Source organism: Centruroides sculpturatus, unplaced genomic scaffold (assembly GCF_000671375.1).
Source record: "Centruroides sculpturatus isolate CEXI.00-Female unplaced genomic scaffold, Cexi_2.0 scaffold952, whole genome shotgun sequence".
NCBI classification, from domain to species: domain Eukaryota; kingdom Metazoa; phylum Arthropoda; class Arachnida; order Scorpiones; family Buthidae; genus Centruroides; species Centruroides sculpturatus.
Window position 1 is genome coordinate 202 of NW_019385087.1, and position 72089 is coordinate 72290.

Consider the following 72089-nt stretch of genomic DNA (forward strand, 5'->3'; position numbering starts at 1 on the left):
TAAACCAAGGGCTGCTTGTATTGCACTCACTTTTTACTCACTTTTTTTGTATTTCAACTCACTTTTTCAGAGAGTAAATGGCACTCCCAGGCCTGATATTGCCACCAAATATTACTTCATTTTTGGTGAGAAAAATAATATTTTAAACATGGGAAAAGGCAGATAACAGATGTTACTTCCTTTCACAGAAGTTAGAACATCCTCTGACTTTCCCTTATCTGGTTAAAATCCCGCTCAGATGGGAAATGTTTACCCCTCATTCATTCCCCTTTCATCCGTTCTCATGAAAGAGTTACTGGCCGATGATTGGTCGAAAATCAGCAGATATAGAGGAAATTTGACAGAATTCAGGGAGTTCATCGACAGACATAGAGAGGGTCCGAACTCCATACATTTTCCTCCTGATGACCAACGTCCTTAGACGAGTCACATACAGAATAATTCCAGAGTTAGCACTTAGAAAACATACTTGGATTTTGTGCACATATTGATCTTCCATGGAAGGAAGTAAATGAACTTTATCTCCCAAAGTGTCCCTTGCCTACAGAGAAGAAGACGAACGACAAGTAAACAGGTTGTATGTTTTATAATGATTTTGTGAGCTCTCTCTCAATCGCGCATCGGTTATAGTATAAGTCCATGCCTATATCGTGTAGCTTAATTGTCGTATTTATATCCCTCGTTCTTTGATATTTGTATTAGTTTTACTTTTTGAATCATTAAATTTACTTTTGTTTGTTTTATAATTAAAATGTCTCCTAATTTTGAATCAGAATCAGATCTCATACGCGTGTTTGTCCGCGGATCGATACATTGACAAACTGGTGTCAGTCCTGACGAGCATCTGAACTTCACCGTTCAGATCTACTAGCGATTATCGCTCTCCTATGAAACTTTTTAAGATCGGATCTCTCTATCCGAAACTTTGGAGACAGATTTCGGATAATCTGTGCCTAGTAAGTGATACAGGCGTAATAAACCTACCCTGTACCCCAGGCTACTCTCACATAATATAACTTACTAGTTTTAATTATTAACTATTAGTTAACATCCATAATCTAAAAAAATTATTGAATTACATTGATAAATAACTTGTTAACTGAATAAAAGTAACTGTTACAGAATTTTAGGTCTTGGTGTAATGCAACCAAATAGATATAATGTATAGGTCTATTCTAATTATATACATAAATAAAACTAATTTAGTCTGAACTACATATCATATCATTTGTTTTAATTTGATTTTTTTAAACATAATGAATTTTGCATATGTTATAGATAAGAATAAATACAGTCCCCAACTTTCAGACATAATGCATTCCTCCTTTAGTAAGAGATTTTCTAGTCTTTTTGTAAATAATGTGTGTGATGGTGGTTTCAGTAACACCAAAATCATACAATGATTTGAAGAAAATGTATGTAAAGTTCAAATTTATTGTACAGAAAGTGATTTAGGAGTACCAAAGTGTTGAACTTAGCACTTTGGTACTCCTAAATCCAAGGTGAAGATTGATACATACTACTCTGTCCCAAAAGTAAGTGTACTGATTTTTTATTTCAAAGTACACAAGAGTTACATCAAACTACAAATGAGCTCCTTCAAAGTACGACCCTTGCAAGGTCACACAGTGGTTCCAAAGTTTTTTCCACTGGTCATAGCAGTACTTGAAGTCGTTTTCCATAAGAATGTTTAGTTCGTCGGTTACAACTTTTTTTTGATGTTTTCCACTGTCTTGAAATGATGACCTTTCAACTTGGATTTTATCTTAGGGAATAGCTAGAAGTCACACAGAGCTGGGTCTGGGCTGTAGGGATGTTGTGGCGATTTTTCTTGGCTAAAAAGTCTTGAATTGATAGTGCTGTGTGAGCAGGTGCATTACCATGGTGCAGCATCCAATCTTCTGCTGTCCCTGCAGACTTGCTTGACCTGTTTTTGAAGTTGTTCCAAGACATCTTTGTAGAAGGCCTGATTAACTGTCTGTCCTGAAGGTAAAAATTCTTCATGTACAATTCCACAGCTATCGAAAAAACGATAAGCATTGTCTTTACCCTGGATCTTTGTGTCATCTAAACACCATGTTTCTCCATAAGCTTTGGTTAAATCTGCAAATATCTTGGTTGGAATTTCTTGAATTTCATACAAAACTTTGATAGCATAACAATGTTGGAGATTTTTTCCATTTCAAATGTAACGATGTGTTAAAACATTGTCTTACACAGAAATTGTGCCTGTTTGACTTAACCGATCTACTTGAAACAGGTTTATATATGTGCTAAGATATCTAGCAACATAAAATACCAATTTGTGCAGTGCAGCTTAACACATTATTGTCATTAAATAAAAAACCAGTACACTTACTTTTTGGGACAAATCATATTTTTTAAAATAAAAGCGAATATTGATGTAATCTCTCTTGTTAGATATTGCATGGTCCTTATTTAGTGTATAAGGATTTTTTTTTGTTTAATAAGTATAAGGATATGTTAAAATAGGATACTTTTTCAACACACACATACAGCTAAATTTAATATATTACTTTTTAATTTGTACATAATTATTTCATGGCACAAATTTATGTAGCATACAGAGTACTTTCAATATTCCTGTTGCTTTTTTACCCATTAAACAAACAATTGCAAGATACTCTTTGTATGGAATGTATAGTTCTAAAGAATATTTGAAAAAAATTGAATATTTGTTGTATGTTCTTTGATTCAAAGTTAATATAAAATATGTTTTAATACTGTCTGATGAATGAATTACTAATAAGGGATTAAAAATATTCTTTCATTTCTTTTCAGCTTATGGATAATATGGATGCTACGGTACCGGAAACGACCAGTCAATTCAGACACAAGTTTTTCCAAGCACTGAAGAAGACCAAAGATTCGGATCATAATGGATAATTTACGAAATCGTTTCTGAAAACAATTATTTTAATAAATCCTGATGTACAGTAAATAAAAGTTTAACAAATAACTGAGATACTCCTTTGAATAAAATCACGTAAACAAATTTTCACCATCAATTAAGATATCTGTAGAGAACTGAGCAGTCCTTCTAGAGATTTCAATTGATAATCTTCACACAAACTTTCCTATGGAAAATAGTATAATAGTTACTGTCGGTTTACTGTTTCTCTTTAGAAATTTGTAAATAAACAATATTTTTACCTGATATTTCTTTGTTATTTTCTGTGCTGCCCAAGTAGCATATTTTATGTTTTCCCTTTTTTTCTGAGCTATACACTTTGGAGAAGATACGATACTAGTTGCCGCCTGAAAGGATGTAAATGTATTTACATTAAAAGGAAATTATAGCTAATTGCATTAAGTATTCATAATTAACATGTTTTACCAAAAATAGACCAAACAGTGCTCTTGTACTGTGAGGATTTAATTTTAATGCTTGGGAAAAATATGCTCTAGCCAATTCGATGTTTTCAAATCCACCAATAGTATATTGGATCTAAAAATGGAATAAATATTTGCAATTATTAAACATCTTAAATATACTCATTATATAATACACAGCTATAGTATTGTTATCTGGTAATTTTGAAATTATACAGATTCTGAAGCCATTTTTTCCAGATTCAATTGAACTTATTACAATATATAAATTTTACATTACTGTAATCTTATTAATTAGAAGAGGATTAGTCTGCTATTTTTATGTTTAAATGAAGTAAAAATTAGAAATTTCTATCATGTATTTACTGTTCTGTAATCATGTATTCACATTATTCTGGAGAAACTCCTAAATTAAGTTTTCACAGCCAACTAAAATTATCAATTCTATAAGAGAAAAAAAATTAGCTAGGCATGTATGTAATTTATCTAACTGCAGTTATTTTTCCATTTTTAATAATAAATTCATGTTTCTCACAATTGTTATATAGTGGAGTCCTGGAAACTTGCCATGTAATTCATAAACAAAATAAGTTATATATATAAAAATTAGATTACATGTATTTGATTGTATTATTCTTCACCAGCAAGGCTTGATAACAAGCATCAATTGCAAATATTAAAGAATATAACCCTTTTTATGTGCCACTGCAAATGTCACTAACTCTAAAGTAGCCACTGAATAGCTAATTTTATTTTGAATTAAAATTTGGCTACAAGTACAAATATAAATAGTCACTAATGCTACATAGTTAATACATAGATGAATTTGCACATATAATACCTTTATGAATATTTTGCTATTTAGACTAGTGTCGTTGCTATGCCACTTTATGTTAGAATTCTGCTAAATTAACAAATTTGTTTATGGTTGGCAACATGCTCCTGCTGATGAAAAGATGGTCAAATTTGACCTGCATTTTAACACAATTTCATTTCTCTCACTGTACTGTTAACGCAGGAGTTTGTAAAACTTTTTTATTTTTTATAACTCGTCACCTTTTCAGTCAAATGTTAGGTTGAGTTTGCGGGACTCTACTGTACCAGTCATTAGTTACTTTAACAATTATTCTTTGAAAAATTCATTGCTTTTAAACTTTGCTTTTAAATTACTTTGCCTTTTGCATTAACCTAGGCTACATAATATGCTTAATTACTCAGTTTAAAGATTATAAAATTTATTCTTTGAAAAATTCAAAGCTATTAAACCAAAATACAGTGGTACCTCGGTATACGTCTGCTTTAGAATACGACCAATTCAGAATACGTCCTGTTTGGACAAAACAAATTTTGCTTGGTATACGACATACAGTAGAGCGTCGTTTATCCGAAACGTCCGTTATCCGAAAGCATTCCAGTCGGCAAATTTAAATTTTCTCTAGTGATGTGGCGCTGCAATCTTCGGCTATTTCTCGGGCTACTCAAATATTTTACGTTTTTGATACTAAATTAACATCTGAAGTATAATTTTTTATTGTTTTTATATTTTTCAATAAATTTATTTTGTTTGTACAAAATAAAAAAATAATTTTTAACGATACAATAGTCTTCGTTAGGCTTAACATCGACGAAAATTCAACGCAAAGCGACACGCAACGGAGAAAAATTTCAACATGGGATAAATTAATATATTTTTTCGTACATGATTCGTTATCCGAAAAATAAGTTATCCGAACCACCCCAGTCCCCAATTGATTCGGATAAACGACGCTCTACTGTAATTCAATTATACGCGCCATCAATGAACAAGTAGCACTATCGGTGTACTAGACAGACTAGACGTTCGCGGTGCAATGGTTTATAACTTTGTTAAATTTCTTCTGATTTTAATTCGTAAGTAAAATTTTATTATTTTTATTAATCACGAATCGCAAAAAGGCAAATGAAAAGCAACAGAAAACTAAAAAAATGACTATAATTACAACGAAACTGATGAAAGAGATTGTTGAGAAATACAAAGGTGGCACGCGTGTTCGAGATTTTAGCTGTTGCCTACCGTATTCTGAGAACGACGATATGGACAATCGCGAAAAATAAAGACATTATTAAATCTGCTAATGTTGCAAAAGGGGTTAAATAAATTTCTAAACAGAGATCAAAGACATTAATTAGATCATGTCGAGAAATTGCTTTTGCTTTTGCTAACTGAAAAACAGTGCTGGAGACAGTGTATCGGAAGCAATTATTTGCGAGAAAGCTAAAAAGATACACGCTGATCTCACAAAAAATCAAGCAGAACTAGCTAGGAAAGCGAGGTGTTTAAAGCCAGCCATTTTTTTTTTTACACAAGAATGGATTAATCATTTTTACATTACTTCTTATGGGAAAGGTTGGTTTGGTATACGTCCAATTCGGTATAAGTCCAAACATTGGAAATGGATTAAGGTTGTATACCGAGGTTCCACTGTATTATGAAAATAATTGCTGTTAAATGGTTATATTTTAAGAAAAATAAGTTTAATTTGAGAAAATAGGGATTTTTATACCTCTGCGTATCGTTGGTGATATAAATGATTATGAGGATTTGAAAGTATCAATTCTTCCATGCAAAATGCAGCTTTTGAATAATCTTGTTCGAGCAAGTAAAGATCGCACAATTCCATCCAGCCTTCGTGATCGCTCATAAATCTTCAAGAAAAAAAAGCATTGCTAATATAAAATAAAGTTTAATAGTTCTTTTGTACAAAAATATATTTTTACTAAATATGATTATAAATAACATTATACTTATAACATATTTTTTATATATATATTAAGTATATTATTTATATACTTATAACATTGAAATAACATTATTTCATGTATGATGCAGATTTAAAATATATTGTTATAAAGGTGAATATGTTACTAAAACCACAATCATGCACGTTGCATGATTGTGGTTTTAGTAAAATTTTTCATCTGAATATCATTAGTTATCATCATCATTCCAACAAAACACAAATATAAATAAATCTATACCATACACCAGTGTTTCTTAACAGGGGGCCGCGGCCCCCTACAGGTCCATAAGAAGTTTGCCAGGGAACCACCAAATTATGCAAAATTTCCTTCAGAATATTGATGTATAATGGAATATCATATTGAAAAGTGAAATAAGAAAGATAAAGTTTTCGTATTTAGTTTTTTTTATTTAACAAATTAGTTGAGGATATTCAGCAGCAGAAATCTCATTAAATTATTTTCAAATAAAGTATTTTTTGTTTTTTCTATGAATTTTTAAATGTTTCTTATTTTATTTTTTGTTAAAAATTAATGAGTTTTTATGTTTGAATATTAATTGTGAAGTTTGAATGTTATTTAAATAGATAATGAAATAATAAAGTTATGTTTTACATTTATTATATAAAAAAAATAAAGCAATAATAAAAAAAATCAATTTATTATAGATAATTTAACAAATATAAATTATTATTAAAAAATGGGGTTCACAAAAAGTTATGAAATATTTGGTGGGGGCCATAAGTATAAAAAGGTTAAGAACTACTGCCATACACCGCATGTTTTTTTATTAAAGGTAAATTCTGCACACACTAATTTCCTCCATAGAACCATATTTATGGGGGCTTAGTATGTTGGAGAATATGGTTATATGTAGGATATTTTTTCTAGTACATATTTACAAATATTAATGTTTCAATCTGAAATTTTCTTACTTCTTTAAATAATCACTTAATTCTTTTATGGCTTCAGGTATCTGGTTTTGAGCTTTCAGAACGGCTATTTTTCTTTTATGAATAACAGAATTTGATTCGTCATGCTGAAGGATTGAATCGTACACTTTTATAGCATCTTCAGGTCTACAAAGATATTTTATTTTATCAAATAATAATTTTAAAATATATGTAAATATAGAAGTGTATATAAATATGGCTGCATTGGAATATTTGATTTTATTAAAGAATATTAAATAATGTAAATAATTTTAATATAATGCTCATTGTTGATGAAAACTAAACAGTATAAGCATTATCTAATAAAGGAAGAAAATATTAAAATATAAAAATTAATGATAAATATTTCCATAAAGATTTATAAATATTGAGCTAAAAGATATATGACTAAATATTATACATATTTATTCACTTATTTAATTAAATCAGTAACATTTGTTTCCTTCAAATGAAACATAGACTCGGACACCCAATGCAAGTACTGTATATGATTTGTTGTATATTTAAGGATTTACAGACATGATGCACTTGACACTGAATGACTCATTCACTGTGTAAGATACACGTCACCTCTGTTTGTATTGTGGCATGTTACTCTCCCTCAATATTGTTAGTGTTATATATGTCTATGCTTCATTTGAAGTGCAACACTAACAAATGAAACATGTCTATGTTTCATTTGAAGGAATCAAATATTATCTTTTCAAAACAGAAAAAGCTTCATAGAAAGTAATATAAAAACAAAAAATGAACTATTATTTTCTATTAAGCTTTTTTGTTTAGAGATGACACTACTACTATGTTTTTTATTGCCTATATTACTGAATATAAAGCTGGGAAACATGTGACCTTTGAGATGCATGCAGCCTTTTCTAGCTTCTACTAAAGTTTGGTAACATAAAATGTCAAAAGTTTAATTCTGTGGTCGTGATTTTAGATTGAAAAATTTGTTTTTTGTTAAGAATGAAAGATTATTATTCATTCCCTAATTATTTTAATTAATAATAAATTAACAATTGGCTTCTAGCACTTAAATGTTTATGTAAGAGAAAAAGTTTGTTAAAAATATTTAAAAGATAGATAAATGTTTTTCACTTATTATTGAAAAGTCAGGCATTTATACAGAAATTTTCAAAATAAGCTGTATTATATAGCTCATATATATATAGTTTACAGATTATATATATGTTACTGTGAAAGACCGAAATTAGAGAATGTCGACACATACAAAATACATCAGTGAAAGACCGAATATTTGGTTATATTATTATACATTCGAACAATCGCCGGTGTATGTCAACAAACACAGATAAGCTTTGGTGGAGGTCGAAGAAATTGTTAATACTTTTGAAGAAAATTTGAGCAGTGGCCATAACGAATACCATATTCCAAAGGAAAATATTGAAGAGAAGCTGCAATCCACCACATCTTCATATCAAGCCCTGACTGAACAACACGAAGTTATTTCTATAAAACGAACGGCCGCGAAAGAGAATCTTCTACTGCAAGCAATGAAAATGTTACAAACCTCAAAAAGAAAATTTCCTTCTGCTCAAATTGGTGACACCATACGAATACAAGTCCTTGGTGTCGACCATGGCTGTACAGATGCCCAAAATGTGTTGGCGGTTGTGTTGGAATAGAAGACTTCGACTTTATAAATTAGCAAACAAAAATGGTACCCTCAAGCAGCTTTATTCCCGTAATCAATTCGTAATTTGTAAAGAAAAGTTACTTTACTTTCCATAGATGATATTTCTTCACAAGAAATATCGCCAAGAGAAGCAGCTGCAGCTAATTTGAAAAGTGGAGGGCAAGGCTATACATGCTGTCATTGCAAAAATAAGTGTTCCACGAATAAATGCAATTGTAAAAGCAAGGGACTCTTGTGCAATTCAAAATGCCATAACAGTTTAAGTTGTTGCAATAAATAAGATTGTATAATGTTAATCACATAATTTATGTGTAAGTTTATTATTCTATTATTTTCTTTAATGATTTAGAATGTGCTGTTTGTTTTAGGTTCAACAGTTTATTTACATGTGCTGTTACTTAAGCCTTCTCCTATTTTGACATATTAAAAAGTTGCATTTTTGTCCTAACGTAATAAAAATATTTTTATTTAACATTCACCATCAGTGCATGCTGAATGTCGACATTTGCCTGTGTAAGTTAGAAATAATGATATTTAGCAAATATTTCGTACATACATGAAACGATTGTGTGAATGCTGACATTCACTGGAGAATGTTGACATTTGCCAGATATCGGTCATTCACAGTAACATATATATATATGTAATCTGTAAACTATATAAAAATTTAAAACCTGTACTATTGAGAGTATACTTTTGCCAAATCTATTATATATAATGTGCTTATGATATATTATGTTGCTATCTACAATCAGTAAATAAACAAAGATTAATTGAAGTAACCAAAATATTAGTTTTTTTTGTCAGATAATGAATTTATTTGATGTGACTATATACAGTGGTACCTCAGTATATGTCTGCTTTAGAATACGCCCAATTTGGAATATGTCTTGTTTGGACGAAACAAATTTTGCTCAGTATACGACTTAATTCAATTATACATGCCATCTATGAATAAGTAGCACTATTGGTGTACTAGACCAGACTAGAAGTGGCCAGATGGCCGAGCGGTCAAGGTGTCAGCTTACCGCTCTGGGGGACCCGGGCTCAAATCCGAACAGGTCGAAAAATCCCCAGGAATTTTTTGGAGGGTGGTCTGTGTCTGTTCAGATATTTCGGGCCTTGTCCCTCACCACCCGGCAGCCCCATTGTGGGCCTGGCCGAACCCATAATGGGCTTGCAAAAAAAAGGCTCTCTTAGTGCCCACAGGGTGGAAAGAGTTAAAAAAAAAAANAGATTTCTTCTGATTTTAATTTCTAAGTAAAATTTTATTATTAATCATGAATTGCAAGAAGGCAAATGAAAAGCAACAGAAAACTAAAAAAATGACTAGAATCACAATGAAACTAATAAAAGAGATTGTCGAGAAATATGAAGGTGGCACGCGTGTTTGAGATTTTAACTGTTGCATACCGTATTCTGAGAACGATGATATCGACAATTGTGAAAAACAAAGACATTATTAAATCTGCTAACGTTGCGAAAAGAGTTAAATCAATTTCTAAACAGAGATCGAAGACATTAGATCATGTTGAGAAATTGCTTTTGCTTTGGATAACTGAAAAACAATGTGCTGGAGACAGCATATTGGAAGCAATTATTTGTGAGAAAGCTAAAAAGATACATGCTGATCTCATGAAAAATCAAGTAGAAACTAGCAAGGAAAGCGAGGAGCTTAAAGCTAGCCATTTTTTTTTTACATGAGAACAGATTAATCATTTTTACATTACTTCTTATGGGATAGGTTGGTTTGATATACATCCAATTTGGTATAAGTCCAAACATTAGGAACGGATTAAGGTTGTATACCGAGGTTCCACTGTATATGTTAACAATTACTCATGCTCTCTAATATATAAAGTATTAGAATTACTTAAGAATACTGTCCAACAAAGAAATCTAATCACAAACATTGTTGTTATTATTAGAGAGGTTGTGACCATCATAATTAGCCCAAAATGTAAACGGTGGATGGTCGAGCACCGCTATCTGGCAATTCTAGATGGTTGATAATGGCACTCGCTACATCTAGCTTGGCAAGTAGAAGATCAGTTTAAACTTCTTCATTTTTTTTTTGTGTTTGGAGTTAAAATTATGACCTATTTTATTAAAATAATGATTATTTAAGCATTTACGAATAATATTGTAAAGAAACAGATGATTTTAATCCAGAAATGATTTAATTATTCAATTTTTTAGCAAGTGATGTGAAGTGCCTATAGAATTTATATATATTTGCCTTAATAATAGCTTATCTTAAGGTAGGTATGTTCTTCCACGGCATCTTCTACCATCAACAGTGTAATACATTTGTAAATTTTCTAAAAATTAATTTTCCGAGCTGCTTTCAAATTTACATAAGCCACTACTTCCCTTGACAAAAGTATGAGGTAGTCCAATCGTACAGTAGGAGACACCATGCTAATTAAAAATAATTATTTAGTGTTATTAAACATCCTATAAATACTTTAAAATAGTTTAATTTGTTTATTTACCTTCACTGGTAACCCTCGATGTTAAATGTATCTGCCATTTTTTCAACAAATTTCCCGTGAGTCAATGTGCGATATTCACTGAGTCACGTGATGTTGTGAACATGCAGAATTTTTTCTTGGAGTTAAAATGTAAACCGTGTACTTCTGCATGCCATGTACAAGTAACATTTGAACTTGCACCGCAACGTTTCTATTATCATTACAAGTGGAATTTCATAAATTTTTAAATGTTACATATAGATTTAATTATTTTTTAATCAAATTTATATTTTATCTGAATGTTAGACTGAATTTGTGTTATAAAACTGGCTACACAGTATCTGTTGCTTGCTAAAAAATAATTCATTCTGACTGTGTAAACATTTGTATAAATAAATAATCAGTATATATCAGGACAATATTAAAAAAAAAATAACCTCTATACAATCGCATCTTAAATTTATATGCATTACTTAATATTATAAATAAAATTCAAATTTTTCTTCTTACTTATCCAGCGTCTCTAGTCTCATAGCTTTTAATTTTCGTATTCGAAGACTCCCAGGAAACTGGTGATCTAATGCTTGCAAGCATTCCTGAAGAAAGAAAAGTAGGATTCAAATATTTTAAAAAATGAGAGGTTTTATTTTAAAAATTTAGTAAAAAGATTTATTCATATTTGAATAAATAAATTACTATATTTCGGAACTGCTTTCTTATTATAAAAATTAAATTTAAACATTATTACATTTATTTACATTAAAAAATACTAAAATAAAGTTTAATTATAATTTTGTTTCACACCTGAACAACATCAAGAGCATGAATATCTAATGCTGCAATGCATACTTGTTCATAAACCAACCATTCTAAAAAAAGAGAAAAAAATTTTTCATGTAAAAAAAAGTGTACAAACAATAACCAAAGCAGAGATTAAATAAATTAATCTGTTATAGTAAATATTTAATATAAAATTATTAGATTTATATAAAAAAATTTAATGATATAATGGCATAAACATACTTTCATCGCCCAACTTGTTAATATATTTGCTCAAACAGTCTTTCCATATATCTACTACTTCCTCGGATGATCTGACATTTTCATCTCTCCACTGACGTAATTTATTTCTTGCATCTGAAAATTTTCATCAAATTATATCAATTTATATCATTAATTTGAGAAAATAAAATTAATCTATATGATGAAAATTGGTTAATACTTTTTACTATATTCTATGTTATTTACATTATCTAAGTTGTGTAAAAATATATTTTAAAAGTAAAAGTAGATATCTTTTTGCCTATGATTATAAAATGCAATTTCTCTCTTTGCTAATGAGAACAAATATAGGTTTAATAACAAAAGTGCATCATCCTCATTGACTGATTCACTTGCTGACACAGTTTAAGAAGAAACAAACTTAAAAGAAGAAAAATTGGAACAATTGAAAGAGGACATTGAATATATTAGCAGAAAAATATAAAATCTCAAAAAAATTCAAATATTTTAGGCCCTACGAGGTGTCAAAGTTCAACCCTCGGTGCTTAAAAAGCACCAGGCATCCGAGTAGTCGATTCGTTTATGTGACATCTGAATATTTTTTGAAAACTTTATAACTTGTGCTACTATTAATTATTCTTTATTAGTTTTTTATTGTTTATAATTATTTAGTCAACATATATTTAAAACTATTATTATATAGTTTACATAAAGAATAATTATAAAATGCAGTATGGATGTTTTGTGCTGCAAAGCAATACAAAACATAGGCTGGACTACCAAAAAATGATCAGGAGTGGAATCCCTAGTTTATCTCCCTAAAAAATTAATGAAATTCAGCACCATATTTAAATAAAAGAAAATTCAAACTGCTTACTTAAAAAAGCTAAAGATAAGAATTTATTAGGAATGTTTTCAGCCTACTAATTAACCAGATTCAATTAAATATATCCAATTTTACTATCTAACTCCTTTTGGGAGAAAACTTTTGAATTGAAATAACATAACTTCCAGTTTCCTTCGGAAGTTTGTATATAGTTAATCAGAACCTCCTGCCCCTAAAATTCCATATCTGGTCTCATCTTTCATCTCTCTAACTCCCTTCTCAAGATTAAGGAAAGACACACAGTTGAACAACAAAGGAAATTTATAGGTCTACAAATTTTTCAAATTGCAGCCCAATAAAATTCTTTTACAGTAAATAAGTTTTGATTATTCTTTTTACCAGAGATTGTTAATGCTGAGTTATTTATAAAAATTATGTTTAAAATGCAAGATAATTCAAAATGACTTTTATCATTATTGATATTGTTTTGCATACTCCAGGGGTGGGTAGTCTTCAGCCCTTTTTGGCTTCTAGTGAGGCCTGACAAAATATAAAATGATGAAATTCATAATAAAAGAATTAAACTTATTAGTTAAGAAAATATATTTTTCATTCTCTCAATACATACGTTATCTAAGATACAATTTACATGTTATTGGTGCATGTGTACTAAATTTGTACACTTATGCAATCCACAGTACATTATGCAGTCTTATGAGTTCCATCTGAAATCGGATGTAACCTGTTTAAAAAAAGCTGGCAAAGGCTCTTACTTGACTTTCCTAATACTCAAACAGGAAGTTAAAGGAACCATTAAAATGTTCAATAATTTTCAATTATACTAGAATATGCAATTTAAGTGATAATTAAAAGCTTAAAAGGAGTAATTTTGTGAATTGTTAAAAATCTCCATATAGAAATATATTTTAGTTTAAAAAAAACACTATGACTACTCAAAGTTAAAAAACTGTATGTGGCACCACCTGATATGAGATGTTATTTTGTTTTTAAAAAGCAATAATTATTAAATGCATGTTATTCTATGAAATTATATAAGATTTATTCTTAAATAATTTCTTTTTTTAGAGAACTATTCTTCTATTGAAGAACTTTTATTGATCACAATTATTGATTAATGTATTATAAAAAAAAATTATTGATCATCGATGATATCAGTAAAGTTTCTCTTCTGTAATGTATGAATTAAAAAATAAAATCGGCTTCATGAATTTATACATAGTTATGCTATTTATAAAGTTAATTTAATAAAATCTAAAACAACTAAAAGTATTCTGACAAGTGAGAACAAATTATATTTCTTTTTGAAAAATATTACTACTATGACTTAATGCTTTAGTACTTTCACCAAAGTATTACAATCAGATTTGCAAAATAAATTTCTGCAAAAGTAATTATGGTGAAGATGCTAAAACATATATGTATTTATTTATACAGTAAAACCTCAAGGCATTGTTTTTTAAGGAAATGGAAAACAGAAACAATAAATAGGAAAAAACAACAATTCTAAAGAACTATTAAAAATTATAGATAAGAACAATTTAATGATACAATGTTAGCATATATTTTAAACACTAAATCTTGCCAAAATATGACTTTTCAGGGCCTTTAATGCTCACTATCATTTATGCTGTGCACACAAAAAAAGACTTTACTTTCATTGGCACAATTTTATATTTATTATATTATTCTTTTACACCTTATTCTTCCCCTCCACATTTCCAGATGCCAGAAGGCTCTTGCACAGATCTGTATAAAAATACACATACATCTCAATCTGCAGAAAACCAAAATGATAAATATTACAACAATTTTCTCATCCTGATATTTGTTTATGGATTAAATATATAATTCAATTCAATTCTTTATTGTATGAACCTTAGTTTGTTACAAGGAGTATTACATTAAGTACAATTTAATTAATTTATTAAATAATTTAGAAAATTTTGGAAGAAAAGAATTGGACTCAAACCCACAATGGTAATCATTTTGCTTTAATACAATTTTCGGACTTAGAGTTGTTTATACAGGATGTATCAGAATGATGTTTTAAAAATTTGGGGAATTGTAGAGGATGAAATTTTGAACATTTTGGTATAAAAAGCCTATAGCTGAAAATGAGATATAAAGTTTCTACAGCAATTTGCATGTTCTATGCAGTTGGTATGCTGAATGAAACAGCAGAATACAGTATCTATGACAAGTTTTATTGACAAAACAGTAAAGTACAATCAAATTATACATTGAATCAGTGGATGCACTACTTTAGAGTAAATGTTCAATGTGACAACCACCAACTTCGTTACATAATGTGCAACCACAAACCATGTTTTGTCAGACTCTCTGTAAGATGCCATACTCCCCTCTGATGGTATTAAATGCCGTAAAGATGCACTCCGTAAGCTTATGAACTGTTCCTACAGTTATTGCGTACACAAGGGACTCACGTTGACTAGCTGTGTGTTTACAGCACGGTGCCAGTGGATGCAAGGGGTGACCTGAAGGACGACAAGCACTAAGTACACAACGTCCTGTATACGGGCTCAGTTAGACTACTGTAGTTATGTATTTAAAGTCTTTCATCCGCAGCAATAACATGATGTCAATGGACGGAAGGGTAGCTACCAAAGTGAAGGGCGGTCATGCACTTCCTACCGCTGTATACACTTTAGTTCAAATTTTAGGCTATAGGTTCCTTATATCAAAACGTTCAAAATTTCATCCTCAACAAGCTCCCAAATTTTTAAAATGTCATTCTGATATACCCTGTATATTCTCCACTTAATTTTGTAAATTATTTCAAAGTATTTTAAGAACAACACACTCATATTATAACAATGATATTAATATAAGTATATTAATTACATAAAATTCTTTATTAATCATCAGATACTCTATAATAATTAGAATCTCTATTAATATAAGTTTACTTTGTGCATAGCTTTCAATAAGATAATTTGTGAAAATTTCACTTATAAACTGAAATGTTTTTTAAAAGTAAGTATTATTAATTATTCTAATGATAATAAAAAGTATTATAAACAAAATTACATAATTCAATCATAAAAATCAACTTGAAGCTTCTGGAATGTCAACATAATGTAAACATAAGTGTGCACATAAACTATCTAAAAGTAACTTTAATACCAAAAAGAGAATACAGTAATTCAAAAAACTCTGCTTATATCAATTAATAATTTTTAAAATGTCTCAGAAGACCTCAATTATTATTTGTTACTTCCATTTTTTTAGATTTAATAAATTGCTTAATATATTGTTTATGAATATATATAAACATGATAAACATAAAACAAATCTCCTCACAAAATGCATGCCAAAAAAGTCTGCACAAGAAGATTCTTTTTCAAACTCAAACCATAAAATACCTCTGAAAGTTCAAATTTATCCATTATTACTAGCCATAATCTATATATATAAAAATGAATGTATGTCTGTCTGTGTGTCTGTCTTATGTCCTTCATGCATTACCACACCGTTTATCCAATTGCCATGAAACTTTGGGAAGTTGTTTAGTATACTCCCGCACAGGTTTCTGGCATAATACGATTGCCATGAAACTTTGGGAAGTTTTTTAATACACTCCCGCGATGGTTTCTGGCATAGTACATTTATCCTACGATAGATGGCGCGCGTTTATACAAGCATTCGAGCACTGTGTGTTCGATTGATTTCAAATTGTGAAGACCATTTCCTCCTCCAATAAATATCTCTATATATGCATTTGTGAACTGTTATTTACGATATTTGTAATAATTTTTGTTTAATCACTTTATTTCAACTATTTTTTGCTAATTATGTATTCGCTTGAACTTTGTTAAAACCTTAAATGTATCCCGAACAACAACCGAAGTTGTAGAAGGAAATTTGCCTATTTTACCGATTTAGGGATCCCCCTTTTCTAAATTTTAATATCGACTCAAAATAATTTAAAAAGACAAATTACAATAAAACGGTTTATTAACCAACTATCAGAAATTTCACATGCCAAGGAAGAGAGGAAGGAGCAATTAAATAATTAAAATTGTAAAGGATTAAAAATATATATATAAAAATAGGGAATATCGCACTTCTGACAATCGCTGCAAGTGTGTGGGCTAGATTTGGAGAATCCGTGCTTCTCGCATGGACAACTGTATGTGGCCAGCTCACGCGTCGGAAANGAAAATTCGCCCCTATTCTTTTTGTCCTTATATTACTATAATTGAATATGTGAGCGCTAAGTTTTGACTCTATGGAGGATTTATTGCACATTATTGATGCAGCAGGAGAAATCACACAGACGGACAAACACCAGTCATTTATTGCAATAACAGTATGCATTTTGGACAGTCTATCCGTCCTCATTTGGTCGGGCTTCTTACAAATTGCGAGTTACAGGCATATAAAATACATGAAGTTTACTTTACAAATAGTACAAATAATAATTAAATTAATTTTTAAAATAATTAATACATTCTTAATGAAAACATGCTGTTTCTTTACAAATGTAGTTGCCTTCCTTCTTTAGAATTTTTACAGATAGTTTATTTGTATGCTGTATAAACAATTCGATAAATATTCAATTGTTATTATCTCACGTATACCTTAATATCTAGTGCATATATAGACAATTATATAAATATGGACTGTTCTGAAACACATTTTTCCATCTTAAAGGACATTTGATGGTACAATTACACCTCTAAACAAGACAGTTGAGACCTTATCAGAGCCATAGACCATATCCACAGGAGCAAAAAAGTCAAAGGACCCAGATAAAGCTCCCAAAATCGGTCCACTTCTGGTTCACGGGCAATTGAGAGTCATGTGGTTCCAATAAGGCTATTGCATTTAACTATTTAGTCCAGGTGACCATGCCAGCTTCGAGTAGACCACTCGACCATTCACAGAGTACTCGACGTAATAATTTTAGGGGGCTTGGGGCTCGCACCAAAGCACGCGACCACATACGGAGCATAGGCTTGCTAACACCAGCCTCAACAAATGCATTGCATGGAGAAAAGGCAGTATACAGGTACACTGTAAAAACTGACCTCTGGAATGAATATCTTGCAAAGGGAGCAACAGGTAGTGTACTCTCTTGGTCAAGAAGATAAAAAATGTGAGGTTTGCCGATTGTGTGAAAAGTGTCGCAACAGTCGAGCGGTCAGCTCTGTCGTATGGGCGCAGCAGAACTCACAGAAACAGGTTTTCCCATTCTTTACCTGTTTAATAACGTCAAAATAGTTTTTTACAAAATCTTTGAAATGTCGGGATCCTGGTTGCAATAATTATATAATAGTCCAACAACGTAATGTCTGTCAGTCTCAGACTTCTGATCCTGGGCGCCCTTGTATGGGTTGATGGTCACTCGTTGACCCTGAGGAGCGCTTCTGTGTCAATATTGGATTTCCTTCGCCGGCCTTCGCCCTCATATGTTGATTGCTATCTGAGCTACGTGGAATCCCTTCTTAACTTCCTAATGCTGCAAACACACGACCAAAGTAGGGGAGTCGCTAACTAGACATCCAAGCACCAAGAACGTCATATCCTTTTTTTTTGCAGTTTTTATAAGTTTCCTTTGGGTCCCAGATCGAACATTCCGATAAGTTGATGCCGATTTGCCCCCCCTCTCCAATTGGACCCCCTCCTCGTTACGAATTGTAAAAAAAGAAAAAATAAATAAAAAATAAAAATAAAGGAAGTAAAAATAAACTCAAAGTTCAACAAAAATAGCAGCAGAAATTGCCATATCTGAGATCGGAACCCAGATCGTGGGGTGAGTCAACATTGACTGACAATTCGATTCCTAACGGAGATGTTCAATTTAAGCACTCAAATTCATCTATTGTAGTTTGATTTTCTTAGAAATTTCTATAGACATGTCTTTATATGAACATAAAATATTCATTTTTTGTTTGATGGTTTCTTTTTATAACATTATAATAATAATTATTATTATTATTTCCTTTTATACAAAAATTAGAAAAAATTTTCTTTCTTTGCACAAATTCTAGGCTCACTTCTAATACTTCACANATTATAATAATAATTATTATTATTATTTCCTTTTATACAAAAATTAGAAAAAATTTTCTTTCTTTGCACAAATTCTAGGCTCACTTCTAATACTTCACAAAAATATTCACATCTTGAAAAAAAAAAAAAGGAAGTAAAAATAAACTTAAAATGCAACAAAAATAGCAGCAGAAATTGCCATATCTGAGAATAAAATGGTTAGTACAGAAGCAATATGCAATGCTTTATGATGGTTTAATTATCATGGATGCACTACCAGATGAAAACCATTGATTTCTAAAATAAATAAAAAGTGTTTAGAATCTGCACATGAATATGTAGGAAAATTGGAAGACTTTTGAAAGTACATGTTGTTTAGTGACAAATAAATTTAATATATTTGACTCTGATAGAAGAGAACATATGGTGAAAGCCCAGCATAATATTTCAAGCAAAGAATACAAGTGCAACTGTTAAATATGGAGGTGGTAATGCAATGGTGAGGAGGCATATGGCAGCTGGCGGAGTCAAAACATTAAAATTCATCAATAGCATAATGAACAGATGTGATTATTTAAATATTTTAAAGGAAAATTTAAATAGTAGCGTGCAGAAATTGGGATTAGAGAATAACTTCAAATTCCAACAGGACTCAAGCATTCTTCACATATTGTGTGAGAATGTTTACTGCATAATGCTCAAAGACAACTGTGTATACCTCCATAATCATCCTACCTTAATCCCACATTATATCACATCTAAAGTTACATTAGAGGCTAGAGGACCTTGCGAGAAGAATTGTACAATATAGGAGAAGACACTTCAAAACTAGTTTCATCAACGAGAAAATGGAAGAATTAGACAAAAAGGATTTGGGTACAAAATACTACATGAATTTGGTTAAGTTTATTCTAAACAATTTGTACTTTATGCAGACTTTTCTGTTCTAAATTTCTGTATGTTGTTAATATTGTTATTCATTGGTTGGTGATGTTCTTTTTCAGGGATGAATCCTGACCAAAATTTTTGGCCATGCTGAAAGTTATAATAAGAATAATAGGCCTATCTCTAGCACTAAACAATAGGCAGAAATGTTATTTGGTGTAAATAAAAAAGTATGGACTATTATAAAGCCCATTATTTCTACACATGAAATATATTATAATGAAAAAGTATTAAAAATTTATGATAATTCAATTTTTGTGGGCCCTTGACACTGGGGGCTCAAAGCTTAACTTATTAGTCCCTATGTAGATCTGCTCACAATACTTGTATTGTGTGTTAGCATACTTGTACACAATACAAGTATGCTAACAGGGTACTGCAAGCTTTCAATACAATCTGGTTGTGTTAAATGCTTTGAATGACGTCATGCATGCGCACTTGTTTGTTGCAGAAAAACATCCACACGAGCAAGCAATCGAGTTCCTGCAAGCATCGCACTGACTTAAAACGGCTAGCCAGGAGCTGCCAATGTAAAAGGAAACACAAATGATAAAAGAGTTTACATGTTAGAATAAATTATTATTGGCATGTTTGTTCTCATATAAAAAATATATTGACAATCAAAACTTTCTCTTAAGCATACGTTGCATTCTAAGCAAGCTCAGAAAATTCGCCCCTATTCTTTTTGTCCTTATATTACTATAATTGAATATGTGAGCGCTAAGTTTTGACTCTATGGAGGATTTATCGCACATTATTGATGCAGCAGGAGAAATCACACAGACGGACAAACACCAGTCATTTATTGCAATAACAGTATGCATTTTGGACAGTCTATCCGTCCTCATTTGGTCGGGCTTCTTACAAATTGCGAGTTACAGGCATATAAAATACATGAAGTTTACTTTACAAATAGTACAAATAATAATTAAATTAATTTTTAAAATAATTAATACATTCTTAATGAAAACATGCTGTTTCTTTACAAATGTAGTTGCCTTCCTTCTTTAGAATTTTTACAGATAGTTTATTTGTATGCTGTATAAACAATTCGATAAATATTCAATTGTTATTATCTCACGTATACCTTAATATCTAGTGCATATATAGACAATTATATAAATATGGACTGTTCTGAAACACATTTTTCCATCTTAAAGGACATTTGATGGTACAATTACACCTCTAAACAAGACAGTTGAGACTTATCAGAGCCATAGACCATACCCACAGGAGCAAAAAAGTCAAAGGACCCAGATAAGGCTCCCAAAATCAGCCCACTTCTGGCTCACGGGCAATCAAGAGTCGTGTGGTTCCAATAAGGCTATTGCATTTAACTATTTAGCCCTGGTGACCATGCCAGCTTCGAGAAGACCACTCGACCATTCACAGAGTACTCGACGTAATAATTTTAGGGGGCTTGGGGCTCGCACCAAAGCACGCGACCACATACGGAGCATAGGCTTGCTAACACCAGCCTCAACAAATGCATTGCATGGAGAAAAGGCAGTATACAGGTACACTGTAAAAACTGACCTCTGGAATGAATATCTTGCAAAGGGTCGCACATACAAGTACAGTTCTTTTGATTTTTTTTTTTTTTTTTTGCTGATGCCAGAGGGGATTCCTCATTCAGAATTCACATCTTACCCATTTGATGACGTAAACAACCTTTTTTTTTACGTCAACAATCATTTGAGTCACTGTATTTAATTTACAATTTCACATGTATATGTTAAGAAATGATATTATTAATAAATGTTTAATTTATGCATTCACCGACGACAAATTATATAACTTATTGGTAAAAATTAACCTGTAATGTAATATTTAAACGTATAAATGTGTTTATTTCGTCCAAAAAGAAATTATATTTACCTTCCCACTTCATTGCAGACGCCATTTTACAGGAAATACATCCACGCTTACTTTTAAAAGAGTATTATTATTAAATATTATTTTTATATTCAATTATTAATTTTTTCGATGTTTATTATGTAATTTGAATATTAATACATATATATATTTATTTATTACGATATATATATATATATGTGTGTGTGTGTAAATATTTTAACATATGATTTAAATGTTATAATAAAACGAAATGCTCGCTAGATGGCGCTAATACAACACGCGGTTTGTAAGTTTTGAGTACGAGTGAATTTATTTAAGGTTTTAGCTGTGAAGTTAAAGTGTGGAAAAATTGAATAAATATGAAATTGGTAAGTAAATTGGAGGAGTAAAAAAATTATGTTATTTAAATATTTAACTGAGCTTTCAATTTTTGTAGATTTTGATAAAGTTAAAGTATTTTAACCTAATTGGCTCCCATCTATTCTAGTTAATTATGGGATAACAATACACACATAAATACTGAGAAACATACACACACATGAACACAGAAACAGACAGATGCATGAATGCAGAGAAACAGACAGATGTTTTGGTTGAAACGGAAGTAATTGTGCTCGGTGACGAAGGTGAGTGCATCACGTATATTGAGCACCTGTTGGATGTTAAAGCCCTCTTTTAGAAGCAGCGAATTAGCCAGCATTACAGCCTCAAAGGTGCTCGATATATGTGATGCACTCACCTTCGTCACCGAACAGACAGATGCATGAATGCAGAGAAACAGACAGATGCATGAATGCAGAGAAACAGACAGACGTATGAATGCAGAGAAACAGACAGACGTATGAATGCAGAGAAACAGATGCATTAACACAAGAAACAGATGCATTAGCACAGAGAAACAGATGCATTAACACAGAGAAACATATGCATGAATGCATAAAAACAGACAGACACACAAAACACTATTTTCAAGGAAACAGATCAGTGGTGTAACTAGATTTTAGTCTCTTAAGCAAAATATGGTAGAGGACCTTCCAATGCTTAAGGCCCAGCTCCTCCACATTCATGATGATATAGGAATTTAAAACAAAATTTTTAAATTGTAAGAAAATATCATAGATTAGATATATTATTGATAAAAAAATTATTTTGTTGTAAGAAAATTAAATATCAAACAGAACAAAAAAAAAACGAAATAAAGCATTCCAAAAGTAATTACAGAAAGATTTGTAAACAAGATAAAATTTATTGTAATAAAACAGTAATAAAGATTAAAAATATAACAAAATCCCAAAATCAAAATAAAAAACAAATTGCAAAAGCAATTTGATTTTTATTTTTATAAAACCAGTATTTTGGTTAAATAATTAGACTAATGGATGAATAATATAAATATATATTCTATATCCATCAAATTAAAATTTCAAATTTATTATTGGGCTGTAATTTGAAAAAATTACGGACCTATAAATTCCAACCGTCATCCGCCCATTTGTCTACCTTTCCTTAATCTCGAGAATGGAGTTAGATGAAAGACAAGACCAGATATGAAAACCTTTGGGCAGGAAGCCTTGATTAACTATATAAGAATTTCCAATGCAAACTGGAAGTCATGTATTTCAATTCAAAACTTTCCCCATGAAAGCAGTTAATAGATGACTGGCATGATTCTATTGTTAAAAGAAAAGTATGATGTACAGGGGCAATTCACTACTAATTTGAGGTGGAGAGCATATATTTTAAATTAAATAAATTAAAAATATGATTATAAGTTGCATCCTTGGCATTGTGACAATGTCACAATAAATAATTGCTCATTTTTTTAAATACATTTTGTATAAGTGATGCCATTTGATGTCTTATTCTTTCTCATTATTACCTGGAGGTAGAAGTTTAATTTACTCTGAGTGACGATGTTTTTGCTGATAGATCAGAAGGTTTGTTTTTAGTATAAACTAAATAGTCAAAAAATTGTTTTAATACANTATTTAGATATTCGTGTTGCATATCAGAATGATACATTCTTCATAACCCATAGTGTTTTTGTATCAGATATTCCTCTAGCGAAAGTAATCGAAGATGTAAAACTCTTTTTAAATTCCACCCAAGAAATTGTAGGTCCTACATCCATCAAATTAAAATTTCAAATTTATTATTGGGCTGTAATTTGAAAAAATTACGGACCTATAAATTCCAACCGTCATCCGCCCATTTGTCTACCTTTCCTTAATCTCGAGAATGGAGTTAGATGAAAGACAAGACCAGATATGAAAACCTCTGGGCAGGAAGCCTTGATTAACTATATAAGAATTTCCAATGCAAACTGGAAGTCATGTATTTCAATTCAAAACTTTCCCCATGAAAGCAGTTAATAGATGACTGGCATGATTCTATTGTTAAAAGAAAAGTATGATGTACAGGGGCAATTCACTACTAATTTGAGGTGGAGAGCATATATTTTAAATTAAATAAATTAAAAATATGATTATAAGTTGCATCCTTGGCATTGTGACAATGTCACAATAAATAATTGCTCATTTTTTTAAATACATTTTGTATAAGTGATGCCATTTGATGTCTTATTCTTTCTCATTATTACCTGGAGGTAGAAGTTTAATTTACTCTGAGTGACGATGTTTTTGCTAATAGATCAGAAGGTTTGTTTTTAGTATAAACTAAATAGTCAAAAAATTGTTTTAATACAATAAAATATTTATGAATAAAGAAGAAAACTACAAAATCAGTAAATTCTTTTTAATTTAACATTCATCTTCAAATTGAACAGCATAGTTTTAATTTATTTGAACAATGTATATACACAGATGTTATTTAGCTATAGTTATTTATTAAAAATCATATTTTATACATTTTTTATTTGTATAAAGTCTCTTGTAGTATACATTTTGCCAATTATTTCTGTGATTTAGGTAAAGATTCATAATTTTTTATGTTGATTAAGTTATAAACTAACTCAGATTTATAATTTATAAGCTGTTTTAATAATATCATTTTGAAAACATTTGACCTGGTTTAATATTTATCTTTTAGAATATTATGAATTGCAGTTTTCCATCAGATTACTTACTATAACTGAAATGATTGAATATTGAAAAGGGAGCAGAGATCTAACATTTTGAAATAAAGTAGTTCATTATAATAGTTTATTTCCAGTCATTAAGTTATTTAATGGAAAACAAATGCTACAACTTTACAATAGACATTACAGCTTTCGGTCATTACATCATTTACAATTAAACAATAAGAATGCTTTTTAAAAATTTGAAACGTGACCTTTTCCGAAAAAAATTTTTGAAAGTGGAAGGAATGCGCTAGCATGTGCATTCCTTCCATTTCAAATATAATTTTCTGCCAGTGGGGATTTGTTATGTGCAATACCCCATATAAACTTAACTTATAAAATATATTATGATTTATCAAAGTAAAAATTGCCATGCTGTAGAGAGATTTATTTCTTTGAAATTAACAATAAGAGCTACTATAAGAAGGAAGTTTTTCAATGAAGTTTTAAAGATGATCTTTAACCATAGAGAGATCAATAATTGCACCAATGTAGGAAATGTAGACTTTTTATCTAGTGCATGGAAGAATTTTGTATGGGAAAAGGTCATCAGTGAATCATTACTGATTGTAAACTGTAAAAATTATTTGTATATATTGACTTCTTAATGAAGTCAGTATGAAACCCTTAGATGTCGATGAAAGTTTGAAAGGGAAAAATTAGATATATATTGTGCATGCATACATAATACTGTATTTTAGTATTTAATTATTTAGTAAATAAAATCATTTAAGAATTCTTGAAACTCCAATAATCTGGTAATTAACATTAAAAAACATGAGTGTCACAAAATAATCCAAATATACGGTTCCTATTTAAGGAGGTTGATGGAAAAAAATTTTCTTAAAAGGGTTGATATGTGAAAAAAGTTGGAAACCCCCTAGTACATATTATATACATTATACACATAGGTGTTCAAATTTAGTGGAAACTGCCATTTGAACTAATGAGAAGCTTATCTGACTTGGCAACTGTGCCAGTAATATCATATAGCTGACTAGTGTTGGATTACTAGATGTGTTGAACTGGTGAATGGTTAGCTTACTAGGATTGTACTAAACTGTGCATTTTAACATAAATGTATTTATCAACCTACATTTAGCATAAAAATTTTTATTTATAATTAAAATATATGTATTTATCTGTAGTCTTTTTTCTTAACTTTCTTTGCTTTATATAATAACCCTGTAATTTAAGCTTTTTACTAATCTGAACAAGCCTTTGTAATAATCAGTTTAGATTATCAGGAGTCACTCTATATGTATATAGTTAGATAATGTAAAGGATTTTGTTATATTGAATTTTACCTTTGCCAGAATGTATGATGAATAAAAAGAACAAAGTAAAAATGCTTTTATTACAAATTAATATTTACTCTTATAAAAATTATCAAAAATATTTATAATTAAATTTTATTTTTTAATATAGTATTGTTTAAGTGGGCATCCAAACAAATCATGCAATGTTTTAAAATTCAAAAACACCACCATTATGTTAGATTGTGGTCTTGATGCAATGTCAGTTCTTCACTTTTTGCCACTCCCTCTTATTCCAAGGTAAGATATATATATTTAAATTGATTTTTAAAAATAAGTATAGTTAAATAAAATTTTAGTAATAATTTAATGATTAATTTATAACAAAATAATTAATACAATTATATAAATAATAAACAATTTATCTCAAAAACTGGTTCTGTTTAAATAACACACACCAATATCAGAAACCAGCAAATAAACTATACAAGTTTATTAAAACAAATGTCTTCATTCATTTTCAAATGGATATTATCACATTTAAAACTGTTGAATGCAGAACAGAATGATTATGCAAAGAATACAAGAATACTTATTAGCATTTACACTTTTTTTTTTTTTTATAAAACTTATCCCTACTCTCAAAATTAAGCTTTTTACCATTGTATAGTAATTAAAAATATAAAATGTTTTTACAACAAAATCTGATAACAGATGGTGTCACACACAATTTTATTTTATTTTCTTAATAATAAAAAAGATTTTTTAAAATAAAAATCTCATAATAGCTGGGAAAGTTACGCAACTCTCATTGCTAGATTTTTTAAAATTTTTTCATAGACAAACGTTTTTTATTTTCTGGATGCTCCTCATACTTCTCTTGTACTTCTATACTAATTAAATAAATACATTCATTATAAACAGTCGAGATTCTTATCTTAATATATTATTATCAACTAAAAATATTTGAAAATGTCTGCATTTATAATTCAAACTGTAAAGATATACTAAAGCAGGTGAAATTTAAGAATTTTTATATTCTTGCAGTATATTTAAAGCATGTGAACACATAAATAGATAGAGTATTTGGTTTATTATCATGATAATATGTACAGTACATGAAGTGAAAAGAAAAAACGTGGACAATTGTATTATGTTTTTAAAATGAAATANTAAATATTTTGTTGGGAAAGTTACGCAACTCTCATTGCTAGATTTTTTAAAATTTTTTCATAGACAAACGTTTTTTATTTTCTGGATGCTCCTCATACTTCTCTTGTACTTCTATACTAATTAAATAAATACATTCATTATAAACAGTCGAGATTCTTATCTTAATATATTATTATCAACTAAAAATATTTGAAAATGTCTGCATTTATAATTCAAACTGTAAAGATATACTAAAGCAGGTGAAATTTAAGAATTTTTATATTCTTGCAGTATATTTAAAGCATGTGAACACATAAATAGATAGAGTATTTGGTTTATTATCATGATAATATGTACAGTACATGAAGTGAAAAGAAAAAACGTGGACAATTGTATTATGTTTTTAAAATGAAATAATATAAATTGAAAATACAGTTTTATGTATGTTTTTTCTTTCATCCAACTAGTTTATACAATATTAGGTATCTTACATATTTTCAAATTATGAAATAGAACAAATCATTATGCGAAAATTCAATAAATAACTTTTCAAAAATATATTTCAATAAAAGTTATGAATATCGAAAATATTCATAACTTGAATCAATTGAAAAAATTATATCTGTAATATTGATGATATTGTGGGAAATTTTTTGATAAAATTTCATAATTTGTGGAATTTTNTATTTGGTTTATTACCATGATAATATGTACATGAAGTGAAAAGAAAAAAACGTGGACAATTGTATTACTTTTTTAAAATGAAATAATATAAATTGAAAATACAGTTTTATGTATGTTTTTTCTTTCTTCCAACTAGTTTATACAATATTAGGTGTCTTACATATTTTCAAATTATGAAATAGAACAAATCATTATGTGAAAATTCAATAAATAACTTTTCAAAAATATTCATAACTTGAATCAATTGAAAAAATTGTATCTGTAATATTGATGATATTGTGGGAAATTTTTTGATAAAAATTCAAAAATTGGGGAAAATTTTGCAGACACTTTAAGGATAATTGATTCTATCTATCTGGTAATGCTGGCTGAAGAAGTGCTGTCTGTACATGCAGCACAATATTTAAAGTATTCATAGTATTCAAATTTTTTTTAATCAGTGGGATATTCAAAGATGTGTAATATTTGAATACTAGAAAATATTCATGGATAGTATTTGCTCATCTCTGCTTAAAACACTTTTGATAATGCCTTGGAAAATGTTCATTATAATTAATATGTTGTTGTGAACAGAATGCATTTTAAATAATAGACAATAAAAAATTTAATTGCTTGTAAGTAAATATGTTTTTTAACCATTTTAGAAAACTTTTAGGATAAACTGTGTAAAGTAAAAGAAAATTTTAAAAATAAATTTATAATTGTTAATATGTAACTGAATTTCAGTTCTAGATTAGCTAATCTTTCAACTTGGATACCTCGCAATTCTAATGATGCTCAGTTAGAAGGAGTAAGTAATATTATTTCTATTTTACTTTTTAATAAATTCAAATATTTTCTTTAATTGAAAATTTTTATGAAGGAATTAAGAGAATGTGCCGGAAGAGTATTTATTGATAGTTCACCAGAATTTTGCTTACCTGAGGTATTTATTTGTTCTGTTTTTTTAATCAAAGTCAAAATTTAAAATTTTATTAACATGGTATAAGCTTTTTAATAAAAACTATAAAAATTAATTAAAACCATGTAATATTAATGTATAATTTCACTCAACAAACTTGATTTTTGATTAAACCAAGACAGTCTTATTATTGGGCCTAATCATAGCTTGATAATTTGGCAAATTGCCTGGTTATAATTTCATATTTAGGGAGTTCATGAAATTTGTTATCTTTCTTGCATGTTTTCAATACCATTTACATTTATATTAATTAAAAATATCACGTATTTCATTTATTCTAACAAACATCACTAAACCTAATAACTTTGTAAAGCCAAACAACTACTAGATTACATTGGGCTACTTTCTTACAATTATATTTAATTAATTACTAAATAATTTGTTACTAGAGGGAGACTGGAATGGTTATATCATATTCATACCCAAGGATGGTTATATCATATTTAAATATGTCTGGAAGAGGAGATTGGACTGAGGCTCAGTTAGCATAACTGGCAAAGCATTTGCATAGTAAGCAAGAGTTGCAGATTTGAGTCCCGCTCCAGGCTGATTCTTTTCTTCCAGAATATTCTAAATTATTTAATAAATATTAATTTAGTTATACAGTAGAGCATCGTTTATCCAAATCAATTGGGGACTGAGGTTGTTCGGATAACCGATTATGCACGAAAAAATATATTAACTTATTCCACGTTGAAATTTTTCTCTGTTGCATGTCGCTTCGCGTTGAATTTTCATCGATGTTAAGCCTAACATAAACTTTTTAAAATAATAATCGTGGCTATTGTATCGTTAAAAATTATTTTTATATTTTGTACAAACAAAATAAATATATTGAAAAATATAAAAACCAAAAAAATATATACTTTAGAAGTTGATCTAGTATCAAAAACGTTTGATTCAGCACGACACACAGTCCTCAGAAAAACACCACACAAATATGCCAGCGCTGCCAGCTAAAACACACACACCAACAAAAAAATATTGGAGTAGACCAAGATATAGCCAAAGATTGCAGCGCCACAGAACTAGCGAAAATTTAAATTTGCCGACTGGAATGCTTTCGGTTAACCGACGTTTCGGATAAACGACACTCTACTGTAATTATTAAATTTAATAAGAGATGGCGCTTAATGCCTCCCTCTAGTAATGAATTATTTAGTAATTAATTAAATATAATCATGGAAAAGTAGCCTGATTTAATTCAATAGTTGTTTGACTTTATTTCAACAAAAAATTGAAGTTTTCCATATTTCTTTAATGTCATTTATGATCATTTCATTTTCCAATCTACTCAAATTTGATTGAATAATCTGAGAAATGAAATGAAAATACTGATACAAATAATTGTTATATACTGTTTCTTCGTATTAAATAAATGAAGATAATATAAATAAATATTAAACACAGTTTATAGTAATAAAGTCTAGAAATTTTTTATAGGAAAAATATTTTTGAAGATGTATATTTGTTTAATTTATGGATCAAAAATCCCTGTAGACATATGATCACTGTAGTCTAAGTAAGATACTCACTTTAGATATAGGTAATGTTTTTAATTATTCTTAGCAGTCATTTTATTTATAATTATGGGTAAGTTAAGAAAAATTAAAGTTAGAAAACAATATCTATAATAATCATAATTTCTATTTTCTATAGAAGTGAATTTATACATTAGTAGAGAGAAATATCATTTGTAAAAGGAGTTTTGGAACTTGATCATTAATACAATCATCTATTCTTTAGTGCAGTGAACTGCCAAACTATTAATAATGTCAAAATGATGTAATGAATATAGATGTTAACTATGCCATTTAACAATATTGTTAAATGCTCTCTATCATTTGTCATTAGTCATTTTGGGCTTTACTGATTCCTATTTAAATTTTTCTTTCCAATGATATACGTCTTTTACTCATCTGTTCTCAATTTCTTCGACATTATGAAAATTTTCTTCAATTCGCATAGTCATTGGCTTATAAGTTTACAAATTCTATTTTATTGGTTATTGTTGCTAAATAATATTATAGATCCCATCATTCTGTACAAATCAATATAAATTTTGACATCCTATCTCTTTACTATCCAAAGTTTCACTACCCAAACACTGCATTGTATCACCATTTTTGGTGTTCGTGTGCAACTGCTACCCCTTCCCGCACAGCTGCACACCCCCACTACCCACTGTTTTAAATATGGATGTAAACCTCCTGCCCAAAAAAATTTAAATCATTAGATTATCATTTATAGTTTGAGATATAAGTGCAACAAATCTTGCCATTTGTTTGGTCACTCCAGTTTTTGTAGACCCCTCTATACTGAACCAAATTTAAAGACATGTTTGGATCAAAAAGAAGCAACAGGCAGATTCTGCAGTATTTGCAGATTTCCTGACTCTCCCAGATCCTGTATTATTCTATGTTTCTTCTAAGCTACAGATTGGGACTACTTTTTCATGCACCGACCTGTATTATGTAAAACAAAGACATAAAATCCATTAGTCACATTTTTTAATTAAATCAAATCTAAGTTCTTTAGAGTGGTAAGTGTCAATTTGCAAAGGATGGCAAGGAGTCAGGTTGATACTTACCATCCTGGTTATTTAGCAAATCGTAATATAACTATTTTTACACAATATGAATATTTTCACTCACTTATGTATAAAATACTTTTATGTCTGTTCTATACTTTGTATAATTTTTAAAAGAATCATATTATTATAGGTTGGAATTATTGATTTTTCTGAAATTGATGTCATATTATTATCAAATTATCAAAGTATGATGGCTCTTCCATACATTACTGAAGGAGGTGGTTTTAATGGAACTGTCTATGCTACAGAACCAACTTTACAAATAGGAAAGTAAGTTTTTTATGAAAGAAATATTTTATAATTTAATGATTATGTTTTAAAATAATAAAAGTATAAAGTCTCAAAAAATATTCAGACTGAAGTTGTTAAACTGAAAACAATAAATTTATCAGGATAAAGAACTAATACTCATTAAAGTAGACTCCTGATTAGTGTACATTTATTCCAAAGATTTTGCTACTTTTTGAAATATCTGTTAAAGTAATTTTTGGGAATTGAGAAAAACTACCATATTACATTTGATGGTTATTCTATTACAATATTGAATATGATAAGAGTAGTCAATATTGGATACCTTTTATAATTACAGTAGAACCTCGATTATCCGCCCCCCGATCAACCGACCCCTCGGTTAACCGACCGTCCTAGTCGGCAAATTTCAAATGTCCGCTAGTGATGTGGAGCTACAATATTTGGCTATGTCTTGGCTACTTTAATATTATTTTTACGTGTTTTAGCTGGCAACACTCATTCGACCATGAAAGGGAGCCAGTATTTAAACGAAGCTTAATTTTCTAATTTTTAACGATACAATAGCGACGATTATTATTTTAAAAAATTTTTGTTAGGCTTAACATCGATGAAAATTCAACGCAAAATAGGTTAATAGCGATATACTAATATACTAATTACATGGGATATAATAATATACTACACTAATAATGGATTTTTTCATACTTTTCGGTTATCCGACTTTTCAATTATCCGACCAACCCCAGTCCCCAATTAGGGCGGATAATCGAGGTTCTACTGTAATAAAATCTTGGAGCACAATCAATCATTGCATCCATATCCCTCACATGTGACCAATCAATGTGACCCTTCCCAAAATGCAGTCAATTTCATTATCATCTTATACACTGCAAAGTATGCTCTCTATGATATATAGGGTGTCAAGTGGTTACTGAGAATTATATGATTCCAGCATATGAATGATCAAACTTGACTACTCTTAAAGTAATCAATTCTTGTATCAAATCTTTTCATTTTGGGGTTTATTTCTTTTAATTCTTTCCATTTTACGGGCACTAAGAGGATCTTTTTCTGTACCCATGGGCAAGTCCACAGCTTGGGATGAATGGGTGGTGAGTGATGGGGCTAGATTCTTTACATTTTATGACTATTCAGGATTGCATGCAACTTTCCATATAAAATTCCTGGGAAGTTGCTTGCTGGATCTGATCCTAGGTTTCCCAGAATGGTAGATTGATGCCTTAAGTGCCTCAGCCATCTAGCAGTCTTTATTTTGGGAGTAGAAGAAAGTCGCACACTGTAATGTCTGAGTACAGAGACAGCAAATTCCACTAATATGACAATTTGTTAAAAATTTGCTGTACTAGTTTGGTTGAGTGTGCAAATTAAAAAAAAAAGCAAAAAATCTTATAATTCAGTGTATAAATTCAAGGCAAACAAACATTTTCAATCATTTAAAATGACCATCTTTAGGTTCCAGAACAGTTATTTGAATTCAAAATTATATAGCAGAACATAAATTTAACAAAGAAAGAGTAAAATCGAAACAAAAACTCTCATGAATCTCACATTGTTTAAGGAATTTTAATTTGCAATTAACTTTGACTATCCTTAAAACAAGCTTTCTGCAGTTTCTGACTAGTGTCACCTTAAACAAGAAAAACAAATAAACTGGATGAAATGAAATCAAAATCAAACAATCCGAGCTGCTGGTTTTATATTGAATCTTAACATTTTTTTATTGTTTGATCTTATTTCATCCAATTGATCTGTTTTTGCTTAGTTTTCTCCAATAAATAGAAATGGTAAATAAGAGAAAAACTATATTCTTATGAGAACTGTACATAATAAATAACCCAAAGCCTGTTGCATTGATACTAAACCAAATGATAGCCATTATTAATCGGGCTATTATTTTGCTATTATTAATAACCAGCAGACGAGCCTGGCGTTGCCTGGGCAAAATCAACAACAAAGATTAAGATTATTAGATTATTTCTTACTTCTTCTACTCTAGTAGCCCAGGACACCCCCTAGTGGGCGTTCTAGCAGCAGTGGTGTCATTCCATGGTATAAATAATAAATTCCTATTACAAATAAAAATAATAATATACTGAATTTCTCATGGCATACCCTACTAAAGTGCAGCCAAAAATACAAAAAATCACATCAAATAATAATAATATACTGAATTTATTGTCAATTTAAATAATAGCTAGCGGCACCCCTAGTGGCCATTTTTGGCATACAGTGACAAAAAGAAAGAAAGAAAGAATCCGGTTTTTCAGCTTTATATAGTTAGATTAGAAATCAAGTAATTTGGTATTAGAGATAGATGCTAGGTGCCATCTCTAATACCAAATTACTTAAATTCTAATTATTAATAATTGTAAAATAATAGCTCAATTAATTAGGCGATCATTTGGCTTATGAGAACTAATCAAAAGCTAGCAAATAGAGAACTTACAATTAACTCATAAGCATCTTCCCTAGAACCAATTTTCACAGACGATTTGGCATGCAGTGGTTTTAATAATAATAATCAGTTTATTTTATGGTTTCTGACTGTGGAACAGGAAGAGAATAGTTTATTAGCAGCATCTAATTGGTTGAAATGTTCAGATGATGATATATATCTGACATGGGCAAATGCGGCTCCTTTTGAGTTACTTGCAGCTCTTGCTGAAAGTATTAATTTCTGCTTTTTATTATTATTTTTACAATTTTATTTCCACAATTTTGTGAAAATATGTTTATTAAAAAAATTCAATATTTGTTTTATATTATATTTGTATTATATAATAAAATCGCAGTACAGAATAAAAAAGTACAGAACTGCGGCTCTCATGCATTTTGCAAAACCTACATTTCGGCTCCCACTGAACTCTTGCTTGCCCACCCGATATATAACATGCATGACTATGATCCTGAAACAAAACTATCACAAGGAAGTCTTATTCACTTTTAAGATTGAAGTAATCTTGCTAAATTTGAAACAAAACAAATGTAATTGTCAGTTTCTTTGATCAAAAAAATATAAATGCACACCATGAAATTGAAAGTTAACATTTTTATTTACAATTCTGCATTATTTCCATAATACAATACATTACAAATAACCAGAGAAGTGACAATTTATAAGTAGGCTAATGTTGATGAAATTAGATTTTTATGAATCGAAGATGAATCATTCCTTTTTACAGAAAAAACAATTTATATTAATTTAAAACAAAAACCATTGAAATCTAGCAAAAATTTTTTACAATGAACAAATATTTGCAGTCATTGTCAATGACCAGCATTAGCAGGGGTAGTATAGAACAAAAATACAGTAGTTAATCATTAACAGAAATACATACACAACAGAGTTATTGATTTATCTGTTGCTAATTTTTACCTTTTTTTGGTAACAGTTAAATATTGTTTTTTGTTCTGCACTACTACATACTAATGTTCTGTTGCATTTGTATTTTAAATATTTTTTATTCTAGAACCTAAACAGACCCATTGATGATGGCTGAAATCATTTATTTGGCATATAATTCTTTTTATAATAATCATTTTTTGTCTCTAATTTTTATTACTTAAAACAACAGAATGTTACACCTCAAATAACATAATTTTTATTTGTTAGATTTGTATTATAAATATAAATNTTTTTTTTTTTAAGGCAATTTATGGAAGAATTAGTTAATTATATTGAAAGAACACCTAAAATCAAAGTGGCAAAGAAATGGAAGCAACCAGAAATTTTAAAGTAACTATACAAAAATTAAATACTTTAAATATTATTAGTGTTATTAGTTTAGTACTAGTATTATTATTATCATTATTAATACATGCTGTAATCCATCAGAAATGATAGGTGAAGAAATATAAAAAAAATTGACTTTTAGTTTAAACTACACAAACTTTATCGACTATAAAATTTCTTGCATCACAACATTTTCTCGTAAAGATTGTGTCATTGCCTAATAATTTGCCTCATTGTCCAGATTTGAAATATAAACTTATAAGTTTTCAATGAAACAGCTGTATTATTTTAACTTACCCAGTTTTGTTAATCTTTAATTTTTGACATGCATCATCTAACAAAATCCATATTTTTGGGTTGTTCATAAAATCAAAATGAGTTAAATGAGAACAATGTCATTGTTGTTCTTACTTTGACTGATTCGTTTTCAACAAAATGGCTGTTTGTAAAATTGAAGTTACGAATGTTGCTAGTGGAGTTTTATCTGAAATATTTTTTTCAGATTACCTCACTTGGGTAGTTACTTGCCTTGAGAACCATAATTTCTTACTATCGTTATTTTTTTGTACTCAACTTCTGACGAATCTCAAAGTTACACTCAGTTGTAACTCGGACTACATGTACTTTTTTTTATAATTGCTAAAATGTGCAGTCTTTAACTATTCATCCTCTACAGCTATAATCATAATAATTTCAGACAATAATAAATAAATACAGTAAAACTTCTCTAACTCGAAGCTCCAAGGGGCAGGAAAAAACATTGAGTTACAGATGATTTCAGTTAGAGAACAATAGAGTAAAAATTGTGAATTCTGAATAGATTTGTACTTTTACCTCTCTTGCATTATATAAAGAATCTTTTATAGTTTTTTTTAAACATGCTGTGTAATGCTTTTCAGCAAAATGTTCAATATAACTAATGGAATCAAACAGTTTTGCAGATACTGTACATCTTGTTGAGATAAAGCAAGAGGACCTTTCACTTTGGACTGGAATGCTATGTGAAAATTGGTGTTGGAGAGTGGATACAACTAACTGTTTGAAAATTTCATGTAAATCTGATAATTAGGATTACTTTGGATAGAATAAATATTAAAATTTGAGTTGGGGAAGTTGAAAGTGACATAAATCAGTTTCGGGGGACTGTGACAAACTTTGACTTGAAAAAAATTAGAGTTAAGAAATTCAAGTTGGAGATGTTAAATCCCCATGCTGTTCCATTGAGACCTACAAAGTGCTTTATTTTCTTCAAGTTACAGATGTTTGAGTTAGAGACATTTTATTGTAATTCTACTATACTTAAATTAAACAATTGCTTTTATTGGGCTATATTAAGCCCAATAAAAGCAATTGTTTAATTTAAGTTGGTATTGTAATGTTGGTATTCTAATCTTGATTTACAGGACTATTCAGCAAATAAAATTAATTATATAAATATGTAAATTATATAAAAATATTTTTATAATATGTTTCTCTTATTAATTTTTAAAATAGAACTTTACCTCCACCTTTTGATTCTATAAAACCAAGAACATGGAGACAGATTTACACAATGAAAGAAGTTAACAGTAGTTTAGCAAAGGTCAAAGTTGTTGGTTATGCTGAAAAATTGGTTAGTAATTTACAATTTTATTTAATTTTTTATACCATCTTATCAATTAAACTTTGTAGTCAAATATAGTCTCATTTCATGTATTCACATTTCTATCATAGCGAATTTATTGTAATATTTCAATTAAAGAATCTTGATATATTGAACTAGCTTGAAGTGCATTTGTGAAAAATTTGTAAGTAGAAATAGCTAATAGAAGTAGTAGTAGAAGACAATTATTTTGTCAATGTCTGTTTTCTTGGTAATGTACCTATCATGGTTGTGCAGTTTAAAGAGTTTTATTACAAAATTTCAGTGCAATCTTAAGAATAAACTTATACATAAATGAAGAAAGTAGTGATCTACTACAGTACTTTATCTTTATTGTTCTGCTTTTATATGATATTAGTTTATTATAAAACGTACAGTATCATTACATTTTCATTGCCATCTATTGCATATTAAAGAAAACAGTTTACATGCAATTCCTAATAGGTAGTACTATATAAACATTCTTTGCATTACTATTAATATATCCTTTGTTGATTTCATTAAGTATTTGTCAGTAAAGCAATTGGAATATGTAAGAAAATTTCATTCATTTTCACAGTTTTGGAGTTATAGTCAATTTTTGATAGTACTGGAAGCAGTCAATTAACTTTCTTGAGGGTGACTAGTGTATGAATATTCAATACAGTAGAGCATAGATTATTCGAATCAATTGGGGACTGGGGTTGTTTGGAAAATTGATTTTTCAAATAACCGATTATGTACAAAAAAATACATTGTTAATATAGTATATTAGTATATCCCAATAATAGTATATTAATATATTCCATGTTTCAATTTTTCTCTGTTGCATGTCGCTTTGTGTTGAATTTTCGTTGATGTTAAGCGTAACGAAAATTTTTATAATAATAATTGTGGCTATTGTATCGTTAAAAATTATTTCTTTATTTTGTACAAACAAAATAAATATATTGAAAAATATAAAAACAAAAAAAATTATACTTCAGAAGTTAATCTAGTATAAAAATGTTTGATTCAGCACAACACAGTATGACTGGAGCGCTTTTGGTAAATGACGTTTCAGTTGATTGGCATTCGGATAATTGATGCTCTACTGTAACTAGAAAGCTGTGTTCAGATTTAAATATATTTACCTTACTAGTCTGAACTTGATAAAAGTTTGTTTTTTCAAAATATATTTCAATGAAAATATAATGATTGTCAATTTTTTTTTTTTTTACTTCAAATATAATATGCCACTGATTCTAACACACATGCCTGCTTTGGACAAGTAAAAATGAGTAAAATATCATTTCTAAGATAGGTTTTAAAATTTACAAGTAAAAATCTACTTTACTAAAATGATAATTTAATATTAAGTTTTGGGAAAAGATTACAAAATAAATTATTTTAAATTAAATAATATGAATACAAAACAAAAAATCTTTTATTTTTAATTACATTATTAGAAAGATAAATTGTGTATCATCATGCATTTAGTGATGTGAAAAGTACTTGAATAAACTTGAATTTGTAATAAACTGGATGTTTATCAATTCACTAAATAAACAAAAATCCAGCTTACAAACAAAATCATTTAATCAAAACAAACGTTTTCAATGATCTTCAGATTTACATCAAATTAACGATAGATGATGCAGAGCAATTGAAAATATTTGTTTTTGATTAAATTATTTTGTGTGCTGGATTTTTGGTGATTTAGTGTGTTCTTAGTACCTAAATAGATTTTTTAAATTCTTCTGAGCAACAAAAAACATTTACTATTAACAGTTTAAGTGGAATGTATTTACTATTAACAGTTTAATTACAGGAAATCCTCATTAATTCAAACTCAGATAATTTGAAATCTCATTAGTTTGTAACCATATATTTGACCTGGCCAGGGATATGGAGATTTTCATATTAAGGAATTTGTTTAGTTGAAAATACATCTACTTCAAAATGAAAATTCTGTCCAAACTGTGATATGCATATGTTAACTCGTTCGTTTAGATCAAAGTGCCTCCATGCTGTAAGAGAACAATAGACTGTGCACAACTCTAATCTGGCCAATATGCTTTGCTTTTATAGTAACATATTTTTAGGTGTGATCTTATCCACAAAATATTTTTTTTTCCTCTTATCTCATAAAATACAATTGGTTTTTGGGAATGCAATATTGGGCTACAAATAGCAGATTGAGATATCTGTAAGGCTGTAGGCTACTACATTTGGGTGTCCTACTACTTTTTGAACCACTTAAAAATAATTTGGGCTAAATTTCCAGGAATTGTGCTTTACTTTTATAAAACTTATCTGGCAACCTGTGAGATTTCAATGGGCATGTGGTATTCACCTTCACATTTATATTATTATTATTATTAATAATGAAAATTTTACATTCTGTAAGCATATCTGTATTCCATATACTTAAATTATTTTGGTTACATGGCATTTGTCATATTGTACAGATATATGTAAATCTTGGATAATTTGAAGATTGATAATTCAAAGTCACGATTATTTCGAACTAAAGAGGATTTCCTGTACTTGTACTATTGGGTTGTTCAGAAAGTAATTTCGTTTTTTTTTCGTGGAAAAAAAACATAATACTTTTATAATAAATAAATATTTTATTGAATTGTATATCGACCATTTTGATCAAATACCTGTTGTCATCGTTTCTGGTAGTAGCATGATTTCACATTCATAGAAGTTTTGATCGTTGCTTACAAAAAACTGATCCAAGTGATTTTTGACATTGTCATTTCAAGTAAATGTCTTACAGTTAAAAAAAATTTGTATAGATTGGAACAAGTAATGATCCGAGTGTGCTCGATCTGGCAAATATGGTTGGTGCGATAGCACGTCCCATCTAAGTTATAACAGTTTCTGACGAGTTACCAAACTTGTGTGAAATTTGACATTATTGTGGTAAAACACTACACCTGTTTTGTTGATCAATTCTGGCCGCCTTTTCTGTTTGATGATATTACTCAATTTGTTTACTCGATGGCAGTACACTTTCAAATCAATTGTTAAATTGCCTAGTAAAAGCTCCAAAAAAAATTTCCTTAAAATCCCACCAAAGAGAGCATCTCTCTTTAAGAATGTGTGAAACCGATATATTAAGCTTTGAAATGAAACCAATTTGTTTCAAGTAATCATAAACAGTTCAATTTGACAAATTTAATCTCTTAGTGATTTCACGTATTGTTATTCGGCAGTTTGCTTCAATCAGTACCTTTATTTTGTTTTCATTGGCTTCAACTGGCCATCCAGAATGTGGTGCATCTTCAATATTGAAATTCCCAAAACGAAATTTTGTAAACCAGTTTTGGCACTGTCGTTCTGTCAATACATCATCTCCATACACAGTGCACGATTTCTTTTCTCGCTTGAACAGCATTCTTATTTCAGTAATAAAAGTGCAAAATATGCCGAAAATGCTGCTTCCGATCTTCCATATTTGATGGGACACAAAAAATAAACAATTGCACAAAATCAGACAAAATTTTTTACAAATAAGCCTTAAAATGCTAGCTGTCAAAATATATAATGATAATACAGTTTAGAATGAAAATGGCGGGAAAAATACGACTAATCCGTCTAGTGGTAAAAAAAAACGAACTTACTTTCTGAACAACCCAATAGTATGATTTTTCTTTTTTAAAAAAAACCTAAGAACTATCAAGGAAATGTCTTCAGTTGGATTTGATACTTAATATTTAGAATGGAAAATAAAATATAACTAATTCTTTAATAAAATAATGAACTTTCTTTAATTAAAATAAGATTAAAATGTTTTAAACTTGAATATTTTTTTAAAAAAAAAAAGATTGTTTAAAATTGTTTTTATAAAAGGTTAAGCTTGATTTAAAACATTTGAAAATTAAACTCCTAGTTTATATGCTGTAATCTGATATTGTTAAGATATACTTTATGCTAAAGATTTATATTTTGAAGGATTCTGTTAAAAGTTTGTATGTTGTATATAAGTTGTATTTTGAGAACAAAAATTAAATTAATAATTATAAATTTTTGTTTTCTTTTAATAAATAATCTCTCTTTCTTTATTAATAAGTTAAATAAATAAATTATTATATTTAATATTTGTTTTGGAGAATAGGATATTTACGGAGTCTTAAATGTTTCTGCTGTAAGCTCAGGATATTGTTTAGGAAGTTGCAATTGGATAATAAGTAGTAATCATGAGAAGGTAATTATGGATTTAAGTAATTTATTATCTTTAAAAATTAATGTTTTTTATTAATATAAAATTCTTTAGTTAAATGCTTACTTGAAATTTATTTTCTTAAATATACTGATGTAATTTTTTTAAGTTATATCAAATGGAGAAAAAAATTTCATATATTTTAATTTATTTAAATTTAAAAAAAATTCTTAACCAGTTTACTCAAAAGAAAGAAATTTTGGATTTTTTTTTTTCAATTACCAAATGTCAAATTGCAAAACCAACTCAATCATGTAATAAGAATGGACAGAATAATTAAATTCAAAATTTAAATGTCTGCTATGCTTAGTAGTAAATTGTTTGAACATGCTTCTTCATATGTTAAGAGAGCACTGTACCATAATTTAATATTTTTGATATTTAACTCTTTAATTTTATAAAATAATTTCTTTTTATATATTATATTATACACTTTTGTAATTCTAGATTACTTATATATCTGGTTCGTCAACTTTAACTACTCATCCAAAACCAATGGAACACACTCCACTTCGTAATTCGGATGTTTTAATAATGTCTAGTTTGACTCAAACTCCTTTAGCTAATCCAGATAATATGCTTGGAGAACTCTGTATAACTATAGGTAAAATATATTTTAATTATATTAAATAAACAGAAGTTTTTTCATTTTAAAAATTGTTATCTTTGTTAAATGTATTTCATCATAACAATTAATCATGCAAATTGCATTTATAAATTTGTAAAAGAGATTTTAATTGCATAGTTTACATTCAGTTGAAAGTATTTTTGAGATTAATTATTATTTTATTTTAATTTTTTTATTGTTTCATTTAAAAAGTATCAATGTGATATGTAAAAACATCATAAGAACAACCTCCTTTTATATTTTGAATATAATGTCAGTTTTAGTTGTTTTAACTACTATTGAAATTGTTGTAACTCTGCTATTTACATTTGTTTCTTAAATGTAATTTGTTGTTTTGTGATTACAGTAGAGCATCGTTTATCTGTATCAATTGGGGACTGGGGTTGTTTGGATAACTTATTTTTCAGATAACCGATTATGTACGGAAAAATATATTAACCTATCCCACGTTGAATTTTTCTCTGTTGCGTGTTACTTTGTGTTGAATTTTCGTCGCTGTTATGCCTAACGTAAATTTTTTTAAATAATAATTGTGGCTATTGTATTGTTAAAAATTAATTCTTTATTTTGTACAAACAAAATAAATACAGTATGTTGAAAAATATAAAAACAAAAAAAATCATACTTTAGAAGTTAATCTAGTATCAAAAACATTCGATTCAGCACAACATAGTCTGACTGGAACACTTTTNCAACTCATGAACCAGATGTTGTATGCCATACAATTTATTTTGGTCCACAGAGATTTTTGAAATGTCAGTTATAAATGATAAAATAGAATCAGGAGTTTTATAAATTATACTAGAAATTCTTCTATCAAGCATGACAGAATATTTTTTATGAGAGAATAGAGATTGAAGAATTGAGAAGAGCTTCAAGTCAAGCTTGACATTGTGATGCTGTTTCTGCAGCCCTTGACAGCATTATTCTTACTCAACATTGCTGAAGTCATACTTCACAGCCTTTGGGGGTCTCAATCAATCTTATTCCTTTAGATCTAGAATTTACTTCACCAATTTTACTCTTACACTTTTCCCTAAGCTTTTTTTTTTTTTTGACAAAATAGCGAGCCATTTTAATTCTACATTGATAATTTAGTGCAAAGATGAATTGTACGTACATTAATTAGATGAGTGATAAAACTTTCTAAATAATGGGGTCATTTAATCATTACTTCTGATTGGATAATAGGACATCACATGGTCACTATGAAAAGATTTTTTTTAAAGAAGTGACCCAATATGGCTATTATTTATAAAGTTTAAAATATGCCATTTGCCAAAATAATGTAAAAATGTAACTTGAGGTAAATTTTCTCGTCGAGCATGAATGTCATGTGGTCACTGATATCACTGCAATAATAGTGCAATCACAAATTCAAAATCAATTATAACCAAAATTTCATCTGGATTGGACAAAAATTGCAGGAGTTATAAGGAATTCATACACACATACACATACAGATGATGGCTATTATATTAGTAATAATTCCTTAACATGCTTAATTCAGTTTCTGTTATTTCAAATCACTGCATATATATTTTTTACAACATATAGGATATACAGTTGTCCCTCTATAGTCCGATGTTTTTTAATCTGACATGCTCAGTAGTCCGACGCACCTCCCGTCAAGGTACCCGTCCCCGTTACGTGTCTGCTTGCACAGAAGCATGTCGCGATGTGAATCTCCCCATCCAATTCTTACTCGATGACACACATTTCATGTGTTTTATGTGAGCAGTTCTGTTCGAACAGTTGGAGTAGAGAATATTGTAGGCTACTGCTAGCAAAACAATGCGAAATATGTAATTATTTTTGGTAATCCGGACACTTTTGGTAATCTGACACACCTTTGGTCCCATACCTGTCGGATTATCAAGGGACAACTGTAATGCAATTAAATAATAGAATAAATAAATTTATTGTTTATTGTTTTAAAAAAAAAATAGTAAATTTATTCTTCAATAAGATTTATTTATTATTTTATAATTCTAATATCAGAGTTGCATTTATGGTTAAAATTTATCTTCTATTAATTAAATTTACTGTTGATAAGAGGCACTACACTGTCTTAATTTAAATAAATAATTTAATGAACGATATTTAAATAATAATCGAATTAATAAAAGAATTGCTAGAAACTGCAAGAATTGTGAAAACATTACAAAAGAACAAGCAACACAAACAAAAAGCATGATAATAATAATACAGAATTCTGTATTTATTATATAGAATACTATATTTAATAATGTTCATTTTCATATTATAAACTGTATAAATCTGTTTAATCTGTAACTTAGTGTTGGATTATTTCAAATTATTCAAATAATACTTTACTTATTTTTAAGTAATATATATACATACATACATAAATCACTACTATTACTCTGATAAACATTGAAAAACATACTCTAATGTTTGAACTGGTTCCATACTATCAGCTTGATCAAAATCTAATGTACATGGTTGATTAATAAAAAGTTTCATAATCTTTGGACCAGAATCTAAAAATTAACAAAATAATAATAAAAATTTCAAACTGAAATTACATGATAAATTGCTTTTTAAGTATGAACAAAACAAATAATATATTATATATATAATTTAAATAATTATGCTATTAATTTTGTAAACATTATAGAAATCTGTTTATTTCTCATTGAAAACATTTTCAAAGCATAAACTTCATGTACAATTAATGAACAGAATTTTGTTATTTTAATTACTGTAATTATAGCATTAAAAACAAAATAAATGTAATTAAACATACCTAATGGGGCTTGTAATTTAATTGAATAAAGTTTAATTGCTTGAGTAAAACCAATTGAAATAATCAACTAGAAAGATACAAGTATAAAAAAAAATAATTATTTACATAAAATTTATTTATGAAATTCCTAAAAAATGGNATGATGATGATGATCTTAACTTAAATACTCAATAAACTAAACTAATGCTAAACTTAACAAACTATTTGAAATAACTTTTTTTAAATAATAATCTCAAATATTGCATATAAATTACATTTTTAGGCTCTCTCAAAGTAAACAGTCTAAAGTATATTTACCAGAAGAGCCATTTCCTCATGCTCAGTTAATTCGAAATGGGAGACTAAAGCATTTTCCAAGTATTTGTGGTAAGTGTAAAAAAGTAACCAAATGATTATAAAATCAGTTTTAAATTCTTGTAGTATATGTTAAAGTGATTTCATATTAATTTTTATAAACATAGCCAAACGATCGCCTTAAGTACTCTGGCTATAAATCCGCTGTTTTTAATAATTAATAATAAATAATTTGCTACTAGAGAGAGAAGTTTGGCGCCATCTCTTATTTAAGTTATTTAATAAATTATTTAAATTATAAATAATTTAGAATCATCTGGAAGCAAAGGCTTGCTCAGGGTCTGGGTGGTGCAACTTTCAAGCACACTCCACAGCAGGTGCAGATTGTGGGTTCAGATATGCCCCAGGCCAGTTCTTTTCTTCAGATGGTTCTATTATTTAATATACATACAGTATATACAGTAGAACCTCCATTATCCGGACCTCCATTATCCGGATTTTCGATTATCTGGGTGGTGCAACTTTCAAGCACACTCCACAGCAAGTGGAGATTGTGGGTTCAGATCTGCCCCAGACCAGTTCTTTTCTTCAGATGGTTCTATTATTTAATATATATACAGTATATACAGTAGAACCTCCATTATCCGGACCTCCATTATCCGGATTTTCGATTATCCGGATTGTTCAAAATAAACAAAAATTTTACGAATTTGCCGATTTGCACTTGGCAAATTACGATACTGTTTATGTACGTGATGGAATGCATAACTTTATTTGTTTCAACAACGTCTCACCCAGCACAGTGGTCATAAACTCTTAAATATATTTTACGTAGTAATAAAAATATAACTTGACATTCGTATAATTTATATTCAAATTGCATCATTTCTATGACCAAGGGCGGCGTAAGGCATGGACGACGTGAGCCACCGCCTATGCCTCGCGTCTGAAGGGCCTCGCGCCTCGAAGGTTTATGCATTACTTAAAAGCCGCGAACGCGACTAAAAAATTTTACTCGTCATGAAACGATAAATAGTTTGTCAAATTTTTATTCATAAAAATGCAGTTTCAACTGCTTTTTATTTTATAAAATCCGTCTTCTTGCGCCACCAGAGGACCTTTTAAACAATAGGTAGTCTGTTAGTGTTAGTCAGTAGAGGTTCAAATTCAATACGAACGTTTGTTTCTTGAAAATTTGATCACGGTTTAAATACAGTATTTACTTTTAATATTACCGATATGTCATCGAAAAGAAAACGTGTTGTATTATCTTTAAAAGACAAATTAAAGTATTTGTTTCGATTATCCGGATTTTTCCTTATCCGGACTACCTTCATCCCCAATTAGTCCGGATAATCGAGGTTCTACTGTATATATATATTGGGTGGTGGTAAGGTTGTTTAATATACTTATAGATTTAATTTTTGTTAGTGTGTCAAAATTATAGTCAGATTTTTTTAGTGGTTTTTATATATACAATGTATGCATGCATATTAGTTCATTTATTTTTTGTTTTATGCACACTAAGAGTTTTTTTAATACTCATCATGGGTTCGGTCATCCCATAATGGGTCTGACCAGATGACGGAGGATGGAGTTGATCATGTCCAAGCAACTCATTCCAAAAATTTGAGCTAATCCAGGATGCAGGCACGCTTGTGTCTTTAAAATCTCAACTACCTGGCCATATGTACATATTTATCTTAGTTGTATTTTAGTACATATTGCATACTTATATTTTGGTTATATACTTGATTTATATATTGTTAATGTATTATATATATTCTGTAAAATGTTTTATGTCCGATCAGTATTTTAAAAAACAATTTATTGAATTATTTTCAAAAGATTAATTTACACAAATTTATTTATTTATATAAATAATTAACACAGTAAGATGTTAAAAAATTATATGGTTATATTTATTATGTAATATTAACGTATAAAATTCTTAAATGTTTTATATTACATTATATAATTCATATAATTATCTGGTTAATTACGTTATGTTAAAAATTACTTGTTATTTGTTGTGTATAAAAAGTTATATTTATATTCTATATATGAAGTTGAAATGTTAATAAATTTTTTTTTTTAGTTGAAAATTTTAGTACTGAATTTCGAACTCCTTGCATTGTTTTTGCCGGTCATCCATCTTTAAGATTTGGAGATGCAGTTCATTTTATGGAATTATGGGGTGGCTCTTCTAATAATATTGTTGTATTTACAGGTAATAAATAAGTAATAAGTTAATTGGTACATAATTAGCACATTGACTTTTTACATGATAAAATCAGTGTAATGTAAATATAGTATTCAATATCACCTAAATGACAGTAATTCAGATATTGAAGATTAATAATTATAATTAAAAATAATATATTTTCTTGTTTTTTGAATCATATTATTTTGTTTTATTAACTAATTATAATTCTTAATTTAAATAAATAAGCATACTATTTTCAATAATAGTAACTAAAGAATACAACAGAAATTGTAATATAAAATGTCTGTTATAATATTAATATGAGTTAATCAAATGTTTGAATGTTGTTTGAATTAAATAAAATCAAATTTGTTTGAATTAAATAAAATCAAAGTTTCCTTCTGAAATTTTAACAAACACATACACTGATTTAAATAAAATTTATCACATTAAAATACTTCTACATTTGAACTGATTAATTAATTAAAAGATTATAATTAGAGATTAAAAATCGAATGCTTATTAATATATTTGTGTTAAATCAACAGAACCAGATTTTCCATATTTGGAAGCTGTAGCCCCTTTTCAACCATTATCTATGAAAGTAATTATATTCTGAATATTTAATTTTTAGTTTTCAATTACTTTATTTATATTTATACATATATTTCTAGTTTATTGATGAAATTATTTAATTTTGCATTAATATTAGGTCGCACATTATCCAATTGATACAAGTTTAAGTTTTAATCAAGCAAATAAATTAATCAGAGACTTGAAACCGACTCATTTAATTGTCCCTGAACAGTACATTGTTCCTCCGCCTCTACAACATCATAGGACAGATTTAGCTTTGGAAAGAGTAAGTTATAAAAGAATATATTTATGGAAAGTTTTATGATTTTATGCAAAGAATTGTAAATTTATTTTTAGGAATTTCCTATAATATCATATAAAAGAGGCGACGTCTTGCAGATTCCAATTAAAAGACGCTATGAGAGATTGTATATGGATGCCGAGGTAAAAGTCAAAATTCATTTAAATTATCTCAATGTTAAATTTAAATTGTTATAATGTGGAAGAAAATAGTATTTAATTCATTTTTAATAATAATCAATATCAATCATCATCATCATCAATATATATATTATAAAGGTAAGTGTACAACATGCCGCTACAATGTGCATGCCGCTAAAACTCAAAAACGAGTCCCAGTACGATCAAGGGAATTATATGGTGTGGTAGCCCTCTATCTCCCATCAGGTAAAAACAGGAAGAAGGTTCCTGTTTTTTTTTTACCTGAAGGGTAAAAACAGCTGCTTGTTAAAGATATAAGGGCTGGAAGTTTCATCTTCTAGAAATTTCTAGAACAGTCCAGAACATTTGAGAGCATTTCAGAATGTTCCGGGATGTTCTGGAACGTTCGGGAACATCCTGGACGTTCCAGAACACTCTTGAATGTTGTGGAATATTCTGGAACATTGTGGACCATTCAAAGCCTTTTTTGTATGGGTGGACTACCCATTGGTGGGGTATATAGAGCAAGATCCGTCATGGATTTGAACTTCAGTTTCTTATTAGTGACGAAGGGAAGAACTGAAAAAGAAGTGAAAATTCCAAAATAGTGCAGTGAGTGAATAAAAACAAACAGTGAAGTGTGAGTAGTCAAAGTGATACAGTTATTGAATATAAATGGAAAATAAAGTGTGAAAACTGTGTAAAGTGTACTTAGTGTATTTGTTAATAAAAAGTTGATTTGATTTATATTTTATACAATGCCCATACTTAAAAAATGAGGAGCTCTTGCGAGTTCTGAATTTTCTTTTGAATATTATCGGGAATTTTCTTTTGAATATTAAAGTTGATATCATTGACAATATTATTTTTAGTTGCCATAATTGCCCTTTGAAATAGCCACTTTGAATAATAATCGGAAGTGCAGAGCCCAAACAGTTAGGAGTTTAAGGTTGAAATTTGGTACACAGTTAGGGTACGTCATGAGAACTTACACTAAGAAGGGATTTTTCAAAATTCCCCCCGCAGAGAGAGGTTGTTAACAATGGAAGTGGTTAAGTAACAATTGAAGTGTTAAGAGAAAGTGAGATGCAAGATTTACATGCGCAGATGTGGTTTTTTGTGTTTTTGCGAGAAATCAAACATATTTTTAGACCCATCTAAAAATTTTCTAATTAGTCTGGAAACAGGGCAATCTAATTCTTGCATTCTGAGAAAATGGGTAAGATTGGCTATAATGTAATAATCTTAATCTTCGCTATCGTTACTTTTTGCCTGAGCAATGCTGGACTTATCTGCTAGTATTATAATTTATATAAATGCATATTTAACTAATTCTTGATGAATGAAACTTGTTTTATTTTAATATTTCGATCTTATAATTCTGGACATCTAACGATGGTTTATTAGCCAAAAATGATATCATCTTTGCTTTTTTTTCCCCTTACAGTTTACATAAGCTTTTTTTTTTTTTTTTTTTTTTACAAGATTCGTGACAGAACACCTTTGTTTAACTCTTAAGCAAATTTAATTAAGTTGAGTGCCCTTTTTTACAATTTCAAACGTAACTTAAATTCTAAAAAGAAGCACTAAACTTAATTATGTTTGAAATTCCATACGTCGGCTTGGATTTCTGTTACACAAAGAACGGGGACGTTAGAAAATTGATTTTGCCTTGGTAACTTCGTTTTTCTGGAAAAACGAACGTTAAAAAAACCGGTTAACTCATCTAACAATGCGTAAATAATAATAAATAATAATAATAATAATGTATTGTTATCGCATTATACATTTCCTCACGGTCGTGCCTCGTCGTTACAGTTGCGATGCCACATCCCATCGCAGCTGTTACACTTTAAGGACCGGCGCAAACCGCCCGGTTCCTGGATCCTTATTGTGAGCTTCCCCCTGCCGGAACCCTAAAAATGGGGTAGAGAACGAGCTTTTTTGAATCCGCTTTCTTACAATGGGAACGGGTCTCTGTTTAAAGCGATACTGTACCTGCTGCACGCGCGGTCGAGGAACTTCGATTCCGTAGTGTGTTTTTTGAACCAGTAAAACACGGGAATAGATCCTGTACGTTGCCACCTTTATCTTCATCTAATCTTAATTAATTAAACGTCCTTATCGTCGCCCAGTCCATAAGTGAAACCAACTGCCATGTTTTTTTATAGGTTACTTTTCACCTTTAGACCCACCACCTATTTTTAGACTGGTAAATAATTTTCTAAGTGTAATTAATATCTTCGTAACGGCGTAACTTAAAGNTTTGCCAATTCACAAATTTTCATTTTTGTATCGAAGTGTTTAATAATCGGTACATTCGTAAAGTCGAATGAGTTAAACGCGTTAGTAACGAATTGTTCGAAAAGTCTAACGAAATAGGAATAATGATGACTTCATTCTCGCTTAACTCGTTCGACTTTACGAACATAACCAATGTTAACTTTACATTCCAAAGATAAAGTTTTTCTTTTCTTGTTTGATGCAGAAGAATTAGTTCTACTTCGTTTGGATGACATAGTAGAGTCTCTCGAGTCTCCGTAGATAAAACAAACACAGAAATAAATAACACAAAATAAATTGTAGCTATGTGTGGATTCCGCGCGACACATCCGAACATGTAAGCTGAACAATAGTGTGGGGGAGTGAGTAATCAAGGGTTGCGTGGCGCTCAAACAAAAGACGAATCGACAAGATTTGAAAATCGCGTAACTCCGGGTTCGCGTAAGTCGGGGTATTACTGTATATAATTTTTGTTAATAGATAAGGTACAATAATCAAGGAATATGACATTCCAATAATAGTTTTACTACTATTTATGATTTATATATTTTTGATGAATAATATATTTTATATTATGACGTATATTATTAATTATATGTGAATAACGATTATATTAAATGTTTTAGTTAGCAGCTTCTTTGATGCCAACTGAAGTAAAACCAGGTGTTGCCATGATGACCGTAACAGGTTTATTAACTGTTAAAAATAATAAATATATTTTAAAGGTAAGAATAGTTTATTAATATTTTCTAGAAAATATAAATGAAATAAATTAGCTTATTTTAATATTAATTATGATACTACTTTAACATTCTTATTATTGTATTATTAAATATAATTTTAGCCTTTGATACAATCAAATCAATCTAAAAAAAGGAAAAATGAAGAAGAATATGGCTATCCTTCCAATTATGCCTGGGGAACATTAGATGTGCCTCATTTTTCCCAAAAATTAACAAAGGTAAATTATAGGAAATTATCTAAATGTTTTCATATGATATTAAAATTTTTCATTTTACTTTCTTCATTACAGTTTACAAATATATTTTTAAATTTTTATTTAAAAAATCTTTTTTTAAAATACATATACAAGTACTTCACTCATTTTTTCAAAACTTTTTGAAGTCCATAGGGTGATCAAGCAAACAGTGGTCCTACCCTACTCATTCATTTTGCTTCTTTCACTCAACATTCATGGAGTTGAGTGCCTCTTGCTTTGTCCAACCCTCTCTTTGCTCTCTCTCCTGCTTAGCTCAATTCACTGCTTGCTCACTCCATGGATTTTACTTATTTGTTCCTAACATAACCTATTCATAATAAGTTTTGTGTTGATTCATTAATCCCTGGTGTTGCCATTTCTATTTTCCCCCCATGACCAGAAAAGTGTTGTGATGATTTTAAGCTGAGAATTTTATGTATAAAGAGTAGATACATATATTAATTCAATAAATTTATATTTGAATAATGGATTTATACAGTATTTTCAATAAAATTTATTTTAATATGGTAACTACATGTTTATCAAAAGAGGAAAAAATGTTGAGCCTTGACTAGAAAGAACTTATATTCTTTGATAACAGTGAATGCTGACTATGTAAATTTCAGTTTTGGGTGGTTAAGTAATGAAATTGTAATATAATCATTAATAAATAGTAATTAATAATGTCTATAGATAATGCATATCATTCTTTCATCTTACGAGAAACAACTTTTGATATTATATTCACTTTTTCAATAACCGTATTTTCTTTGAAATGCCACCTTGTTTTAAGTTATGAAAACTTTTTTAGATAATAATGATTACTTAAATTGTCTGTATTATTTCAAATTAGTTAATAATTTTTTCTAAATTGAATCACTATTTAATTAATAAGAGAAATTAATAAATTTTTTTATTGGCATTTGAATGAATAATCAAGTAAAACTTTGAAAAATATTTACATATATTATGGTTTGTTCAGTATAACAAAATTCATTGTAATGAATAATAATTTTAGCAATTGTCAGAATCTCTTATATTGCCTTTCACTGTACTTAACTACTAAGTAGATATTTCTCAAAGGTTATGAATGATATTTCTTACAGGATTACATAACTTATTTCTATGTACATGTTTAGTTTTTTTCTTAAAATAGAAATGTTTGGTTTTGTATAAACTTTTAAATGTACAGTACATGATATGACCAAATAGTTCCTTGTCTTGGATAGTTGTTAATGTCAATGTGCAGCCACCTTTGAAGTTATCCCCAAGATCAAAAATACACTTCTGCTAGCATTTTTACAGCTTCCAGAAACATTGCTGCAAGCCATCTATTGCAACCACCCACAATGCCTCCTATGATGGTACTTTCACCTCATTTGATGACTCAAAATTATCTCGGGCTATTTTTGACAGATGGATTAAACTAAATATCACATTTTATGTCCAGATATTTGGTGTTTGTGTGAGTCTACCTGTTGTAAAAGGCTTGAGATTGTTTTGACGTCATTTTGAGTTATCAAATGAGGTAAAAGCAACACAGTTTGATTGTAATATTTCTTACTACAATTATTCATTGGACAATGCTAAAATAATGATTTCTCATTTATATGAATTGTTTCTTTAGGCTGGATTTGCAGATGTAAAACTTGAAGAAAGTCCTAATGGCTATATTGTTCATATGGTGAGTAATACAATACATTTTTTTTTCTTATAACTAGACTTTCATAATTATGATTTAATTAATTAGAGAAAATAAAGGTTTTATTAGACATGAATTAGTTCTTTGCATTTTGTAATAGTTATCCAGTTATATAGACTGATAAAAAAAATTTCAACAAACCAAATTCTTCATTTATTAAAATGTGTAAAACTAGAATTTTTAGAAAATATTTGTAATATGGACTTAATTTATTAATTTGACGGCTGTGTGTTCAAACAAGCTTACATGGGAACTTTATCCAACAGCGAATAATCTGCATCATCTAAAATATTGCATTGTTGCAGAAGTTTTTGGAATTTTCTAGAGTCTCATTGCACAATATTTATTTAAAAAAAAAAAAAATTATTGCCATTAAGTTGAACTACCATCGTCCATTGATTGACAGATTCACGGATTCTTGCTGAATAAAACTTGGGCTGTTTTGAATTTTAGAATTCTGCAAGTGCAATTTTCATCTCGTCATCATCAGCAAACTGCTTTCAATCCAAAAAGTGTTGCATGGAGTGGAAGAGATGGTGATTGGATGATGCAACATCTGTGCTATACAATGGGATGAGGGAAAACCTCCAAGCTGAGATCAAGCAGCGTCTGCTTGGTCTCAGCTTGATATGTGTGTTCTTGCATTGTCATGAAGAAAGCATACAGTGTTCATCTGTGGACAAACTATGGTGACTGTCACAAAAAAGTATCTTGCTCATTTCTCTTGGTTGGTTGCCACAGCCTGTCATCCAATAGGATGGAAGTCTTTCCAGAGCATGGCTTATCTTTGACTTTATATTGCTTGCGTTTAAATTTACTGAACCAGTTGTAGATTGGAGAAGACATTCTTGCCAAATGATTGCACCAAGCAGTGATAATATTCAGTTATTTTTATATCAAATTGGTAAAGTACATGTGTGAATTTGGTCACAAGAAAGTATTGGAAAACTTGACATTTAAAAAGTTGGTATTGCCAAATAGAATGGAATTTATATACTCCACAACAAACTTCTAGATGCCATCTGTCCAATCTGTCAAAGAACAATTTTGAATATCCTAGAGAGGTCTAGAAAATTTCAGAAACTTTTGCATCAATGCAATATATTTATTTATTACGAATCATATTTCCATATAGGTCTGTGATGTAATTGCCAAATTAAAAATTATCTTCAACTTCCTGGAAAGACCAACACCAAAGAAATAACTTTCTTATCAGTTGTTGTAAACCTGCCTTCAGAATATTATAAAATCATCAGTAAGTCATTTCATTTGTATAAAAATCCAGCAACGAGTTGCTTAACTTTCCCAGCAACATTTGAAACTGCATGTGAGTTGCCATAATTAGAATCATCATCATTAACATTTAGAACATCAGATCATTTTAAATTCAAAATTATGAAACAAGGTTTTTAACATTACATTAACCCCAACGATATTAAGTAATAAAATTAATGAAAATGCCGATTGAATTTTAAAGTTTTGTCTTGTTTTAGTGTGAATCAAGTGTATTTCTTGTATATATTTCCTGGCATGTTTCATATTCATATTTTAAGTGTAGTCCAGTGGAGAAAACAAGGTTTCTTTCTCTATTTGTCTGCTTATGAAAGAGGTAAACATGAAAGTAGATAATAGATAAATTAATATTACAATGAAAATCTCTTTGTTAGAAACTAAAATTAGAAAGGTTAAAAAATTTTGGGACTATCTGACAATTACATCTCTAGTTTTCTCATATTGAGAAATATTTAATACTTTTATTTGTCACTGTATAATATAAATTTTATAACTTTTAACTTAAATTTTGATATAAAAGTATTCTAATAATTATAATTTAACAATTTACTGGACAGCAACACGAAGATACATTAATTCAAGTGGAAGATCACTCCACTCATATTATTTGTCAAGGAGATTCTACAATTAGGACCAGATTGAGAGATTTACTCTTGCAATGTCTGAAGAAGTTTTAATTATTTTAATGTTAACGAAGACAGCAAGAATTAATAATTTATTTAAAGTAATAAATTTATTTTTTTATAAAATTTGAATGAATTTCTTCTTATGATTTTGGAAAGAGCATATTTATGACGACGTATTTAGTTATTGTTTAATCTAATAAACTCTTCCACCCCATGTCTTTGCAGATATATAATTGTGAAATTTTATATGAAAATAGAAATATGTGGTTCTTTAGTTATAAGCATAAATTTCTCTGGAGAGAAAAAAAAATCGCACAAGGAACATGCCAGTAATTTACTATTCCAACTTTACTGCACCAGGAAATGCATTTCGGGCCTTCTGCCCCTCCTGGGACCTTTATTCCATCTCTCTGACTATTTTTTAAAATAACGTTAGTGACCACTGGATGAATCAACTTTGTGAATCAACTGATATATAAAATTGAAATTAAAATAAAGTTAACATACAACTTTACCTGTATAAAAGTGAAAATAAATGTAATTTTTTTCATGTGTGTTATCCTTTTACAGCATTATCAATGTAAAGTAGTTACACTAACATCCCTTTATCATAAGTAAAGGTAAGGCTGTGTATGATTTCTTAATTGACTTCTTCGGTAGACAACCTAAATAATTTAGGGAATGTGGAAGGAGAAGATTGCCCCTCTCCAATGATGATTACGGTTTGGTTTTATTCGATTACAACAACACGACACATGGGCGATCTGCCAAGCGGGAATGCCTCCTGGAAAACTGGCCCTTATTTAGATGTTACACGGAGGAAACCCAGAAAACTCCACGAGCATCTTCATGCTCACGTATATTGTGCCACACTCGCAATATGACAGTCGGTATTTTTTTTTTATTAGACTTTTTTGCTCTGAGGGCACTAAGAGATCTTTCAAAACATTATTCGTCATCAGTTCTGTTAGGTCCACAATGGGAGCGGCCGAGTGGTAAAGGACAAGACACATATCAAGTGGTCACATATCAAGTACAGACTTACACCTAAAGTTCTTCTGGTTTCTCGATTGCCCGAATTCGACCATAGAGATACAGACTAAAGCCTTAACCGTCTCGGCATATCTGACCGTCACCTTTTTATAGCTAGGTCTTGAAAGTATAACGAGTAGCGCCATTCGGGATTTAATCTTGGACGAACCGAGTTGAACGGCTAAAAAAATTTTAAATGTGAATACAATAAAATTTCCATCTTATGTGACCGCTAAGTCATAAGTAGTATAGAAATAGAAAACGCGACACAATATAAATAAAAAGTGAATATTAATTAACTTGTTTGCTTCCAAGAGGTTTTTGGTGGTTTTGAAAAAATATTTGTTTAAATAAAAATAATTTGAGAAAGGTAGAAAAACCGGATTATCGGGTTCGTTAAGTTCTTTGTTATTAGTGAAAAGTTTTTGAATTTGATTAAACAGATTTCTTTTCTAGATGCCATGAACGTCTTGCTACACTTCTATATCGGTGTGGCTAGTGGTCGAGAAGAACCTAGCTTTCCAATCAATGTAGGCAACAGAGGAAACTTTTAAGCGTAAGGATACCTCACGAAATCCTGGTCCTATCTGCTAATTGTTACGATTCGACTCGTGGGCTTCCGCAGTCAGTATGATGTAATTATTGTTGGAGCATTCCGACATTGATTTTTTCTATTTTTATTACTTTACCTATTTAAATTTACGTGGAGAAATCAGACTGAGGTTATTGTGAAGAGTTCAAGACGTGCCTTCTCGTAATATGGTCAGATGCACCAGAAGTGTTTGGTTGATTCAATATCACTGCAGTGAGGGCAAGAAGAAGAAGAGCATAGCGAATAGGATTGTAAAAGTATAGCAATGGAGCAGTTTCCGTGAGAAGATGGCAATTTTGTAGGCCTAGTGTTGAAAGGGTCGTATGTTTTCCCTGCCTTTGTTGTGAAGAATAGTTGGTGTTAAGAAGGTCCTGACGTCTTTCACAGTATATATGTTGTGAGAGGTCATGAGAGTTTTAGTGAGCTGGTATGATTGCCGCAGCTGACTGCTTTGTCCGTTACTTCATTGGACTAAATGTCCTGGTGTCCAAAGTAAAACAATTGAAGATGCATCTGAGTAGCAATATCAATTAAGAGAGGAAGAGATGAAGGAGAAACTTTGAATAGAGCGGAGAGTACTGACCTACTGTCAGTAATAATGACCGTTGGGAGGCAATGGCTTCCTCCCAACTGGAGAGTACCCTGAGGATTGCCAATGCCTTCGCTTATAAACGCTCAAGAAGTCAACTTACAGGACTTCGAATACATTTGCTACAGAGATCGGTGATTTCGTAGCGTCAGTTCCAACTAGGAGCCAGAAAGGCCATTTCCTTTCAATAATATCCTGAAACTGGACCACTAAAATGTGTGGGGGAATTTGTCTGCATATCGGGATCACATCTATTTGGATCCGATATGAGGAGGGAGAGTTGGAACCAAGGCTTGATGGGTAGAAGGACTTTTTGAAGTCAGTGTTATAAACGTAATTTTTGCATTTACATATTTAATAAAATACTTATAGAAATAATTGGACAGAGGTGACATATTTACCGCATTTAATTTTTAAATGTAGACTATTTATTATGATGACTTACAAGTTGTTGGATGATATATATCATTAGAACATGTAAAAACATAACGTTTGAATAATCTCATTTCTTGAATGGGCGGCAAACATGTCTGTTTATGTTGTTAGATATGTTTCATTGTATAATTAGTTTCCATGCAAACCATGCATATTTTATCATAAACTTTAAAAATCAAACTTTTTGAAAAATAATCAAAATCCTTGCCAAGTTTTTTTTAATATTTGAGTGAGCGTAGCTCAGCAAGCATGCACATTCGCGATATTTTAATTTAATTACATAATGACAACTAGCTGGTGAGTTAACAGGACAAGTTGCATTCCGTACTCTCGTATAGTTCTAAAGTTATTAGTTATCAAAGTGGCTTTTGCTCTGCACAATCAAGACATTACTAGGTTTAATGCTACATTTTTGCTCTTAGCATAGTCGGGCAGAAAATGTAAAAGAATGCTCTTTCTAATGCAGCAAAAAAAGAAAAAAGTTAAGATAACCCATATGATGCTATTTGCCTCTAAATGTTGGTAAAAATTGGATCTCAAAAGTTTCCTGCATTTTCAGTGGGCATATTTCTAAATCTATAACAGCTGTAAGCTTGAAATATTGTGATTTCTGTTTTATGAGAATGAATTTTATTCAAACTTTGGTGAAGATATGTGAATACACTACATTTTGTTAGAAGCTTCTGTTAGCTTATCTGAATTGTCCACTTGAAACTCTTATCCTATCAAGTTTCATGCTGTAATTAATGCTGCCTTAGTCAATGAACCATTGGCCAACAAAGTTTACTTTTTAACCACTGTTCACGGCACGAAGTATCTTTACATTTAGGCTTATATCTCAAAGAACCATACGGGGCTAATATTTTGCATGGTTTAGTTTAATGTCCTTAGCTACATTTGTGCCAAATTTCATTGAAATCTGAGTCGAGCTGGAGACTTTGATCACTTGGCATGGAATGACACTAATTATTTCATTATTAGCTAGAATATATCATAAACATATTAACAGATAATCTTCAATTAGTCTCATTTTTAATCTTCCCAAAAATTGAGTTTGTTTTAATCTTCGTGAGCTCAAAGAATATCTATTGCATGTTTTTGATATACAGAATAAGAAGAATATACAGGAAATTGCTCTTTCTACTCAGAAATGGATGGTTTTTAGCATTTTCTTTTAAAAAACATATGGTTTTTGGTCATCTCGCTAAAGTGGTCCAGAACTGTATGTACACTGAAAACACTGAAAAGTAAACCCGAAATGCATTTCCCAAATTAAACAAATGTCATTTTGTTGAGTGCGGTTTCCCGAAAGAATATACTTACAAATAGGTTTTAAAAAAATTATTATTTCTTAAAATAGTCTATCACAGAGTTATTTGCCCAATTCGCATTTATGAGACATTAAGAATATTTTTATTCAATTGTATTACTTGTGTATTAAGAAAAACATTAAGATTTAATATNGCTAGAGAGAGTTTATTATTTTATAAAAGTATAATTCGAAACTATAATTATTTCTTTATAGTTAAAAATCCTGTCGTTGCACAATGACAGTGTGTGTGTGTTTGTGTGAAGTTCATTCAAATATAAACAGGTAAATTTTAATATATATATAGACCAGTTTGAAAAAAAAATCGTTTATTGAATTATTATTATTATTATTTATTCTGAGAAGTCGTTAAGAAACGGAAAAATGATGACGAAATAAAATTATGCGATTTATTTCCCTATTAAAAGGTTGCGCAATTATACGAAACATAAAATATATTAGCAGAAATAGCATTCATTTTTATATATTTACTTACAAAACACTTTTATTTTCTTTACGATTAGTTTAATATGTAATGACAAGTCCGTTTTGTATGTTTTAAATGCACTTATGCCGAGCCGAGTGTATAACACATTATGCAACTCGCAATACAACCTGTGACCAAATGAGATGATTCATTGCTTCTGAAATGACACGATTACATAAGGCTCTGTTATCTATGAGTTGATAATTGATTGCTAATTTTAAGCTCCAGCTATTCTCTCGTCTGTATGTTAATCGTTTTTTTTTTATTTTTGTCTAATTTTCTCATTCCTTTTCTTATTTTGTCTTGTATATACCGAGTGATCGTAATTAAAATACCCTTATTCAAAATGCTATTTAGAAAGATATTTAGCTGTTCAAATACAACCAAATATGGCTTAGTGACATTTTAGGACATGAGAAAGAGGATGCGAGATGAGAAGACAGTATCATAGATAATCATTTAGTCGATGAACACACCGTCCATCGCCATCCCAGAATAGGGACCACATTGAGCAGTAATCCTTGGATCTCTGCGTACACGAGTGCCTTGTACAAATAAAATGTTGCTTTCAGCACAATAAAATGCCTTAGTGTTGAGTTTTAGTACTAACTTTTTTACGAAAATATGTTCCGCACGTTCTGAAACGTTACCATACCACATTTAAATTGCTAAATATCTCTAACGGCGTTAAATATGATATTTTAATTACGATTAGCCGGTGCATACTGCTTTTCTTTCAAGATTTTCGCTTAATTACTTCAGTGAAAGTTTGTCTTATCGGTAGATAGATATGAAATTTATTTTTAAATATTCAATTTTTCGAATTCTAGTCGAATTTTTTCACAAAATTTAGTATAGTTAATGCCGATAAAACCGGAATTTTCACTAATTGTAGTCTTATCACTACACTCATGTTCAAAAAATAAGCATAACCATTAATTTGTCCTATACCCCAAACTATTGATCAGAACAGCCTGACGCTTAACATATTTAACAGAGCATTGTTTTATTGCATAAAAATACAATCGAAAAAACAAAAAGTTAATCTGAATCGTGTCAAACCAAAAAATAACAAGAAAAGTGTTAAGCATTGTCGTAATTTTTCACAGAAAATGGTTAATATGGAGCGTGGTTGTTTCCTGCATACGCACAGGATTCTCAGCAATTGCTCATAGTGTTTATAACGTTTATCAACCACGTCGAGAAATTCCATTATTGAACTCCTTGGAATATTATTGATAGAGGGATGCATCTCCTTAGAGCATATCGTACGGTGTACGAGACGGAGATCTTGCTGGACAATTCATGCGACAAATATCTTAAATATCAAAGAGTCATTGACGAATGTTTTCTGTCACCTTGTGCCAACAACACTCCAGGAGCTCCGAGATGCTTTTGCTCTTGACAGAATTAAATAAACAACGTTATAACCACCGAGTAATTGCTATGCAGACTACGTCCTCTCAGCAAACAACTACACGACCACTGGCATAATTTTTTTTTTTTTTAGTTGGTAGGACGCATATAGATAAAGTTAACTTAATAATATACAATTTACTACTTTCAAAAATTAAAATAAAATTTAATTTCGTGTTTTATTTGAAGCACTTTTTGAGGAATCTAATTTTGTCCGTGAGCAGTGTTTTTTTTCCTATGTATAAATCACCTAAGTTTACATATTTGTTATAATATTTTATAAATATTAACAGTTGAAACAAATATTAATTTTTTTTTTAAAGTTAAACTTGTTATCTAAGCTTAAAAAATATATAGCAACATGTAAATACTTACGTGAAACTTTCATTCAATTGCGGTACTTATACAGTAACTTAACTTATAAGTACAAAAATCACATACACTAACTCCACTTATGACTTATTTTATTGTAACCATAGAATATTCTCATTATTTGACGTAAAATATAATTATTCAAAAGTTTTTTTGGTGTTTTCAGACACCACAAAGACTTTCTGGATACAACGGGAATTCCATAGATTTTCAATGGATTTCCCACTTATTGGGAAATCCACTTTTCCTTCTGGCTTTTCGCGCTATTTATATTGTATCCTTTGAACTTCGATAAATTTAGTGTTTCTGACCGGAGGGGGGTCTATTCTACGTTCTATCGTTATGCTAATGAATGCGACACAAACTAGTTTGTACGGAATTACGCTTAACGGAGGTTTTGGGGACTTGACAAGAGGAAATTTTTCTCTTTTGTCCGCTTAATCCGGGTTTAAAAAAAATACTAATCAGACGCGACTGAAGGTTTTGTCCGTTAAAACCAGGTTCCACTTTTAATTCTTTTATATTAAAAGAATATAAATTGAGCAAATAACATAATATTCATTATAAGAGTTGATTTATCAACTAACTCTTTTCTTTCAGGTATACTTTTGAATTTTGAAGCATAATATCTATCTGTATTCTGACAGATCTTAAAGGATAAATTTATTTTCTCACTTGACTTTAAAATTAAGTTTTGAGCCAATTCTTTTCCTCCTTATCTTACTTTTATACATAAATTATCTAAACATGCATATATGGATACAAACATAACACAAACAAATTTACAAAAAAATAAAACTATAAACTTTAAGTGTAGATCACTGTTTATTTTTTTTTATAAGCATTACAGACATACACATGTAAAATCATTACAGTCAAACATATATGAACACAACACAAATGTGATGTTTGCATCTAGATAACAGAGAATTAAAAGCAACCGCGTAGAAGTCCTGTATATAATACATGATACATATATACATGTATTAATTTATTTATTATACAACATATATACTGTATATATATGTTTAATAAATTAAAATCTACTACATACTTTTAACCCGTACTGATTTCATTATATACAACTCTTACTGGTATCAAATGGTTTATCTTCAATTTGCCTTTATTGTATGACAAAAGAAAATAAAATTAAAATGAAAATAAAAGGCAAGCTATTACAGTATTCCTATTTTTATAAAAAAGAATCAATATGATAAATATTAACAATGTTATTACTGTTGTAATGACAATTAAAATGGTCAACTGATTTTTATTCTGCCAGTTATCCGATGGACAAATAATGTCATTTGGTACTCTGATCAAGTTCATTGTCCCATTTTTATCTCTTTTATTTTTACAATAAACTTTATTAATATCATTGATTTTATTATAATTTTTATTAAGCCATGTTTTCAAATGGATAGTTTTGCAATCACATTGCCATGGATTGTTTCCTAAAGAAATTTCAAATTCAGGTTGATTTTCTACATAATCCATAAAATTATATGGCAAAACTCTCAACGAGTTATGGTCCAGAGACAATTTTTTTAAGTTACTCAAATAATTCCAATCTTCGAAAACATTTATATTATTGTTATTTAAACGGACTTCTGTGACATTTTGCCAAATTGTCTTTCTTAAATCATTCAAACTAGTAAGATTGTTGCCGGATAGATCAAGTATTGTAGCATTCAAGGGTGCAATGTCTGGAAACCTTTTTAATCTTTGATTGCTGCAGTTTACCGATATTTTACCATCTTCAGTTATCGTACAATTACAATATGAAGGACAATTTTCGGTTATTCTACATTTAAATTCATCGAAATCAAGTTTAAATAGTTTCTTCCCGTATAATTCTTTCGGCTGCGAGCAGGCGAGATCGTCAAAATCTGCAAATTCGTCTAAAATCAGTTCTTTGGAAGAAGTTTTCACATCGTTAATAAATGACACAAAACGATAAATATGGCAGTCACAAGAAATTGGATTCGGAAAAAAGAACCATTTTGGAGGTGAAAAAACAATTTTTTGAACATTATAATCGTTACGAATCGCAATTAATTCGGAAATATTAATGTAAGAAATGTTATTCCATCCCAATTTTATTATTGTTCTTTGGGAAATTACAAGTGGAATGGTCAAAGATTTAATATTATTGTATTGAAGATTTATCTCTTCCAAATTAACATTCCAATTAAAATTTGGAAATTCTGTTAATTGATTTTTACAAATATTAATTTTTCTTAAATTACGAATACCTAATTCGTGTATTTTAGTTAATTTATTATTACTTATATCGAATACTTCTAATTCTACCATATTTTTAAATATGTCTGGTTCCAAATATGTAATATTATTATAAGATAAATTGATGACCTTCAAATTTATAAGATCCCAGAATATATTTCTTGGAAGATATTGAAGATTATTCTTAGAAATTCCTAATGCTTCTAATCTATATTGCTTCTTGAAAATTTCAGATGGAAGAGTTGTTAGGCGATTATAATTCATGTATAATTTCCTCAGATTTGAATTATTTTGAAAGAGGCCATTTGATAAAGAATAAATCCTATTATTATTGATTTTAATGATCTTCAATTCGTTAGCGTGCGAAAAGAAATTGTCAGGTATAGAACTAATGTTACAGTTATCCATGGCGATATTTTCTAATTTTTGTGAAGTAAATAAAAAAGTTTCGGGCAATACATCTAATTCATAATTTCTACCAAAGTCTAATACTTTCAATTTTAAAGTAGATCTAAATAAATTTTCTGGAAGATATTTTAATTTATTACTTCTTAAATTTATCTGTTCAACGTTAAGAAGATAATCAAATATTGAATCTGGAAGTTTTTCTAGATAATTGCTTGATATGTCGAGTATTTTTAACGATGAAAGATCTTTAAAAATATCTTTGGATAAGTTTTTTAATTGAATTTTATATATGTGAAGAACTTTTAAATTGTAAAGTCTAAAAAAGACTTTCTCGGGAAGGATTTCGATTGGATTTCCACCTAATTCTAAATGTGTGAGATTTGAAAGATAACTGAATGATTCGTCATCCAATTTTTGTATACGATTATCATTAAGTCGGAGGACTTGTAATTGTTTTACATGTCGGAAGAGATCTTTGGAAATGAAAGGAATATAATTACGTTGGAGAATAAGAGTCAGCAAATCGTTCAATCTTTCAAAACTTTCAGATTTTATGCTATTATTGTTACTGATAAACTTTAAGGAATTCACTGTGTATCCTTCCAATACTTCACTGAATGATATATTAGGCGGTGGGCAATGAGTGAATTCGAAACTGACGATTTCGGTAGTATTCATATTTTTAAAAAGTGCAGGAACGTAAGGAGATTCTGGAGTTAAGCATTCTAATTTCATTCCATAATTAATGGTATATTCTACTATGTATGATCTAAAATCAGGGCAACTAATACGCACTTCTTCTTCTGGTTCCAGAAGAGTCGCTTCGTAACATCTACAGTTGACAGGATTGATAGAAGAACAAAGTATAGTAGAATGAGTCTTTCTTATTATTAAAAACAGCATTAGAAACGATACTGATGAAGCTTTCATCTTCCAATCCTGTAAATAAATAATATAAAATTATATTACTTTATATATCTATAAAAATTAAAGAATGAAAGCAGCGGAGTAATTTGGAGCCCCTTAAGAAAAGTCTACTCTTTAAAATATTTGCTAGTATATACAGTTAAACTTCCATGTAACGTCCTCCACCCTCGAAAATGCCAATGAATACCTACTCGTACACTTCCCATAAATATTAAAGACCCTTTACTATTTCTTTATATAATCTATATTGTATGACTCGCAAGGTTGGAATTACAGAGAAACTAGAGGAATATTAAAATAGGTTCAAGATACAAAAAGTTTGATTGTCTCATCTTAGTTACAAATATAGCTTACACTTGGATCATTTATAGCACCGAATCTGCTTTAAATACTTTATTTTCTATTGCGGTAAAGTCACGATCCAATGGTAGGTGTGTGTGACCGCTAAATATCTACGTTCGCATGTCTCCCAAATGTCACTTTTAGGTATTTTAAATTCAATGCTATATTTTATGTAAAATATTCTTCTGTGCCGGATCTTTTTTCCTTGTCTTGATACCATGATACATAGAAAACCTCTGTACAATCTCTGTACAAAGATGAAGTTGAAAGTTCGTATAATGGCTGGTATATTTTAGCATCGTGTGATCAAGAACTGATTGCAGTCTTTCGGGGATAATTTGCTTTTGTGATTATTATGTCGCCCACATTGGTCTGACTTAGGTGTGCCAGTTGTCTTTTGAAATTTGCTTACAAATACTTTCTTTTTTGAGTTATGACCAACAGAATTTTTGTACCAACAGAATTTATGTACCAACAGAATTTTTGTCAGTTCATGAATTTCATGAACTGACAAAAATTCTGTTTTACAAACTTTTGTACAGTTACCGTCAATTTTTACAAAGTACTTAAAGGATGGGTTTCTTGAAAATATTTGGCATTTAGGTTTCTTACGGCAAGAACGTATTTTAGCAAATGCTTATATTCGGCCGAACAAATAATTATTTTGTTGATTATGTGTTTTTAATTCCCTGAATGAATTAAATATTTCAACTTCTTTTCCCATACGAGAAGCTCTGCAGTTTTTTTACAGTCACAAGGCTTTCCTATGGTTTAGGGTTTTTTTAAATCCCTTTTTTTTCTGCAGGAAATGTTTGTTAACTTCCGTCGTAAAGGTTAACTTTTTTCAGGAGAATGTGTATACAGTATCTTTCTTGTAGTTTTTATTATGCTTGTCACTTTCCTGAAAATACTTATTTTTGTCGAAGAATGTAAAATAAGTTCAAGTCTATTTTTTGGGCCAACACTTAGGCACTATTATTTTTCAATGTATATTCTACTATTACGCTAGTTGTAATTAATTATTGAAGCCACGTAGCTTATTTTTCTATGCTCTACTCTAGATGTTTATATTTTGATCGCTTACTTCGTCAAGATCACTGTTGTTTTCATCAGAAACAAACCATTTTCTCTTCAGGGCGTCAGCCATCTTGCTGTCTTGTATGTTTTATTCCCTTTTGCACCCAAGTACTTCAATTATAACACAATTTTACTCTAAACAACAGAAAAAAATAATGGAAGATTCTTCTCGTAAATCTTAATCGAAGTACAGGATGATCGTAATTAAAGAGCGGGTGTTCAGAGCTCTCTGTACAAAGAACTATTGGGTAAACCTCAACCAAATTTGATATACATACTGTCTTGAGTATGCATTTTCGATTTTCAGGAAAAAAATTTATTTTACAATTGAGTCGCTGGAGCGAAATTTGAAACTGTTATCCCCTTAATGTGTATATTATGTACGTTTTCTAACAAATTTAGTGTATAAAAAGAGTTCCGAAACAGTGACATAGCATCATTTTTTGTGAATATGACGATATACAGGACCAAGAAATAGGAACAGGGGTATTCCCTTATTTGTAAGTAGAGGGGAAGCTACAGTAGGAAAATGGGATTCCGGGGACGAGAATTTTAAATTTAGTGATATTTCGTAAAATGTTTTAAAAGGAAAATGTTAGTTTGGTTTGATGAATCGGTAATTTGCAACGTACCTGTACGTAATATGCACATTAAAAGGACAGCAACAATAAATTTACCCTAAGGGCTGAATTTTGAAGTAAATTTTTTCCGAAAATTGAAACCACATACGGTATTTATACTAAATCTGGTTGATATTTGTCCAGTAGTTCTTTGTACGGAGAACTCTGAACATCTCTTTAATTGTAATCAGCAAGTATATGATGAAATACTACAAAAGCTAAAAACAGGTGTTCAAACATTTGCCAATGAGCACAGCTGAATGTGAAAGTGTTTCATAAAATGAATTTAATTCTCACACAATTACAAAATCGATTACTTGTTGAAAAATCCAGCAACGAGTTTCCCAACAACATTCAGTGGCACCATCTGTTATAATATTGCATTTTAAATTTTTTTTTTTATATTTTTAACTATTATAAAATGATAAAATGCTTAATTTTGAGGGCAAGGATGGGTTTTATAAAAAATTGTAAATGCTAATAATGAGTAATAACGAGTTGTAGTAGACCTATAGCGTATAAGGATGATGTTTTGATTGATCTACCAGTAGTACAGTATTACAGATTAAATAGTAAATATTGTCCTATAGCCTATGACTAAATCTTAGATCTAGACATTAAAAATTAATCACTAATAATATTCAAAATTGGAAGGAAATTATCAGGAAAAAAACACTAGAATGTATTACAAAAATAATGGGCTAATAATAGAATTTTAAATATTGAAAACTTTCATGTTTATGTGTTTAATATGGAAAATATAAATGGGTAATTACATTACCATTTTAGCGTTAAATATGTGAGAAATTACAAGAAATTACCTGAAAAAGATGGAGATTTCTATTATGAAAATCATTCATACAAGCCCATTGCCGTTTAAATTAATTCCAATTTCGACAAAACTAGAATTTGTTTGTTTTTTTTTTTTTTTCAAACCTTCACCTTTGCTCGCTTTATTTATAGTTTGCACTTTTATAGTACCGGCTATTCAATAACAATAGTATAATAGAATTTCCTGTTGAAATCTTCAATAAAATTTCCCGATGTTTCACGAAACACATTTAACAAATGACAGAATTTTAAAATTAATTTTGTACGCGACTTAATTAAAAATTTATGGAATTATTTAAATAATAATTTCAGTATCCTGCTAGAGAGAGTTTATTATTTTATAAAAGTATAATTCGAAACTATAATTATTTCTTTATAGTTAAAAATCCTGTCGTTGCACAATGACAGTGTGTGTGTGTTTGTGTGAAGTTCATTCAAATATAAACAGGTAAATTTTAATATATATATAGACCAGTTTGAAAAAAAAATCGTTTATTGAATTATTATTATTATTATTTATTCTGAGAAGTCGTTAAGAAACGGAAAAATGATGACGAAATAAAATTATGCGATTTATTTCCCTATTAAAAGGTTGCGCAATTATACGAAACATAAAATATATTAGCAGAAATAGCATTCATTTTTATATATTTACTTACAAAACACTTTTATTTTCTTTACGATTAGTTTAATATGTAATGACAAGTCCGTTTTGTATGTTTTAAATGCACTTATGCCGAGCCGAGTGTATAACACATTATGCAACTCGCAATACAACCTGTGACCAAATGAGATGATTCATTGCTTCTGAAATGACACGATTACATAAGGCTCTGTTATCTATGAGTTGATAATTGATTGCTAATTTTAAGCTCCAGCTATTCTCTCGTCTGTATGTTAATCGTTTTTTTTTTATTTTTGTCTAATTTTCTCATTCCTTTTCTTATTTTGTCTTGTATATACCGAGTGATCGTAATTAAAATACCCTTATTCAAAATGCTATTTAGAAAGATATTTAGCTGTTCAAATACAACCAAATATGGCTTAGTGACATTTTAGGACATGAGAAAGAGGATGCGAGATGAGAAGACAGTATCATAGATAATCATTTAGTCGATGAACACACCGTCCATCGCCATCCCAGAATAGGGACCACATTGAGCAGTAATCCTTGGATCTCTGCGTACACGAGTGCCTTGTACAAATAAAATGTTGCTTTCAGCACAATAAAATGCCTTAGTGTTGAGTTTTAGTACTAACTTTTTTACGAAAATATGTTCCGCACGTTCTGAAACGTTACCATACCACATTTAAATTGCTAAATATCTCTAACGGCGTTAAATATGATATTTTAATTACGATTAGCCGGTGCATACTGCTTTTCTTTCAAGATTTTCGCTTAATTACTTCAGTGAAAGTTTGTCTTATCGGTAGATAGATATGAAATTTATTTTTAAATATTCAATTTTTCGAATTCTAGTCGAATTTTTTCACAAAATTTAGTATAGTTAATGCCGATAAAACCGGAATTTTCACTAATTGTAGTCTTATCACTACACTCATGTTCAAAAAATAAGCATAACCATTAATTTGTCCTATACCCCAAACTATTGATCAGAACAGCCTGACGCTTAACATATTTAACAGAGCATTGTTTTATTGCATAAAAATACAATCGAAAAAACAAAAAGTTAATCTGAATCGTGTCAAACCAAAAAATAACAAGAAAAGTGTTAAGCATTGTCGTAATTTTTCACAGAAAATGGTTAATATGGAGCGTGGTTGTTTCCTGCATACGCACAGGATTCTCAGCAATTGCTCATAGTGTTTATAACGTTTATCAACCACGTCGAGAAATTCCATTATTGAACTCCTTGGAATATTATTGATAGAGGGATGCATCTCCTTAGAGCATATCGTACGGTGTACGAGACGGAGATCTTGCTGGACAATTCATGCGACAAATATCTTAAATATCAAAGAGTCATTGACGAATGTTTTCTGTCACCTTGTGCCAACAACACTCCAGGAGCTCCGAGATGCTTTTGCTCTTGACAGAATTAAATAAACAACGTTATAACCACCGAGTAATTGCTATGCAGACTACGTCCTCTCAGCAAACAACTACACGACCACTGGCATAATTTTTTTTTTTTTTAGTTGGTAGGACGCATATAGATAAAGTTAACTTAATAATATACAATTTACTACTTTCAAAAATTAAAATAAAATTTAATTTCGTGTTTTATTTGAAGCACTTTTTGAGGAATCTAATTTTGTCCGTGAGCAGTGTTTTTTTTCCTATGTATAAATCACCTAAGTTTACATATTTGTTATAATATTTTATAAATATTAACAGTTGAAACAAATATTAATTTTTTTTTTAAAGTTAAACTTGTTATCTAAGCTTAAAAAATATATAGCAACATGTAAATACTTACGTGAAACTTTCATTCAATTGCGGTACTTATACAGTAACTTAACTTATAAGTACAAAAATCACATACACTAACTCCACTTATGACTTATTTTATTGTAACCATAGAATATTCTCATTATTTGACGTAAAATATAATTATTCAAAAGTTTTTTTGGTGTTTTCAGACACCACAAAGACTTTCTGGATACAACGGGAATTCCATAGATTTTCAATGGATTTCCCACTTATTGGGAAATCCACTTTTCCTTCTGGCTTTTCGCGCTATTTATATTGTATCCTTTGAACTTCGATAAATTTAGTGTTTCTGACCGGAGGGGGGTCTATTCTACGTTCTATCGTTATGCTAATGAATGCGACACAAACTAGTTTGTACGGAATTACGCTTAACGGAGGTTTTGGGGACTTGACAAGAGGAAATTTTTCTCTTTTGTCCGCTTAATCCGGGTTTAAAAAAAATACTAATCAGACGCGACTGAAGGTTTTGTCCGTTAAAACCAGGTTCCACTTTTAATTCTTTTATATTAAAAGAATATAAATTGAGCAAATAACATAATATTCATTATAAGAGTTGATTTATCAACTAACTCTTTTCTTTCAGGTATACTTTTGAATTTTGAAGCATAATATCTATCTGTATTCTGACAGATCTTAAAGGATAAATTTATTTTCTCACTTGACTTTAAAATTAAGTTTTGAGCCAATTCTTTTCCTCCTTATCTTACTTTTATACATAAATTATCTAAACATGCATATATAGATACAAACATAACACAAACAAATTTACAAAAAAATAAAACTATAAACTTTAAGTGTAGATCACTGTTTATTTTTTTTTATAAGCATTACAGACATACACATGTAAAATCATTACAGTCAAACATATATGAACACAACACAAATGTGATGTTTGCATCTAGATAACAGAGTTCTTAAAGCATCTAAGCATGGAATATATACAAATTTAGTTTAAAAATTAATAATTAGAAGAATAGAAAATAAAGTAGTGAAAATATATCATCATTCGGAGAATAGAAAATACTGTTTAACACTAGAAACATGAAAAAACTAATTTTAAAAATAAAAATAGATTCATTGATAGAAAAAAATCAAATCTGAATGAACAATGTAAGCCCATTCAGATTTGATAATATTTTGTTTTTGCAGATAATAATTGTGTGCAGAAACATCAAATAANATCTTACTTTTATACATAAATTATCTAAACATGCATATATGGATACAAACATAACACAAACAAATTTACAAAAAATAAAACTATAAACCTTAAATGAAGATCGCTGTCTATATATTTTAGAAGCATTACAGACATACACATGTACAATTATTACAGTCAAACATACATACATATATAAACACAACACAAATACAAGTATTCACATCAAACTGAAAAATATAACTGAATATATATGGAATTAGACAAATACACAAGTGCAATTGAATCTAGATAATTCAAACTTGATTAATTCAAATCTGCTATTATTCCCCTTGAAATTTATATTTAAATTAGTGTTTAAAAATAGTTAATTACAAATGTTTTTATAGTATGAATTTGGATAATTCAAAGCTAGTGTATTTTATTTCATATTTCAAAAATATGATTCAAAAAGAGAAAATATTGTTTAGTCGGTAAATTTATAAAATTGTCACATTTCAGTTTTAGTGATGTTTGCATCTAGATAGCAGAGTTCTCTAGCTACTTTTAAAC

General features: G+C 29.5%; 3 protein-coding genes across 5 annotated transcripts in view; 1 reads left to right on the forward strand and 2 right to left on the reverse strand.

Moving 5' to 3' along the window:
- Positions 1-2502: 2502 nt before the first annotated feature.
- LOC111634494 (ER membrane protein complex subunit 2-B-like) lies at positions 2503-21940 on the reverse strand. The gene is made up of 9 exons (XM_023379286.1): positions 21901-21940; positions 12237-12350; positions 12018-12082; positions 11724-11809; positions 7068-7211; positions 5898-6039; positions 3359-3469; positions 3175-3279; positions 2503-3098 (listed from the first exon to the last, which is right to left on the reverse strand). Exons 1-9 carry the CDS (start codon positions 21923-21925, stop codon positions 3030-3032), a joined length of 861 nt encoding a protein of 286 aa, XP_023235054.1. The 5' UTR covers positions 21926-21940; the 3' UTR covers positions 2503-3029.
- A 203-nt stretch (positions 21941-22143) lies between these two features.
- LOC111634491 (integrator complex subunit 9-like) lies at positions 22144-55764 on the forward strand. Its single transcript, XM_023379282.1, has 19 exons — positions 22144-22247; positions 26387-26514; positions 28777-28840; positions 28913-28975; positions 31735-31874; positions 35527-35613; positions 37105-37222; positions 41340-41429; positions 41892-42048; positions 44074-44086; positions 45105-45208; positions 47235-47366; positions 47891-47946; positions 48055-48204; positions 48276-48362; positions 51269-51367; positions 51487-51603; positions 53249-53305; positions 55174-55764. The coding sequence occupies exons 1-19, from the start codon at positions 22239-22241 to the stop codon at positions 55291-55293; spliced, it is 1791 nt and encodes a 596-aa protein (XP_023235050.1). The 5' UTR covers positions 22144-22238; the 3' UTR covers positions 55294-55764.
- A 6661-nt stretch (positions 55765-62425) lies between these two features.
- LOC111634495 (protein toll-like) overlaps positions 62426-72089 on the reverse strand; it is a 22729-nt gene continuing 13065 nt past the window's right edge. Inside the window, exons 1-2 of one of the 3 annotated variants that reach the window (XM_023379288.1) lie at positions 70365-70461; positions 62426-65065 (exon numbers count right to left, since the gene is read on the reverse strand). In XM_023379288.1, the coding sequence (XP_023235056.1) occupies positions 62624-65056 (2433 nt within the window). In that variant the 5' untranslated portion in view covers positions 65057-65065; positions 70365-70461 and the 3' untranslated portion in view covers positions 62426-62623. Of the gene's footprint in view, positions 65066-67913; positions 68007-70364; positions 70462-72089 lie in introns of those variants that run through there. The other 2 variants (XM_023379287.1, XM_023379289.1) reach the window with 2 other exon arrangements.

Excerpts from the sequence above, each read along its gene's own strand:
- LOC111634494 (XM_023379286.1), bottom strand. The coding sequence starts at position 21,925 with ATGGCGTCTGCAATGAAGTGGGAAG. Across the intron at positions 7,212-11,723 it reads AGACTAGAGACGCTGGATAA|ACCTGAAGATGCTATAAAAG; the intron begins GTAAGAAGAAAA and ends ATATCTTTGTAG. Across the intron at positions 3,099-3,174 it reads AAATAACAAAGAAATATCAG|GAAAGTTTGTGTGAAGATTA; the intron begins GTAAAAATATTG and ends TATTTTCCATAG.
- LOC111634491 (XM_023379282.1), top strand. Across the intron at positions 51,368-51,486 it reads ATAATAAATATATTTTAAAG|CCTTTGATACAATCAAATCA; the intron begins GTAAGAATAGTT and ends ATATAATTTTAG. Across the intron at positions 51,604-53,248 it reads TTTCCCAAAAATTAACAAAG|GCTGGATTTGCAGATGTAAA; the intron begins GTAAATTATAGG and ends TTGTTTCTTTAG.